Source organism: Mya arenaria, chromosome 5 (genome assembly GCF_026914265.1).
Source record: "Mya arenaria isolate MELC-2E11 chromosome 5, ASM2691426v1".
Classification (NCBI taxonomy): Eukaryota; Metazoa; Mollusca; class Bivalvia; order Myida; family Myidae; genus Mya; species Mya arenaria.
Genome location: NC_069126.1, coordinates 33,895,499 through 33,960,687, shown reverse-complemented (window position 1 = coordinate 33,960,687; position 65,189 = coordinate 33,895,499). Strand labels below are relative to the sequence as shown.

Genomic DNA, 65,189 nt, shown 5'->3' with positions numbered 1-65,189 from the left:
TAATAAAATCTGTAGCGTGCTCGCCGAATGGGTATTACCTGAAGGCGAGGGTAAATATACCCCCCCCCCCCACAGTGAACAATGAACAATGTCATTTATGTTAAACACTTAAGATTGATACTTTTTAATATTTATGGTATGTCTTATATCTACTTTAATTAGACAATATTATAAGGAAATAAAGCAAATAATAAAATTGCAAGTTGATTTTTCATTTTGCGAGTTGCCTCAAAAAGCACTCGCAAAATTTTGCAAGTGCTCCTCAAAGTTAAATTCGAACCCTGACATGTACTTTGCTATCACTCAATGTAAGTTACTTTCAAACTGTTAGGGACAATGTATGGTCAGTCTAAATAATCACACACCAAGATTTTATTCACAGTTTTTTCTTTTCAAACTTATAATGTATAAGAATATGTTTATAAACATTTTTAGATATATTGCAAAATAAAAGATGACACATTAGAATGATAAGGAATGACAAACTGGATTTTGCCGTAAAATTATTGATGAAATTCACAATAAAACTTTTTTACACTATCAAAGTTTGATAAAGCTTTTTTGCTAGCCTTTTAGATTTTTTACAAAACACATTTTTTTTTATAATCATTGAGATCATTTGCTTTTAAAGTCCAAAATCTCTTCAGAATGTAAATATAAACCAAGTTTAACCCAATCAAAAATAATGAGCTTAGCTTAACCCTATAATGGACTTTTATATATTGACAAAAGAAAGGTTCCAACAAAGAAAATAGGATGAAGGAAAAATCATGTAGATTGATTGTAAATAGGGGCATTTATTTAAAATGCCATAAAAATGTTATAAAACCATTATATAAATGTTATGTAGTTTTTTAAACCAAGAGGCAAGAGGTCTAATCTGGGTGAATCAAAATCGCCTTGTTTACCACACATAATGCATTATTGCATATAACATATCAAAGTTGGTAAATCATAAAAATGAAAAAACAGTCAGGTAAGGACATGGATAAGATACATGTACAAATCAAAGTTGGTTACCATAATTTTTAACAAAAGTGAGAAAATGTAAATTATATGAAATAATAATACTGCATAATAAATATACTGAGTTGGATAAGAGAAGTATGATAAAAAATCTTTATGAATTTTGGCAAGGCATTTGACCAAGCCAAATTATTTTTCGAAGAATAAGGTCAGAGCTATCCTAGTCACCCGAGCGTCTGCGTCGGCGTAACCACTCATGTTAAAGTTTGCCTACCACCTCAAATATTTTCAAAGTCCATTGACATATGGCTTTGAAACTTTGCACACTAGTTCACTATCATGCCCCCAACCTGTACACAGGAGGAGGTAACTCTATCAAGCATTTTGACCAAATTATGCCCCTTTTTTGACTTAGAATTTACATTAAAGTTTGCGTACCACCTCAAATAGTTTCAAAGTCCATTGACATCTGGCTTTGAAACTTCACATGCTTGTTCACCATCATGCTCCCAACCTGTACATAGGAGGAGGTCACTGTATCAAGCATTTCGACAGAATAATGTCCCTTTTTCGGCCAAGAATTTATGGTAAAGTTTGCGTGCCAGCTCAAATATTTTCCAATTCTATTTATGTAAATATCTCAGCAAACATAATGTACTGCATTGAAATCTAATCTAACAGTGATCCATGCATGTTTCGCCAAAACTTTTCAATCCATACACCGAAAAGCGGCGGAGTAGTTGAGCGCGCTGTCTCTGTGACATCTCTTGTTGAGATTGGCTACAACAAATATCATTGGTTTAAACTTATCATGTGATGAGAAGCAGTGAAACGATTGGTTTAAATAATAAACATTGCTATCAAATGGTGAGTCACCCTTACACATGGTATTATTATTATAACCCAAGTCAAAAAAATATTTTATGTTTATAAATGATCTAATGTGCTTCTGATACCTTAAAGAAGCCATCAGAAATTCTAGCAACTACTTCAGCCTAACAATGGCTTATAGAATTTAAATTGTTCCAGGCTGTCATATTCTGTGGCCATTATAACCAATCAATGTACTAATGGCATGTTCACTTGTTCTCCAAAGATTTTTTTGCCATCATAATGATTATCTCTGAATAAATGTTAGGGTGAAAAGGCTACATATTGTTTAACCATCAAGAAATGGAAGCACTCTTTTACATTTTCAGACTGATTTAAGAGCTTTTTAAAAAGATCAATTCCAGGAACTGTATTGACACAATACGGCATTGAAGGAAACTTTGTTAAGGACTACCAATGATGCATTGGGCCATATTAACATACCTTGGCCTAAATGTTCACCAAAAGAAAAATGTAGCATTCAATACCCAAGTAAATATATAGGTGGGTCAAAGAACCACACACATGGATCATAAGTCAGATATTTTTTTTATGCCCCCCCATCGAATAAGAGGGGTATATTGCTTTACACATGTCAGTTGGTCGGTAGGTAGGTCGGTCAGTCCGTCGGTAGACCAAAGCTTGTCCGAGTGATAATTCAACAATTCCTTGACGTATGGTCATCAAACTTGACATGAAGGTTGGGCCTGACCATTAGATAACCCCTATTGATTTTAGGGTTCATCAGGTAAAAGGTCAAGGTCACAGTGACCTTTAATGGTAAAATAATTTTAAAGCTTGTCTGAGCGATATCTCAACAATGCCTGATCAGTAGATGACCCCAATTGTTTTTAGGGGTCATTGGGCTAAAGGTCAAGGTCACAGTGACCACGAATGGTAAAAGGTTGTCCGAGTGATAACTCGACAATGCCTGCACCCATGGCCCTAATACTTGACATGGAGGTTGGGCCTGACCAGTAGATGACCCCTATTGTTTTTGGGGGTCATCGGGCTAAAGGTCAAGGTCACAGTGACATTAAATGGTAAAAGGTTGTCTGAGTGATAACTCGACAATGCCTGCACTCATGGCCCTCATACTTGACTTGGAGTATGGGCCTGACCAGTAGATGACCCCTATTGTTTTTGAGGGTCATCGGGCCAAAGGTAAAGGTCACAGTAACCTTGAATGGTAAAAGGTTGTCCGAGTGATACTCGACAATGCCTGCACCCATGGCCCTCAAACTTGACTTAGAGGTTGGGCCTGACCAGTAGATGACCCCTATTGTTTTTGGGGGGTCATCAGGCCATGTCAATCATAGTATCATGTAAATGTAGTAATATATTATAATTACGATGTATACTTATTAAATCTGTATATATTGCATCTATATACATTAACGCTTCATTCACAACCAAACATTACTATTTCTTGTTTATAATTGTATCTAAGTATTTCATAAGTGATGTGTCTGCAATATAAAACACTTAACTATTAAAAAACTACTTCACTTTAAGTGATAAAGAAAAGCTAAAGGGGCATATTGTTATAATTGTGTTTAAGTATTTCCAATAGCAGATCCAGGGGGGGGGGGGACACCCAGTGCCCCCCCCCCTCCTCCACTAGAATCATCCTTTTTAATTTTTTATTTCAATATAGGAGACAAAAGTAATAAAATACGCTTAAAATGCACCATTTTCAACTAATATATAGATTGTTAAAATTTTCTTGGGGGAGTAGCCCCATATCCCCTTTACATCGATTTAAACCAAATATATTTTGGTTCTGGGGGCGGGTGCGAGTTGGTAAATAGAAAGCCATTTCGTATATATTTCATGTACCTTTCCATGTACTTTGTGTACTGATGCACTATTTAAACCATCTTTGTAATAAATCTTCTTTAAAAGGAGGAAATAAATATAGCTGTTTATCTATCTCCAATAAAAAACACTTCACTTTAAAAAAAAACTAGCTACCGGTACTTGACTTTAAGCAATTATGAATAATTTCTTGTTAGACTATGATGCTCCAGTGGTTAAGGGTTTAGAATGATTTATTAAGCCAAATACGCAGAAATGTTTTGCTTGCTTTTTCATGTTACAAAATTTTGTTTCTATCTACAGTTTTAAACTGACTCATTCAGGGGTGTATTGATATTAACCCTAAGATTTAATTCACTTAATTTCAATATAAGAATCCAAGTGTTTTGACAGGACTGTAAAAATAATTGGTGAATGGACCGAATTGGGTCACTGAGGCATGACTAAGGACAAGGATAAGAATGTTATTGAATACAGCCCTGAGGTGTGCAAATTGTTTTACCACTGACTTCTTAAAGTTGCACTCTCACAGATTTACCATTTTTACAACTTTTTTATTTTTTGTCTTAGAAAGAGCAAATTTTTGCGTCAATATCTGCAACCCAATGATGTATGATTGTTGACAAAAAATCAGATCGTAGATTTTCATATTTCCGTTCCAAAATTAATGTTTTATAGCTTAAACCATTACTAACGGTTTAAGAAAAATGCATAAAACATCAATTTTTGAACTTAAATATAAAAATCTGCAATCTAAATTTTTGTCAGCAGTCTTATATAACTGGTTTCCATGGATTGTCCAAAAATTGGCTCATTCCAAGACAAAAAATAAAAAAGTTGTCAAAACTTTTATTCTGTGAGAGTGCAGCTTTAAATGTTTGTGTCCATCAGACCATTTTATTCGTATAACAAAGATCCTTTACCGTAACAAGTTGACATCCTAATTTATTAAGATGTGCAAATATACACGCTTGTTACATCTCCCCTCTATGTTGAACTTTTGATTATTAAACTAGGAAGTTGAAAGTTGTCAAGATCAACAAAGATGTATTTTTGGTCAAATGCAGACTTTCACACTTAAAGATGGTCATATATTATTTGATAGTGAACATTTGCTCAAGGATTGTGTCTTAGTGATTAAGTCAGAAAATCAGAAAACTGGGATACATTTTTTTCCATGATTTTCTAGTGTATATTGTTCACATTTATGATAGGATGGAAGTGTGCGATATATTGTTGTCAAATAAGGAAGTTGAGAATGGAAATCACGAGGAAAAAGCACCATTTCTTAAAAGTGAAGGAGATACCTCTGATAGTGAGCCTGGAAATGAACTCATGTCTCGGGTCCTAATTGAGCGTGAAAAAATTCATTTAGATACACCTTTATTCGAATGTCGGGAACTTTCTGAAATTCAGCATGAAGCTGTGGATGATAAGAATGATATTGATGAATCCGACATTGAGACAGAGTATGATACCTTCAGTGCAAGAGAATCACCTTTTGTACATTATGAAGAAACTAGACTGGCATTATACCCTGATACTAAGATTTACCACTGTGAACCAGTCTCTACTGTTAGGCGAAGAACATCCTCTAACTCCGAAAGTGAATGTGAATTTGTTCGGCCAGTTAATGAAGATGGTGGTTGTGATAATGAAAGTATGCATACTAGTCTTGAGAATGATAATTGTCCAGAAAGTGTAGATGTTGAAGCATCGGATCAAGTTGATAACACCGCTGTGCGCTATAAACGTTTGAAAAGTGAAACTAATCCAGCTGATGAAATAATTGTTCCTCTTTATACCAAACAGAAACAAGCACTGTTTGATGAGTTCAATAAAAAGGCAGCAGAGCGGTCTATTTCTTCTGGCATATTTCGACCATCACATTTTTTGAAGCGTCAAAAATTGAAAAAACATTCGCTGTATGAGAGAAGTTTTTCCGTGGAAGAAAAATTCAAAGATGTCTTAAAAGAAATTAAAACCCACAAAAAGGTAATAAGTAAACAGTCTTTTTAACCTATAAATTGCTCAACATATCGCTCAGTGACCGAGTATAGTGTACATTTATTCCCTTAGCCTGCTCTATAATTTGTTAAAATTGATATAAAAGTAACAAACATAAAGCAATAATCCTATCTGAATGGAGATGTATTTTGCTTCCTGCAAGAACCAAATGTGATGTCACAAACCATGTGAAATGTCCACACTAGTACTGTTACATACACAACCTAGTAAGTGTTGGTTTCCAGGGGTTATATTAAGGACAGAATTATGCACCAGTCAATTGTAACCACAGCCCCCCAAGGTGTGGGGGTATACCCGGGGAAATGGGCCGTGTTTTTACCATCCCAGTGGCCCTGCAGTGCCAGGTGTATGCGGTGGTTTTGTTTTCGCGCCAAATATAGTGGGAATGTGCCTTACTTAGGGTCCCTGAGGTGCGGGGGAATTTGGTGGGGATTTGACCGTCAGTTCATCCCCGCAGGGCGTGGATTTTACCTGGGCTTGGCTAGACCGAAAGTCAAAGTCCCCGCTATTCCCCGGACCTGGAGGGGCTGTGGTTACAATTGACTGGTGCATTACATGTGTGCCCTGTCCTTACATCCATTGTCCTCCGTCAGCTTACACAAGAAATAAACAAGTTAAATGTTGTTGGGTCCATTCTATATGTGCTCGCTTTCACATGTACATACAATTTGCATCTTTGAAAACTGCCCAGTGAGTGATTGTTTAGGTTATTAGGATGCAGATCAAAAGCGGACTGAGTTTGGCTTGGAATAGTATAAAAGAGATGCTTTAAGAAACCCCCTATTAAATTTACTTGGTTATATATCTCAATGCTCTTAAATTTACTATATAGTTTTCATTGGTTATTTGTCTGTTTCATTTTTTTTATGCTCATGATGTATTTATTATTATTTGAAAGAAATACTGGTTAATTTTAAGGTTTTATTTTGGTGCTTTTTTAACTCAGATTTTAATGGACATTTAAACTGTTGATAAAGGCTAATATTTTGTTAAATGTAAGCAAAAAACTTTTTTTGTTTTGATCATTAAAGGGACTGTATGATGAACGAAATAGCAAAAAAAAAGAAATTGTCGAAAACTGACATAAACTTGGTATCGATGTGTACATTGCATTGGAACTTACTTACTGAAGTACCACATAGTTTACAGTTTAATTATTTTTCGCTGGTTTTTCGTATTTTTCCATTAAAAAAAGTTACTAGGTATGTCTACCTAGTAGAATTTATTCCTTATGCGTGATTGGCTAGTCGATGTTATCACGGGATATTACCAAGTTAGTTTTATAGCTTAAATATTCCAACTGCATAGAGTAAGCCTTTGTAGCCCAGTGGATACAACACTGGACTTTAATTTTTAGCGACACCGGTTCGAACCTGGTCTCTAATTTATTTTACATTTTGGCATTTTTTTTACAATTATGATAATATCAAAGAGTAAAACATTTTATTAAATAATTGTCCTGAGATTCGTTACAGAAAAAACTATTTTGGTGCCAATCTGGTGTACAGTCCCTTTAAAGTCAAATGAGTTAAACATAATAATGAGTCTTTTTGTTTTTATCATTTGGTGTAAACCTGTATTATGCCCCTTTAAACTAAAAAGGCTACAGAAATTGTGGCAAAACTGGTTAATGATTGAATTAACTGATAAAGAAATTTATATTCTTAATTTCCTGTTGGTTTTCATAGAAATTCAAATTTGATACTATATTTGCAGTAGTGAAGTGAAGTTTTACCATGCGTTTAGCGAGGAGCAATTATTTGATTACAATGAAGTCATATTTAACAGGCAGATTTGCAGGGGGGTGGGGGGGTACTCGACAATGGAAATTTTAACAATTTCTAGTACAAAATGGAGCATTTCTGGTGTATTCTATTACTTTTTTCTCCTTTATAGAAATAAAAAGTACATTTATACGATTTTAGGGGGGTCGTATGCAGGGTGCATCTCCCCTACCCCCCTGGATCCACTTGTGTATTTTTAGGTTTACCATGAAATGCTGAGTGTTTTCGATTCATTGAAAATGATTGACAGTCCTTCTGATGTTTATCTCATAAATTATTTGTCAAGATTTAAATGACTTCATGGGTAGTATACATCTGTTCATCACAAGGATAACTGAAATATTTCATCATAAATCTGTGCGAATAATGAAGAAATGGCAACTCATTCAGACAATCAATGCAAACCACCTGCTGATATTTCCAAAGAGTTTGATTACAACTCTATAAAAAGCTCTCTGGAAGATGTTGAAGAAAATTTTCATGCTCCTCTAAATGAAGAAACTGACATTGCTGATGGTGTTAAAACACCCCTTCTTAAGGACATACAATACTCCAAAGGAATCAATAGGAAGAATGAAGATGAAAAACATGCTGATACTGCAAAAGAAGCTGATGCTGATTCTGATAGAAGCTTTACTGAAGATGTTGGGAGAAATACTGAAATAATTTCTTTAGAAAAAGGTGAAGACTATGAAGATGAAGCAGACAATCAGCCTCATTGGGCTCCTGCACCTCCTCCTCCTCCTCCTACTCCTCCTCCTCAAATTGTTCAGGCTCCTGCACTTCCTCCTCCTCCTCCTCCTCCTCCTCCTCGACCTTTTCATCATACAGCCCTTCTTGAAGAATACAATTGTACACGTGAAGTTATGTACCCTTCCCATTATCAAGCAGATCTTGATGATTTAAAAAAAGAAGATGAATCTTCTGTAGAGGATGCTGATGACATTGCTGATGGTTCCGGAGCAACTGATGGTCGTTGTGTGGTGTTAGAAGATTATGTTGAGCTAAAATTGTTTGTAAAGTCAGACATGAACAAAGATGTTGTTGAAGAAGATGATGAGGAAATAGAATATGCTAAAGATGATAGTCAAAATGAGCAAGAAGCTGAATCTGAAACTGAACTGGAATATTGTGGGGTATTATTATGTTTTAGAAGTATTTGGGGGTTGTGTTGTGTTTGCAGGAATATTGTTAAATAACATTGAGTTTAACAAATATTGTGGGATTTATATAATCTATAGTGATTGCTGGAATGTTTTTAGTTAACATCGCATGGTAACATTCTGTTTTTAACCATATTGTATTATGGCATTGTGTTTTCAGCAAATCGAAGGCACACAAATCATTCATGCTTTTATATATATAATAGACACCACCTAGTTGTTATATACAATGGAAGGTTATTTATTTCTAACCTATTTTACTTGAAAGATAGAAAATTGTCAAAATAAAAAAAAGTTTTTAATGATGATTAGGTAGTTATTAGGGGCAGTTGTAATACAAATTACCGGATAGGCTCATAACAGTTCACATGACCTTGTTTACATTTTACCATTCAGTTGAACAATGAAGGAATTATATTTCATCAATAAATTATAGCAATTGGTTAAATAATCCAATGGATTACTTTATCCAATGGATTACTTTAACCACCTTTTAAAAACAACCTCTCTCTAGTGACCACTGGGCACATGATATCAAACAGACTCTAGTCTGAGTTAAGACTCAATGTTCAGACTCAGGTTGCAAAACTGAAAATCATTATTTAAATCATTGTCACTTTCCTTCTTATAAAATTTGATGAATTTTATAACCATGATATTTTTCAATTCTTTACATTAATTGTTGTTAAATGAATAGAATAAAGATGATTCTTTGTCATTTAATAAAAGTGTCTTTCTGAGTCTGAGTCTTACCTTGGACTAGAGACTGGTCCAAATTGTGGGCCTAGGCAGAATTAGGCTCACATTGACGTCATGTTAATTCAGCTCAAAGAGTTTAAACTTGAACTAGAGACTGTTCCAAATTGTGGGACTAGGCAGAATTAGGCTCACATTGATGTCATGTTAATTCAGCTCAGAGTTTAAACTTGGACTAGAGACTGTTCCAAATTGTGGGACTAGGCAGAATTAGGCTCACATTGATGTCATGTTAATTGAGCTCAAAGAGTTTAAACTTGAACAAGAGACTGTTCCAAATTGTGGGACTAGGCAGAATTAGGCTCACATTGATGTCATGTTAATTGAGCTCAAAGAGTTTAAACTTGAACTAGAGACTGTTCCAAATTGTGGGCCTAGGCAGAGTTAGGCTCACATTGATGTCATGTTAATTCAGCTCAAAGAGTTTAAACTTGAACTAGAGACTGTTCCAAATTGTGGGCCTAGGCAGAATTAGGCTCACATTGACGTCATGTTAATTCAGCTCAAAGAGTTTAAACTTGAACTAGAGACTGTTCCAAATTGTGGGACTAGGCAGAATTAGGCTCACATTGATGTCATGTTAATTCAGCTCAAAGAGTTTAAACTTGGACTAGAGACTGTCCCAAATTGTGGGACTAGGCAGAATTAGGCTCACATTGATGTCATGTTAATTCAGCTCAAAGAGTTTAAACTTGAACTAGAGACTGTTCCAAATTGTGGGACTAGGCAGAATTAGGCTCACATTGATGTCATGTTAATTCAGCTCAAAGAGTTTAAACTTGAACTAGAGACTGTTCCAAATTGTGGGCCTAGGCAGAATTAGGCTCACATTGATCGTCATGTTAATTCAGCTCAAAGAGTTTAAACTTGAACTAGAGAATTTTTCAAATCATGGGCCTAGGCAGAATTAGGCCCACTTTGATGTCATGTTAATTGAGCTCAAAGAGTTTAAACTTGGACAAGAGACTGTGCCAAAAAGTGGGCCTTGGCAGAATTAGGCTCATATCATGTAATTGAGCTCAAAGAGTTTAAACTCAGACTAGAGACTTCCCAAATAGTGGGCCTTGGCAGAATTAGGCTCATTTCATGTTAATTGAGCTCAAAGAGTTTAAACTTGGACTTGAGACTGTCCCAAATTGTGGTCCTAAGCAGAATTAGGCTCACAGTGGCTCATATCATGTTAATTGAGCTCAAAGAGTTTAAACTCTGACTAGAGACTGTCCCAAATAGTGGGCCTTGGCAGAATTAGGCTCATATCATGTTAATTGAGCTCAAAGAGTTTAAACTTGGACTTGAGACTGTCCCAAATTGTGGGCCTAGGCAGAATTAGGCTCACATTGGCTTAATTGAGCTCAAAGAGTTTAAACTTGGACAAGAGTGTTTTCCAAATGTTGGGCCTATGCAGAATTACAATTAGGCTCACATTCATGTCATGCTAATTGAAATAAATTAGTGTAAACAAACCTTGTATATTTCAGGAGTATGATGAGGAGACAAAATGGATTCGAGGGCACATCAAGCGGAGAGAATGTTCACAGTTTATTGAAGATCCAAAAAAAGAGCAAGCACCTGAGTGTGTATAATTTTGATAGTCTTGTCTGTTTTTTGTTTTTTGTATGGCCATAACTTGTTCAAGATATTCAAATGGAATATATTAAAGTACATGTTACCACAGACAAAATGCACATTTATAGCAAGGCCCATAACTCTGTTTTTAATAAAAGATGTTAGATACTCGTATGACTGAAAAAAAGCAACTATGGATGAGCTTTGAGGTTTGCTCCTAAACGCTCTAGTGTAAAAAACAAAAAAGCATGCAACTGCATATGTTTCCCAAAAAGGGCTAAAACTGTATCTTAAGGCTCATGAATTTAATAAATGTTAAAACATGAAATGCTTGAATTAACTTATCTTGGTATATGCAATAATATGCAATAATAGGATGTTCATAAAAATTTCAGCATTACTTTTGTAACAATTAATGTTGTTCATGGATTTACCTCTTTAGTCTTATCTGACTGGTGTTTGTAAATGCCAAACTAATTATCCTGAGCAATCTGCAGTTTGACAAAGAGAGTATGACATTTTTGGATGCGTCTGTTTCAGGCTTGCAAAAAAGCGATGCTACTGCGACTACCCCTACAGCAAACACAGTAAAGCGGCTCAGAGGGGGCATGCAAAGGAAGAGACATGGGACTACAGTAAACATTCTATGCGGAAAATAACCAATGCCTTTGGGGAAATAGAGTTTGTGGGCTATGGTGGAAATGTTGGAAAGGTTAGTTTATTTGATTATAATATTTAGCCCATCTGTATTGTTAACAAAAAATATAGGTATTGTGATAGCCTTGGTGATGGCATCAATGTTATAGGCAACTTTGGGCAAATTTTTTAAAGATGCACGCTAACTCCCAAATAAGATGTACCACAATTAATGCAATTGTTTTAATTTACCAGAAAAGGATGAATAAATAATGAAATCAATAGGTAATATGAAGGATACTGCGTAAAAAATTAGAAGAAAGGTGCAGAAAACCCAGTATTTCGACCTTATAAGACGATAGTTGATCACCGTAAATCTTTTAGGACTAACCGGTCATTTAACGTTTGGATGTTTTCAGCTTTTAAAAACAATGTTTCAATCATCAATAAATGCATAATTCAGTTTGTAGTTAAAAGTTTATCACTCAAAAATTATGTTTGTTATACATGTATGTATTGATTTTAAATATGAACATTACTTTTACCTTGGTCATCACTCTAAGACTGTTTATTAAGGTATTGACATGAAACTTGGTACACATGTTGCAAGAGACAATATGTACATGACTATAATAGCCAGGCCCATACCTCTGGCTTTAATAATTCTTGAGTACTAAAAACCTTGACTTAGTTCATGCTCATTTTAGGCTTACAAAATGGAAAGAAAGGGGACTTTTTGTGCAGTAATGGAACTAAGAAGAATAATTTCAGAAAAACAAGTCAAAAACTCATTATCATCAGAAACCTCAAATATCCTTGTAGTTGTGATGGCGTGAGACCACAGTTATTTTTACTATATGTTTCATATAGACACTAACCTGGCTTTTGACTTTATACACATCCCAATTGAAAAACAAGGACATGGCATCTCTAGAACAATTCAAGACACAAAATACAATCACAAGAAAACACCACGTTGACCATTGACCCGACTGTCAAAATTGAGTTCAAATAAATAACCCTTCCGCCAAGGAGTCAATCGGCTACAAACAACTAATTTTCAGACTTCCACAAGCTATGATTTTTCCAATATTTACACTGAAAACTATCAATTTCTGCAATTGAGTGTCAAATTCAGTCAAGTTCTCTGCAAAAAGAACATTTTTTGCTTCTTTTTCATTTAATTTTAATAAAATATTGATATTTGAACACAAGCACTCTTTTTTCTGTATTCACATCCGGATCTTGGTCAACGGGGGTTAGATAACTGTGGTCTTGAGCCTGATTATCATGATAATAGCTTTTCATATGCTTACTGGTTGCCATTTATAGTTCTTACTTCTTTCATTATCCCTCATAAAACGACTAACACAAGAGGTATCAAAAAATGGCTGACAGAATGAGATGGACACTGTTGAAAGTCTCTGTTTAATTTCCATTTATGAACAAAAGCATAGCACAACATACCAAGAACACATAAAAAAATACTAGTATCATTCCAGTGAAGGTGTATTGGATAACAGATTTAATATTATATTATATTGGATATTCAGATGAAGTCTGAAAACCTTGTAATGTTTCCTTCCTGATAAGCCCCGTAATTGATATTTCCTTGCAGTATGTGAGAGTAGACGTGGACACAAAGATGTCAGACATGCTGGAATTGATGATGAAAGTTTGGGGGCTGGATAAGCCCAACCTTCTCATATCTGTGACAGGGGGCGCTAAAAACTTCAATATGAGCAAACGACTCCGGGACACATTCCGACGTGGGCTCATGAAAACAGCTTTAACTACAGGTTTAAGACTCACAAGATTTTTTTATTTTCTTCAATATTTAGTATAATTAGTATGATCCTTTACTTAGATTATGTCAGCTTTTGTGAATTCTTACTTTAATTCACAAGAGAATACTGGTATATTGAATCAAAGTCCATGTACATTGGCTTGTCCAGGGTCATGATGTGACCTGTTAACTTAAGCACTGGCTTAAAGTAATGAATATTTATTATGAAGTTTTTTGCATCTGCGGCGATATCCATTCTAGACTTTCTGATATTTCTTAGACTTAGATATTTCTGGTTTTAATCTTATAATGTACCAGTTGATATTATCTATAGATAAGATCTTCTTTCAAAAAGGCAATCTTAAACTTCCTTCCTTAAATGTCAAAGAGTATGCTCACAGTTTAGAGATTTTAATTATAAATCTAATTATTTAACTGTAATTGAAATGCCCACTTGATGAGGTCTACATAGCTGCTGTTTGATGCCTTGCCTGGTTGCCTTTAGTTATCACTTTGTTTTAGAAGTTGAAGGATCAGATTTTCCAGCACGATGGATAGGCATTTCAAGTTCATTCAACCATGCTTCAAAACTCTATCTGGCACCGCACATGCTAGATGAGTCACACGCTGTGACGCAATACTTTTTATTTATTATAAGTTTATGTATTAGGCATAATTCTGATATTTCAATAGACGATTTCAATTAACATCAAGTTTACAAAAAATAAAGCTTCAGAACAGAAAAAAACAACTCTTAAATGATGTTATATGAAGGAACTTCTTGACGTATGCAGTGAAAAAAAATTACTGCGCCTCATCATACTTCAGTAAACATAATTGCACACACTTTTGAAATGTGAAATGTACAAAAATGCGCTTTTCTATATAACTTTTTTCACAAAAAAAGTAATTTATTTAGGTATGCTAAAAAAAAATATCAATCATAAATGTCTGGTCCAGATAGAAAAATCTGACCCTCGGGCAGGCTACATAACCCATAACTCAGCAAGCATCATTGCTTGAAAACGCAGGTGGCGGAGGCTCAGATTTTTTTATTCGAACCAGACATATATACGACATATATGATTAGAAGTGCCCTTGCCAGATTTTATGTGTACTAGCTTTAATTACAAAAACAACTCCCCAAATACTGCAAACCTATCAATCGTGACATGTTATACTAGCATGAAAAGCAGTTATTACATTTATTATTTTTATGTTTCAATGGTTTGCTGTAACTTTTAGGTGCTTGGATCGTAACGGGTGGAACACATGCTGGAGTAATGAAGCATGTCGGGGAGGCAGTGAAGGATTTTGGGATTGCATCGATGAACAAAAACCCAGTCATCTCCATTGGAATCGCGCCCTGGGGCTGTGTACAGAATAAAGAGGCTCTTATTGATGAAGAGGTAAAAGTGCCCTTTTACATGATCCTTTTTCGTCTACAACATAATTGCTCGATAGAATTTTATTTGTGTAAATGATACCAAATAAGCATTTTTAGAAGATGCTGTTGTTAGCTGATGTTGATCAAGCTAAATTATTATTATATAATACGGTATTCTTTTTTATTTCACTTTCACGCATATGCTTGTGATATAATTTTCAATCTCTCGTCTGAGTAATGGTCACCAACATCCTACTATATATACTCCATTTGCTATCAAGGTTATGATAATAAAAAGTTGTGATTTAACTTTCAAATTAAATGTTTTACAAATTATTCCATCTTGGGCCATATCCAATACAGTTCGTATGGATATTTTTGGATGTGCATCAGTGATTTTATTCAGTCTATAGGTCAATTTATTTTACAGTCCAATCAAAACAATCAGAATTTCCTCTTAAAATTAAGTTAAATCTAAGATATTTAACTCAACTACATTTAGATGCCACTGTTGATCTGATTTTTGATATACATATTGGGGCCTTCTTCTTACTGTAGATCATATCGTCCAACCACTTATGCTTATGAGCATCCCTGAGTGCAGTATTGATACAACTTTGAAAGTAAACGATAAGATTGCAGACGCAAGACAATTGATTATTGTTTTTTTTTTATGAAACATTAAATTTGTGATAACACACAATAATATCAAATCGAAACTCCGATTTTACAACAATGTACCATATGCTCTTTGATGAGAATACCCCATTTTCTTTTGCCTTTCATCTAATCTTCTCAAATATAAAATGTTTTTAACGAATAGCTTGTACTGAATTACAAAGTTATATTATTAAAGACATGTTGACATGTACCGTGTTGCGTTAAGACCAAAACCTCACGAGATCACACAAGAGGCTTTAATCAAATGCAAAGGGGTTCCAATTCACAGCATAACAACCAGATGTTGTAAATGTAAACATCCCTTGCGCAAATACATTTAATTATTGCTTATTAATATTGATATATTTTTAATTTAATTATTTAGTGTTCGACACTCTTTCATTTCTTTTTCACTACATTTTCAGAGCAAGGGACTATGGCCGGCAAATTACCGAATAGAGAAAGAGCAGCGCAATAAAGAAAGTTTTCTGGATCCGAATCACTCCCATTTTATCCTCGTAGACAATGCCACACAACACAAGTTCGCTGTTGAGATTCCCTTCAGGGCAAAACTGGAGAAGGAAATAGCCCAAATCAAAACTGAGACGGGAGAAAGTAAGGCAATCAACAGCTATTATAAAATACATTATTTGGCATATCCCGACGCTCGTTTTGTGAGCTGGGTCAGAAGCTTTGTTTACTTTTGTAACCACTTGATTCTGTTTAGAAAAAGTTGAAAAATAAAAATGACGGCTGATGAGGCTAAAGAGGCTTTTGGGTCGCATGCTTTTTTATGAAGTAAAACAACCTTTTTATCAAATCTGCCCTTATTTGTTTATAGTTATTATGATCTTGCAGAAACTTAATTCTTGGCATTAATTCAAAGTCCATCCAAGATAGTGACATGAAACATAGTTCACATGTTCCAAGCAACAATATGAATAATTAAAGCAAGGCTTATAACAATGACTTTGAATAAATTTCAAGTGTCAAATGATGCCCATTGACAAACAAGATAAAAAAGGAAGATATTTGCATTTGTTTGAAGTGGTCTTATTTCTTTGTAACATGCCTGATTTCTGGAAGGCCTCTACTTCTTTGGAAACAATTGTTAATTAGCATTTAATTTCCTTTAACTGAGAAGCACTATATTGAGTTTTTTTTAGAAAATGTTTTGTACAATGCAATGAAGTCTACATTTTTAACTTTTTTCGGAGGAGATGAAAAAATTCAGTAGATTTTTCCTCCTCCTGCCTGGGGATATGGCATGTAGGTGTTTCCTTAAACACAGTTGATGTATTTTATTGTTTAAGGTGTAACACCCTTAAGATGTTTCTGTTGTACTTAAGTTGAAAGATGAAGCCATATAAATGCAGCCAGTGTAGAAAGTCCTATGTGCAAGTTAGATGTGTACCATTGTCAGATCTTTACAATCCTTGATATTAGACTTTTGGATTAACAAGCCTGGGGTAGAGATTACGAACAGTCTCAAGTCTGAGTTCAGACTCAAGACTCATTATGGCAAAACTTCATTTTATTGTAACTTTCCTTCTATCAAAGATTGATGGTAAAATTGGCTGATATTCATATTTGAATGTTTTACCTTTCTTAGCATACATTTTTGTAAAAGTAATGAAATAAATATGATTTTTTGTTCCTTTATAAAAAAGCTTTTCTGAGTCTGAGTCTAGACTTGGACTTGAGACTGTTCGTAATCATGGCCCCTGAACTCTTAAACTCAGCTGTATCAAATTTGAGCAAGGCCAGAAAGCATTTACCAGTTCAAATTTGCGGGCCACAACTTTCCACCACTTAGGGTATAGTAAACTGAAGCTAAATATATTTGTTTTGTAGTCGATCCTTTCATGGGATATTTAGTATATGAACATATCTTCTTCTAGATGCAGTATCAGTCCCTATCATTCTGCTAGTTCTCGAGGGTGGTCCTGGCACATTAGAAACTGTTCACCAGGCGATATTGAACAACACGCCCACTGTTGTTGTGAAGAGCTCGGGTCGGGCAGCTGATATCCTCGCGTACGCCTATCTAAATGCGAAGGAAGAGGAAATTGAAGCAAAGGACCATGAAGGGAAAAGGCGAAAAACGTAATATTTAAAGCACAGAACATATTGTTTTAAGCACAAAAGGTCAAACATAACATTATGTAAAAAGCGCATAGCATACAACATAACTGTTAAGCACAAAGTGTTATTTTTAAGCACTGTCAGCTTAAAGTTCCAAGTACAAAGCATCAATGTTCATATCTGGTACAAATCAACATTTTGAGCACAAAATGTAATGTTAGCATGGAGCATAATGTTTAAAGCACAGAGCTTACTTTTTAAAGCAGAGCATAATGCTGAAAGCACATAGAAACAAGATTAAAGCACAAGGCTTAATGCTACAAACACAAAGCATCATATTTAAAGCACACAGCATGATTTAAAATACATAACATGATGTTAATAACACAGAAAAAAAACACAGAAAATAATTTTTGTTTACTTTATTGATATGATTTATTTATCAATGTACATTTTATGACTATAAAAGATTCATCATGTAACTATGCTTTTTATGTAGTCCAACTTTTTGTGAAGATACTGATACGATATATCAATAGTGTATATAATTACTACCGGTAATTGTAGAACTATTCACCAGCTTTTCTGCATTTAAGTCAATTTGAAAGTCAGTTATTGTTTTTTTTTTATAACTAGGATGCGTCGATACCTCGAGGACTCTGTTGAAATCACGGTTAAGGAGATGATAGAACATGAATTCGGCAATAAGGATACGATGACACACCTGGGACGTATACGTGACTGCCTCATGAATAGCGACCTCATGTCCGTGTATGAAATGGAAGGGAAAGGCGGGGTGAAGGATATTGATGTTGCTATTCTTCAGGCTCTATTTAAAGGTACGTTTTGTTCACTGAAGACAGAGTAAGACTTTATTGTATCTGGAATTTTTCAAGTGAGAGCAAGTCAATTTACCATTTAATCATACTGACAAGAAAATTGCCTGAAGTTTATACGATATACTTATTCAAAAAAAATTTACAATTATTTACTTGGTATTTATTTTATATGTTTATATTTCTGACTTCATTTCCGACTATTTGTAGCCTTTATTTTTTCCCAAAAATCCTGCTATATTTCTCACTATTTCTAGCTTAATATTTCTCCTGGGAGAAGCATTGGTCCACTATTTCTAGATTTATTTCTCACTATTTCTAGCAATATTCCTGACTATTAGCTATTTTCCCCACTTTAACTAGTTATATTTCTAGCTTTATTCTCTAATATTTCTATTGTCCCACTATTTCTAGCTATATTCTCTAATATTTCTAGCTGTATTTCCCACTATTTCTAGATATATTCTCTAATATTTCACGCTGTATTTCTTACTATTTCTAGCTATATTCTCTAATATTTCTAGCTGTATTTCCCACTCTTTCTAGCTATTATTAAATTTCCACTATTTAAGGCTATATTTCCCACTACTTTTGTCAATATTTTCAATTATTTCCAGCTATATTTCCCACTGTTTCTAGCTATCATTCCGACTATTTTTAGCCAACAAGAACCAAGTCATGGACCAGTTGAGGCTAGCCCTGGCCTGGAACAGAATAGATGTGGCAAAGAGTGACATCTTCACAGATGACAAGAGATGGCCGGTATGGTTGATAAGCTTGCCTTAATTAAAGAGGATTTAAAGGCTGGACTATTTACAGAAACATGATCTTAAAGATTGTGTTAAGACAACAAAATTGTCCTCATGTCAAAACAGCTGTGTTTTTTTGTGAGATTCTTGTGTACCAAGAAAGTAGTCTTATTGAAGATTTTAAGAAATTAGTGTTGTTTTTTAAAGATTTGTAGAAATCTTAACAGTTACCTTGATAGTTTCATGAACATAACTTTAATTTGTTATAACAAAGGCCTGCGTATCTGACATATATTGCAAAGCCTTTGTATCAGACATACATTGATTTATAAAGGTTTTTGAATCTGCCTCATTTCGAAAAGGACTGTATCTGACAAACATTGACAAGACTTATGTTTCTAAAATACATTGAAAAGACCTGTATATCTCATACATTACAGACGGGCAAACTGGATGATGTCATGTTCTCAGCCATACAATTGAACCGGGTCGACTTTATTGAACTTTTCCTCGACCATGGTGTGAGCGTCAAAGAGTTCCTAACAAAGAAAAGGCTTCTAATGCTTTACAACAAGGTAAAAATAAAGATTTTTCTGACACATTTTATATATATTTAAGCTTTTGATGTTTTTTATCATAGAAACAAGCATTTGTTTAAAGTTTCACTCAAAATTATTTTTGTGATGCCTGAGCCTTTTGAACGTGAAAATGTCCCATGATGCATTGTCTCATTATTAACATTATTGAACATACATCAGTGTATTTGGTTTGTTTCAGATTCCATCCAACTGTTTACTGCGAACCTTACTGGACAGAGTTAGATTAAAGGAAGATGATGTATGTATTTTCTTTATTCTCCCATGTTTGCCGAAAAGTGTTAGTGATTATATTGAGAACTGAATTACCCTGGGCTTGGGTTCAAATGAGAATTTACCATTTTGTTCATTAAAAGTATTGGAACTAAAATCACTTAACAATGTTAGGAAATGTTGCTTAAATAAAATTGTCAAGAAGTCTGTTTTAAAGCTTTAACTTTTTTTTGTATTTCAGCAAAGGCATAACTTTTCACTGAACGACGTAGGAATACTGATCCAAGAGCTGATGGGAGACACCTTCCTGCCCGTGTACATGGCATTACAAAAGTATGCCCTACTTGACGTTGATCATATCTTGGACCAAAAACCACCAAAGCCAAGTAAACATGAATGGCTATTAACTGTTACAAAGGCTATCACAGACCCTGCTGCCGGTCCTGTTGCCAAAAATGATAGTAAGTTATGTGGAATGGTGATTGTATTATTATAATATAATTATCAGTTTTGCTGTTAAATAAGTTACAACCTATAATTTTAAAGGTAGAATGAATTATCTTTAAAAAATAATGATTTAAAAATTTCTGTAATCAAATAAAAAGCCACATTATTGTTTAGAACTATGCTTTGGTATCATCTTAACTATCACGGCCTTTAATTTGAAACTGTCAGAGATATTTACTTTTAATGTGGTACGCAGTTTCATAATGACTTAACTCCCTTTAATATGAAGGGTAAATAAGCCTTAGATGCCAAAACATACTCATTTTAATAAAGATACTGTAAACAACATTCAATAGGCATTTTTCATAATTTACCAGGAAACAGGAAAAGTGGAGAGAAGCCATCCCCAGACTTTGACCAGCCATTTCAGGACCTGTTTATCTGGTCGATACTGATGATACGTCAGGATATGGCAAAACTGTTCTGGGCTGAAGGCAAGGTGAGACAGTTCAGGCTTATATATATACATACAATTGTACTTGTGGGGTCCATATTTTATCTTTTATGAGAAAGAGAAGGTATGGACTACAACTGTTTTGTTACATAGTGCGAAGTTTACCTGTATTCCTTACCACCCTTTACAACCATTTTAAGTGCTTAAGAGCCACGGGGCTGTTTCAATAAAGGATTTTAGTCTTAACCCCCATTATCTTAAATCTATATCTAAACGTCATGAATGGCAATACATCAGAGTGTTTATTTCCTCAATTGTTCAAAGTTCAATAATCACACAAATATGTAGCAAAATAATGAAACTATGTCACTACGATAATTTCAATTTACGACAAAAAACGACTGAGATCTTTATTGAAATGGCCCCCAGGCGAGGGAGTTACTTCATCCATTTTAACATCCTTGATTTGTACAACAACTTGTAGGCTATTAAGGCATTTAATAAACCCATTCCGAATTTATATATGTGGACATAAAAATCCTTCCTGTGGTTATTGCTTTAAAATAGAGGAAAATGAAAGTTATTATCAGTCAGTACAAACTTTAATGGGCATAATTTAAGAAGCAGAATTGTCTTGCCCATCTTGTTTAAGTGTCATCATAATGTTTTGCAGAAAAGTTTTTTGATGCACACAATTAAATTGATGGTGTTTTAATGCACACAATTTATTTGGTAGTTATTTAATGCATACAATTGAATTGAATGTTGTTTAATGCACAACATATAATTCAAAGTTATTTAAGACACTGCATTGAAATGTTCTTCTTTCTTCTATGTATTACAGGATGCCATAGCTGCAGCCTTAGTTGGTAACAACCTGCTCAAGTCCATGTTAAAAAAGACAGATGACACAGAGCTTGTCAATGAAATACAGAAATGCATGAAGTAAGAGTTATAATTGTTGACCTTGGAATACATATCAAATAATGTTTAGCTAATGTATCATTAGGGTTAAAGATGTATTTTAAAAGGGAATGGGTGCTGCAGAATAGAACAGGGTGCTAAATGAGAAATTAAAGGGCACTTTGTATTGGGCTATCATTAAGGTTCCCTCTTGGTTCTAAAAAGTTGTCGCAACTTTTCCTCCGGGGGTTAAGGGGGCCAATAAGGCCTCCTAACGGGTTCATAGGCTATGAAGAACTTAAACATTTTGAAATTTACAGAAAATGTAAGGAATTATATTTTATTAAATAAGTATAAGAGTTCAACTGCCAAATACATTGTGGTAAAATGCGTTGTATTTGTAATGTATTTATAATCATAATATAAGTTTAAATGTTTTTTTTGTTAGCTTATGACTTAACTTCTATGAACATAAGGCAAAAGGGTGACAATACTGGTCTCAATGAGGGCAGAAGGGTCCTATCAAATAGGACACAGTGCAGCACCCTTCTATATCTCTTGAGCTAATACCCTACATAGCATCATGGTTTTTAAAAAAAATGTAGAGCTACATTATAATACTCAATGAAGATTGAAATTCTGGTATTGTTATGGCCTTGGTATTGTTATTCAGGCATCGCCATCGCCTGCCATGCCAAATTGATTATGATGTTCAGTGTCAGTGAGCGGGTAGATTTTATGACGTAGTCCACATTATTATATTTGGAGAGAAATCACCAAAATATATAAAAAGTTTTTTATAAAAAGTTACATTTCGTCTTTTTTAAGTTAGCCTTATCAGAAACCAATTTATCACATTGTAATGTGTGTTTTTTTATTTATGAATTGTATAAGTGACAATTAATTACACAGGCAACTGTTGGGACTATTTTTCTGTGCATAAGTGGCTGAAATAGGGGATCAAACGATTTGAAGGGAAAACTTTTAACATGATAAAAAGATGCAATCAAAAATTTTATTAAACAAAAATGGCAAATGTTTTATACAATTTCATTTGAATTAAATGTAAAGTTATTCCTTAGATATCTGAAATTTTAAACATAGAACTTTATTAAGGTTTTCTTGCATTGGTTTCAGTGAATGGTCGGATTTAGGGCTAGGAGTCTTGTCAGAATGTCACTCGACAGATGAACACAAGGCGCAAGACCTGTTGGTACGGGAGCTAAGCAACTGGGGAGAGACCACGTGTATGTTAATTGCTGTGAAGGCAGACAACAAGGACTTCATCTCGCAAACCGCATGTCAGTCTCTGCTAAACAGGATATGGAATGGCCGACTGGTTCAGGATAACTCACTATGGAGGGTAGGACACAAATATGAATGACTTGATTTTCTGATATAATGTAAGGATTAAAAAACAGACATGTCTGTATAAGTCCTCAACATATGCAATGTTAAAGCCAAAAACATGTTTTGAAAATTGAAACATACATATGTATTTAACCATGAGCAAAATGAAAAATGAATAAAAATAAATTTTCACCCTTATTGCGAGCAACTAATAATAAGAAATCATCTTTTTCCAATGGAACAGTTTCAAAAGCCCTGGGTTCTTAATGCAAACGACATTTTGAATATATTTACTCGCATTGTACTGTTATAAAAATAGATTTCCTATTATTCATGGTTATCAGTTAAAATATTGATGAACTGTTATGCACCAGTCAATTGTAACCACGGCCCCCCGGCCTGTGGGGATGGACTGCTGGTAAAATCCCCTCCAAATACCCGGCACCCCAGGGACCCTAGGTCAGGCCTGGCATGAAGACATAACCACTGCATTCATTTGGCACTTCAGAGCCACCTGGAAGGTTAAAACACTGCCCATTTCCCTGGCTATCCCCGGTATACCCCAAGACTTTGGGGGTGGGGGCGTGATCACAAGTGACTGGTGCATTAATGTTTCCAAGAAAGTCAATACAGGTTAACTGTAACTATTCGGTAGGGAATTATTAAGAGGGTCGGTCAGGTAACCTTAACCACAGTATTTTTTTATGTGGCCAAATATTTATAAGTTTTTATCCCAGTTATATATTTATTGTAACAAGATTATACTTAGGATGGGGGAATTTAAATTATTAATATGTTCGGTCATGTTACCTTAACAAAAACAGTAATTTTATTTGGCGTAATTTATAAGTTCTAGTCATAATGAGCTGAAACATATTGATACAAATATATCAGATGTACACAAGGCCCAGCACTAAGTTAATGTGTTGCTCTTTTGCTCGTTTTCAGCTCGTGTTGTGTTTGTTTTTCCCACCCTTGATTTTCGTTCTGCTGGACTTCGCAAACCTGTCTGATACATGTAGCGCATACGCTCAGCCGTCAGCGTTTAAAACTGGTGACAACAATATCAAAGATTCCAACCAAGATGCTCTCAACAATAAGATGACGAGACAGAAATCTCGCATGCAAATGGCTCCAATGGGAAGTCGGTTATCAGTGTATGTGTATTTTATGTTCTTATTTGTTTAATTATAGTTACTGTATCCAGTGTGTGTATACCATGTTATAAATTATGTCATAAATGCTATGTCGGAAGGCAATATTTTGCTTTATCCAGTGGTCAAAAATTAACACGAGCCTAAAAAAATTGATTCCAAGCAATCGTCTAAAAATTTGGGCGTGTTCATCCAAAAATATTATTTCAATGACTGTTTATCACATGGTAAACATGGACTGGTATCCACTACCCAAGTTATTGCAAATATAAAGGAGCGCGTAACAAGACAGTAGTGTTATGCCCTAGTGTTTTATTTCAATCATGAGGGGTGTTGGTGCAGTAACTGTTCTGTACCATGTTGTCACGGACAACATTCAATAACAAGCACACGTTTAAGTGAATTAGTTTGTAAATTATCTGTATGATAGTTATGCACAGTTAAGCTCTTCCTTAAGACTTATTACTGTCCCCTATGGGAGTAAATGTATATCGAAAACAAAGATAACTCTCCAATATTGTACCTACGTAACCAATAGCATTAAAAATTAAAAAAATAGCATTACAAAGTAACACATAGTACTGTTGTGAATTAGAAATACTAGTTGCAAACCAGCTTTTTGTGTTTTTATTGGATAATATTCTTCTATTTTAATTTAGCTTCGATACATTTTGATTTTAACTGAAAAAAAACGGTTGTCTAATTCCTCATTACAGTAATGTTGATGAAACTGAAGAGAAGCTTAAAGCTGCTGAAGAGTGGAAGATGACAGCAAGGGATAAGTTCTACTACTTTTTCAACGCTCCTGTCATCATCTTTATGTATAATGTGGTAAGTTCTGCAACTACTTTTTCAGCACCCCTTTGTGGACAAAGCAATAGTTCCAACTATTTCTTTTAAAGCCACTTTCTCCATCTTTGCCGACAAAGTAGTATTTCCAACTTTTCAGCTCCCCTAAATCACCATGTTAAATGTGAACAAAGTGGTATTTTCCACTTTTTCTTTTCAACGCCCCTTCCACCATCTTTGTGGACAAAGTGGTATTTCCAACTATTTCTTTTTAACGCCCCTTTCTCCATCCTTGTGTACTATGTGGTATTTCCTACTATTTAACTTTTCAATGCCCCTTCCACCATCTTTGTGAACAATAAGGTATTTCCTACTTTCTCTTTTAAACCCCCTTTTCACCACCTTAGTGAACAAAAGTATTTTCAATTATTCCTTTTCAACACCCCTTTTTTCTATCTTTCGTATACCATAAGGTATATCTTACTGCCATATAACTTTTTAATGCTAAACCAATAAGTATTGATGTCTGCTTGTGACTCCCTTGTTTAGTATTAATTTAATCAGAAACATTCGCACATTTCTTCAAACTTGTTACTCCTATTGAATACCACTATTTTTTTCAGTGTTCCTACATCGTATTCCTCAGTCTGTACACGTACATCCTCATCTTCAACTTTGAGCCCCAAGTATCCCTGGAAGAGATTGTTCTCATTATCTGGGTGTTTGCAATTACAACAGAGGAAGTCAGACAGGTATAGTAGTTATGGTGGATTATACCCACTTATAACAATACAGTTCTTGTTTAAAGCTTGATTATAATTTTAACAAAGATGAAGTCATGGTATTGACATGGTTTTGTTGGTGTTGGCAATGTTATGCCAAATCCTAAACTCAATATATTCAAATGAAACTTGGTAGGCATGTTGTCAGAGACAATATATACTTGATAGCAAGACCCATAACTCTGTCTTTGAAAGTTGTATATAGCTATACTCTTGTTTGATTGAAAAGAACAGACTTGTGTTGGTGTTAACTCGTAAGCGATATGAATGATTGTATATAATCGGAAAAAGAATCTAAATATTCTGCAAAAATGTAATTCTTTCTCTTTTTGGAAAATAGTCTTTACTTTGAAAAAAGAGCTTGAAACAGTGATGAATGTTAATTCAGAAATATAAATTCTATATTTTTGCTATTGCTGTATAATATGCATTATCTTTTATTCTTCCTACTACTTTTGAAAACTAAGCATGTGCTATAGTAGATGCATATGTTTGGTGACTTACCGGTAACATCAATTTGAATGAAAGCTTTCAAGATTTTTGCCATGTAGTATCTTGGTTGTAGGAAAAATGGAAAGCTACAGTCTGAAACAGAATTCAGTAGATGTTATTGTACTGTTATTATATATTAAGGTGCTGTTTTTATTTGCTCTTAGGAGTTCATATATTATGTTATATTTAAATAGAAAACAATATTAGACAAGCAAAGTTTATAGATACTTATTTTTTGTATTACTATTAAAGGTAATGCCTTTATTTTAACTTATTCTCTGATAGTGGAGGATAAAAATGTTAGTTCTAGAATGTGGTAGTGGTCCTTTATATTAATCAAGGACTGACATTCTATCAATTGCTTTTGGTTTTTGCTGTTTAGTTTATCACGACCTCGGCAGTAAGTTGCTAGCATTCTGGACCCTAAAAAAAGGGATTAATGTTTGAACCGTTATGCATTTGCTAGATGGTACACGTCCATTTTGGCCAAATAGAGATTGCTTCAAAACTGGGTATAAAATATTTTTTGTTTCCCCTCCAAGTCAACCCGAATATATTTAGTATGTGTTGGTCGATAATTATTTTGGTTTATATTTTTCCAACATTTATTTATAGAATGTTATTTATTTCTTCTAAGGTAGGTTGCACAAAATGATAGAATGAAAAACTCACTCAAGACTTTAATAAGGTGTTTACATACATTATACAGTGATAGTGATATTTGCCTGTATATTTTTATTTCTTGCAGGTATTATTTCAAGTGACAATTCCATTGGCTGACTTAATTGAAGTATTTTAGCCAAATACTTTTTGTTATTTTTAACACAGAAAACACTGTTTAAAGCGTAAGCATAGATTTGATTTGAGCTTGATGCTTTTGCATTGCATACTACCCGGTAAAAGGAATAAAAGTATGCTGCTTTGTATTGGTGCCAACCCTGCCAGAAAAAATGGTTGCTTGTTTCGATGATAATAATAGTTCAAGTATTGTCAGAGATTTGGACCCCTTACATGTGTTTGTTGCTAAAAAAATGTTCAAGACAATTCACATGAAACCTAGTACCCATGATCACACTGATATAAAACACATGGCTTTTTGAGTTATTTTTAGAAGACGTTTACTTTGTCCCCCATTCTGACCAAACTTTGTAGATGATTAAAGAGTCAAGAAATGACAATAAAATAAGTAATATCTGGACAAAAAAGTGATCAATTAATAATTGTATTTTATAAACTGCCTCATAGTTGGATAAAAATGCCTCTAACTTATGCATTTTTTACATTACATAAAAAAAAAAATTCTGGCATTTGGAATGTAGCTAAAAATTTGCTTTTAAAAGAAATTTGAAAAAAGTTATTCCCTGAATGCTTGGTCAAAATAAGAAAAGAGGTGGGCTTTGTCATCAGTGTAGCTCTTGCTAATAATTAGAATTGAGCACCATAATTATATTGATCATCCGTTGAGCAAATTTTAAATTCAAATTTTGTTTTTTTATTCCTGACCAGATTTTTCGAGAAATTTACATGAGTAAGAAAACAGAGGTATAGACTTGTCCCATAAAACCCCTTATTTACCCTTATTTCCATATTGTAATGAACACCTTTTCTGTGCTTGCTTTGAGTGTGTTAGTGTATTAGATAATATTTACACGAATCATTCATTTCATTAATATATCATTGTTTCACATCACTAATTGATGTTTAGAGAACATCTGTTCATTTTGTGTTTTACTAACTCAGTTTTAGTCACATGGTATAATTGCTTACCGGGTAACTTAAAAAAAAAATCACTATTGCTTTCAGAATGTTGAACTATAATAAATTGTCTTCAATGATTTTAACAAAACAGGACCTTCATACTTGATATGTAGGTTGGTCATGACCAGTGAATAACCCCTAGTTGAGGTGAGGTCAAAGGTCAAGGTTGTGGTGACTTTGAGGTGAAAAATAGTCATTAACTGAAGGTTCTTTAGGTCCTGTACCTTCAGTCTTATAGTATGCAAGTTGGTCATGACCAGTAGATGACCCCTATTCATTTTGCGATTAGTAGGTCAAGGTGGCGGTGACGTTTAGGTAAAAACAATATGTTGCATGGTGGTGACCTTGAGGTGAAGAAACAGTTTTGACACAATAACTTGAGAATGCTTGCACTCAGGAACTGTATACTTGGTATGTCATTAAAACTAGAACGGTCAAGGTCAAGGTCACAGTGACCTTGAGGAAAAAAACAGTTTCCAATAATTACTCAAGACAACTTGCACCGAGGAACTTTTACTTTGTGTGACAGATGATCATGACTAGTTGATGGCCCCTTTTAATTTTTGGATCAGTAGGTCAAAGGTCAAGGTCACAGTATAGGTCGCAATGACACTGAGGTAAATAATGTTGGTTTGATAAGTAGATGTCCTCTTTCAATTTTGAGGTCAGTTGGTCAAGGTCACAGTGACTTTCAGGTGTAAAAAATCTGTTGTTCACCAGCCCATAGGTCAAACTTCTTTCCGCTCAATAACTAAAGAATGCTTGGACACAGGAACTTCATACTTGGAAGCAGGAACTTCATACTTGGTATGCAGTTTGGTCATTACCAGTACATAACCCCTATGTGTGTTTGTCTTCAGTCCTAAAGTACAAATTTCATGTCCATCATTGATGATTTCTCACCTACTCCCCTCATTGTTGTTTTCTTTCTGATTTTCTTTTTAGCAATAACTTTAAAACAAAAAATGTAACATATCTCGTTAATGCTCAATCTACCTTTTTGTGATCCCATAACTTTGTAGTTTGGTGTTGTGATTTTGTTGTAGTTGTAGATGAAGCCATGACAGAAAATTTGATATCATCTTCTTAGCTCATTAAATGGTTTAGTTTTGTCTGTTGTTTCTTACTAAGCATATCTGTATTATATTTAAAGCAACACATTCGCCTCTTTTAAGAATATTTGTGCCTCATTGCACAGTATGTTCACTTAATAAGTAATGTAAAACATAAACACCGTAGATGTTGACATTATTTTTTGCAGACTGGTGGCAAATTTCAATACAAGCATGAATTGTGTTGAATTATGATTACATAACACCTGTAACATAGTGATACCTCAGTGGTCTCTGAGTAAAGAAGTTGTCTGGGAATCCCGAGGCTATATTAAAAGAAACCCAGCTTAGCTTTCACTTTATTTCAAAATTGGAATCCAAGTGTTTTGATTGGACTGTATAAATAACTGGCCAATGCACTGAATGGAATCACTGAGGTGTGTCTTAAAGGACAAGGATAAGAATAATATATTAAAAACGTCCCCATAATAAGATCCCTTGACAGAATCTTGTTGCCAATCTCTGTAACTTCTTTGTTATTTTTAGACTTAAATATTGTTTTCATTTCTTACTTCCATAATTTTAAAGTCATTTCAAATGTTTGAAATTAATTTACAGTTTTATATTTGATGCCATCAATACCATAGCTTAAGAGCCTATTGTTATTTCTGTTTAGTATTCCAACCCTTCTTACTCATACTAGTACAATTGATTATCACTAATTTTATAGCTGCACTCTCAAAGATTGAATGCTTTAACAACTTCTTTTTTTGTCTTGGAACGAGCCAATTTTTGCCCAAAAAATAAGATCGCAGGTTTTCATAATTATGATAAAAAAATTGTTATATGCATTTTTAGCTCGACTATTTGAGGAATAGGTGGGCTATACTACTCGCCTCGGCGTCGGCGTCCGGTTAAAGTTTTAGGGCAAGTTGGGATTTTCACTTATAAGTCCAATACCCTACATTCAATTGACTTAATACTTCACACAGTTGTTCACGGCCATCACATGGTGAGGTTAGATAACTCCATATTATTCTTTACACAGATTATGGCCCCTGATTGACTATGAAACTTAGGTTAAAGTTTTAGGGCAAGTTGGAATATTTATTAATAACTTCTATATCCTTTGTTCAAGTGACTTAATACTTCACACAGTTATTCAGGACCATCACACAATGAGATTACATAACTCCATATTATCCTAAATACAAGTTATGGCCCCTGATTGACTTAGGTTAAAGTCTTAGGGCAGGTTAAAGTTTTAGGGCAAGTTGGGATTTTCACTTAAAACTCCAATACCATTCATTCGATTGACTAAATACTTCACACAGATGTTCAGAGCCATCACATAATGAGGTTAGATAACTCCATATTATATTTTATACAAATTATGGCCCCTGATTGACTATGGAACTTAGGTTTAAGTTTTAGGGCAGGTTGGGATATTGTTTAATAACTTCTATACCCTTCATTTAATTGACTTAATACTTCACACAATTGTTCAGGACCATCACCCAATGAAGTTACATAACTCCATATCCTTAATACAAGTTATGGCCCCTGATTGACTTAGGTTAAAGTTTTAGGCAAGTAAAGTTAAGGGCAAGTTGGGATTTTAATAAAAAAAACTTCAATATCGTTCATTAAATGCACTTAATAAAATTCAAAATTATTTACAACCATCTTACAACGAGAAACATAACTCCATTTTAAGCCTATTTTTTTTATTTTTTTATTTCCTTTGAAAGGCATATTTGTTTAATCTTAACCACATTTTCATAATGGGAAATCAAGTTATTTGAATGACTTGTGTCATTGTTTGGGCAGGCTGGTGGGAGGGCAGCATCAAAGTCACCTTATATATCAAATAATTTTAGTTAGGTTTGACATAAAGAGACCAAACTTTGTATTATTACATTGTTATTGAATTCTAAGTCAAAGCAGCATAGTCGAGCGCGCTGTCTTACGACGGCTCTTGTTCTTTAAGCATTAGTAATGCTTTAAGCCATTAATCATTAATTTTCGAAAGTAATTATGATCTTTTGTCCGCAGTCCTATATCACTAGTTTTCAGATATATATATGCAAAAAATGGCTCATGTTGTCAAAACAGTAAATCTGTGAGCGTGGAGCCTTAATGGGCATTCTTTTAGATAACTGACCATTTACCGGTAGGTTCCGTACATACGTACCGTAGGCTTCATTTCCCATAGTACTATATTCGTATTGTATTTGCCATGTTCCTTAAATTGTTTTATTTTCCACAGTACTTTCTCCATGATATTTTTATTTTGCATACATATGGCAAAGTATTATTATTTTGAAGTCTGTTTTAGGGTTTTATCTAACATCAGTACTTGCTTGCTAGTTGATTCACAAAAAATGTTAATAATGAACCATTGCAAAATTAAACTATACAATATAACAATAGTTATCTCCCTGCTTCCTCTTCAGATGGTGACAAACTCTTCAACCACATTAGCCACAAAATTGCAAAGCTACATCACTGACACTTGGAACGTTGTCGACACCTTGACCATAGTGTTGTTTATTATTGGAGTTATCTTGCGATTCTTGCCTTATGAGAGCACGTTTGAAGCTGCCAGGGTGTTTCTTGCTCTCAACTTTGTAACGTTTTTCCTGCGGTTGCTGCATATCTTCTCTGTTCACAAAGAACTGGGACCAAAACTTGTCATGATTGGCAAAATGGTATGTTAAACTGTCTTTTTTGCATTTTTAAGTTATAGTTATAGCCATTTTCAATTTCTGAGTTCATCAAATTAAGGCATAAACTATTTTTGGCTGTTTCCTAAGTCAACCATTATGTTTTAGTTATCCTGATGCAGGACTTGATTTACTTCCTGCAGGTCATATGAACGTTGTTCATGCTTTTGTTCAATAATTGTTATACCAAAATAAGGTCAGACAAACTAAATGTTTTACTTATCCTGGTCCAGGACATAATGTACTTCCTGGTCATATAGATGTTCTTAAGTTTGTGTTTTTGCACATTAAATGTAACCATAAAATAAGTTGGTCATCCTTAGTGTTTTACTTATCCAGATAAAGGACTTGTGAACCTTTTAATGGTCATATAGATGGTGTTTGTGTTTTTGCACAATAATTGTTACACCATAAACAGGATGGTCTGAACCCCAATGTTTTACTTATCCATATCCAGGACCTTATGTACTTTCTGATCATCTTGATTGTGTTTTTGTATTGCGCAATATGTTATACCATAAATATGTTTGTCAACCCTAGTGTTTTACTTATCCAGATCCAGGATGTGATGTACTTTCTGCGTTAAATAGATGGTGTTCTTTTTTTTCACAATATGTTATATATATATACCATAATTTATACTATTGTCAATCCTATTGTTAAATTTATCCAGATCCAGGACCTAATGTACTTCCTAGTAATCCTGATGGTTTTCGTGTTCTCGTACGCGGTTGCCTCCCACTCCATTCTGTATCCCAACTCCCCGCTAACCTTAAAGACGGCCGTTCAGATCATCCGTAAATCTTACTGGAACATCTATGGGGAGCTGTTCCTTGAAGAAATTGAAGGTTTGTTCCATCCTCCTTTGCTTGTACTTTTTAGCTTTCCTATTTTTCATGAAAATTTGTCTGGGTATTGTGATAGCCTTGACATCAGTTTTCATGTTGTTGTCATCGAAAAGAACCTTAAATCTTGGGCCATAACTTAAAAACCATATTCAAATATGAAACTTGGTAAACATGTTACCAGAGGAATTACACTCATGAATAGCAACTCTGGCTTTAATTATTGTCAAGCTATTCTTTTTGTAAGCTCCTCTATCATGGACCTATAAACCATGGATTGGCAACTCTCATCTGTGTAAATGCGATAATCTCAAACTCACGCATGCAGCGGGATTTCATTCCGAGATCTTACCTTGTGGTCATTTTCGAGACGTCCAACATTGGCCGAATATATACATGTTGGAAAACATTATTAAAATTGACTCAAATGCGCGGTACTTTCATTTGAGTTGATAATAGTCCAATTGAATCTGATTAAAAGCACAGTTATTAATTATGATTAAATCTATAACGAACAAGGCATTATTAGCATAGTTGGCGGAAATAACCGAAGATCGCCATTAATCACCTATTGGAGATTCGGCGGAATTTTCCGATATTTGCCGAGCGAGCGCTAAGGATTGTGGGTAAATTATTATTTCTTATCGTTTCACCGATATGGGGCAGTTGCCAATCCATGGTTTATAGGTCCGTGCCTCTATTTATCAAAAAATGACGTAACTGAGCTATCAAGTAGCCATCGTGTTCTTGTCAGGCTTTCCTGTCGGCCATGACTCGCAAACAGGTTATTGATAGTTAAAACATGAAACTTGGTACATTTGTTTAATATTTCTATTCGCCTAGTCCTTTGTGATCCCCAGACTGCTTGTACATGTAAGATGTCTAGTTGAAACAAGACAAATGTTGATGCAAAGCATCAAAGACACGGTTGAATGGATACAATAGTAATATATATTTATTGATGTTTATGTGAGTCACAGTACTCTCATATGTGAGTCACAGTACTCACGAGTTGAATAAAGTTGGTCATGCTGCTTTTAATCTTTATTCCCCAGGTGAAGCTGACTGTACGTATGATGTTTCATTGTGGATGAACAGTACAATGGCCAGGTGCCCGACGGACACAGGAAAGTGGGTAGTGCCGATCATGATGGGCATCTACATGTTACTTGCCAATGTGTTACTCCTGAACCTTCTCATTGCAATGTTCAGGTACGGTGTATGGTTTAGAATATTTCTTCAATTAAGACCTTTTTTACATTTGTTTGATTATACGTACAAAGTCAATGGTTTGGTTTGAAAAGAAACTAGTTGAGAATTTTTAAAGGTTGATGGCAGCTCTTTGTGACCAAAGTAAGGTATCATTTTGATGAAAGGATTATAAGCGATGAATTGAAATACAACAAGTGTTAAAATTGTTAAATTGTTAATGTGTCAATTTTGGCATCAGATTAATAGATTATGTTATTCATAAATAATATTTTTAAGCTTAATATACCATGTACCTTGCAAATATGTCCGAGCACTGGTGCCTCATTCTATTTTTAGTCACAGGAAATTATAAGGTCATATTTCCTGATTATGTCAGATTTATTTTAAGACTTATTTCTGCTTTTTACGTTACAAATGACCATATGGCTGCAAAGCCTTCAAATGAATATTTATACAGCCAAAAACTTTCACTGCCCTTAAACTCTAACCCTAATTCTAACCCAACTCCTTAAAGAGGTAGGTAGTTGGGGAATTCATTTTTGCGGTAATTTAAGTTTTGTCTGAATAACACTCCAAAAGTTCAAATGTCTTTGAAAACAATACATTTAGGCATCTTTTCGAGGCAATAAACTGCTTAAAAACATGTATCCAAAAGGAGCAAACAATAAAGGTCAGATGTAAGAAAGCAATAAAACAATTAAGGTCGGAAAAGGTTGGGAAAACGGAAACATTTTTTATCATGCTTTACTTATATAATTAAACAAATATGTCTGACAAACTACTAACTTTTAAACAAATATGTCTGACAAACTACTAACTTTTAAACAAATATGTCTGACAAACTACTAACTTTTAAACAAATATGTACTACTCCTTACTTTTAAACACAATTTAATATGTCTGACAAACTAATTCAACTTTTAAACAAATATGTCAGACAAACAACTTCAAACTATTATACTCAGATATATCTGACAAACTACTCCTGACAAACTAAGGCCATATACTATTAAACAACATTTCTGACAAAACAATCCACACACAATGTGGAAATATTATTTTGTTCACATGTTTGTTGGGCTAATGTCCTATCTGGTGTCAGATTTGAGTTACTCATACTTTTTAATTTTTGCAGCTACACATTTGAAATGATGCAACAGAACACAGATGCAATTTGGCACTTTATCAGATTCAAATTCATTAAGCATTACTGCAATTCTTCCGTCCTTGTTCCACCTCTAAACATTTTCGAACTTGTTTATAACTTGTGCCCGTTCATCTGTGGTAAAAACAAAATGAACCAATGGAATATGAAAATTTGTAAGTTATTTACTGAAGAGCATTTCTGAATGCATTTATAGTTGTTAAACAAATTGGTTGTATTTCCATAAGTTGTTCCTGTTAAGTTTTTTATGCCCCCGAAGGTGGGCATATTAAAATCGCACCGTCCGTCTGTCCGTTCGTCCGTGCTGTAACTTTCCCTTGTATGGACAGATTTTAAAATAACTTGCCACATGTGTTCCACATATCAAGACGACGTGTCGTGTGCAAGACCCGTGTCCCTACCTCAAAGGTCAAGGTCACACTTCGTGTTTATTCACAATGGAGTGCTGCATATAAGGACATAGAGTATAGGTTGTCGTGTCCGGGCTGTAACTTTCTCTTGTATGGACAGATTTTAAAATAACTTGCCATATGTGTTCCACATACCAAGACGACGTGTCGCGTGCAAGACCCGTGTCCCTACCTCAAAGGTCAAGGTCACACATAGTGTTTATTCACAATGGAGTGCTGCATATAAGGACATAGAGTATAGGTTGTCGTGTCCGTGCTGTAACTTTCCCTTGTATGGACAGAGTTTAAAATAACTTGCCACATGTGTTCCACATACCAAGACGACGTGTCGCGTGCAAGACCCGTGTCCCTACCTCAAAGGTCAAGGTCACACTTAGTGTTTATTCACAATGGAGTGCTGCATACAAGGACATAAGGTATAGGTTGTCGTGTCCGGGCTGTAACTTTCCCTTGTAAGGACAGATTTTAAAATAACTTGCTACATGTGTTCCACATACAAAGACGACGTGTCCTGTGCAAGACCTATTGTCCCTACCTCTAAGGTGAAAGATACACTAAGTGTTTATTCACAAGGGAATTCTGAATATAAGGACATAACAGTGTAGGTTGTCAAGTATGGGTGGTATTTTTTTATGTTCAGAGGAAATTTAAAATAACTTGCCATATGTATTTGACACATAAAGGCAAGATCAACTTTTCATGTACTGACCTTGTTCGTAGGTCAATGTCACATTCGGGGGCATTCGTCACATACTGTGACAGCTCTTGTTTTCATGTAGATTTGCATGTGCAGTTAAGTTTTGTTCGTTTTTTTCCCCTATTAAACTAGATAACCAAAATATATATACATATATATATATTATATTTGTGCACACGCAGCCTTTAATATTTTCCTTTGCACTGAGTTCCTAAATTACATATAAATGCAAATAGCAGGAACATACTTTCAAGGTCAAGCCAAAAATATTTTTTACACAGTGTATTATGAATTTTTCTCATGCAAAAAGTCCACCTTTGGGGATAATTTCAGCTTGTTATCAGTTTTAATTACTAGTATTAGGGTCAAGGTCACATTACTGAATCTATTTACCACTCTGTCCATTGTGTAACTTTGTAAGATTTTAGCCAATAAAATTATATTAATGAGATTTCAGCTGAAGGAATGTCTTGGGTCATGTTAAACTGTTTTTCTAGTTTCATTTCATTATTTATGTTTAATTGCCCCGGATTTAAAAATAGACAATAAAAATGGCCACAAAATGGACGCATTTCTTCATTGTTTGTGTTTTATCTTTGGTTTATAAGTAAAAAACTATGTTCTTTATCTGCGCTTTAATTTCTTCTTTATCGTTTGTACATAATAGTTTCATAAAATCACTAACAAGAATTTTCCAGTACATTCAATGAATACTTTATTCTTTTTGAAACAGCTTTATTTTCCATAGATTTGAACAGTGCAGAATTTTTAATGTTGTGAATTATCATGTCTGGCCCAAACTCGAGGATCTTAAGCGTATTACAAGCATAAGTAGCTTATTTTATTAAGTCAAATTTTCTACTGATTCTTAAAATGTAGATTAGAGTTTGTTTATCATAATTAATTTATTATAAAAAAAATCATTTTAAAGAACAAAAGCTCCTAAGGAAAAGTTTACCAAATCAAAAAAAGTGAGGTCTAAGCTTAATCCTGTTATAAAGGATTTAAGATGTTTTGAGAAATTGAGGCCTGTAATATGTACTAAGTAGAACTTAAAGTTGCATAAAAAACAAATTGCTTGCATTATATAAGCTTTTTGATTATCCTCCTTAGTTGCAATCTTTTTGTTTTTCTTTTCTTCAGCAACACGTTCCAAAAAGTCCAGGACAACACAGACAAACATTGGCACTTCCAGCGTTACTCTCTGATCCACGAGTACTACACGCGGCCCGTACTCTTCCCTCCCCTTATTCTTCTCTCGCATATATTTTTGCTCCTCAGATTTATCTTTGAGTCATGCTGTTGTAAGGCTATGAAAAAACAACGGAGAGAAACCGAAAATGATTTCCGTGAGTATTCCAAAAAATATGCTATATCTGTTTTATTTGGCTTATATCCCTTTTTTACAAGGAATTTGAACTGTATTTTTACCCATCACTGATTCAAATATTTGATGCCCTTATAGTTGATTTATTCAGATTATCATTTTATTTAAAAACGGACACAGCTTTCAGCCAATGCCTTTCAAATCGTTAATCTACGAATAGATATAATTAAGTGCAACACAAAGTGTGCCAAAATTGATTGTGGAAGTTGTGCATCTTATAATGAAAACCATGTAAAGACTGGTTTCATTAAACCAATTTTGGGGTTATTTGCCTTTAAAGCTGCACTCTCACAGATATATCATTTTTACAACTTTTTTATTTTTGGTCTTGGAAAGAGCAAATTTTTGCGTGAATATCTGCAAGCCAATGATAAAAGATTGCTGACAAAAGATCAGATCGCAGATTTTCATATTTCCTTTCGAAAATTAATGTTATATGGCTTAAACCGTTACTAACGGTTTAAGAAAAATGCATAAAACAGCAATTTTTGAACTTACATGTAAAAATCTGTGATCTATTTTTTTGTCAGCAGTCTTTTATAACTGGTTTCTATGGATGTTAACATAAAATGGCTCGTTCAAAGGCCAAAAACAAAAAAGTTGTCAAAATGTTCAATCTGTGAGAGTGCAGCTTGGAGGAATGGTTGAAGAAGTTAGTGAATTACTTGTGTGTGAAGAGACATTAAGTTCTCGACTGTTAAAAATACAAATAATGTTATTTTGCTTTGTCTTTTTCTTTTCCAGTAAATTTGTATTAGATGTCACTTGTTGCTTTAAGTTTTGCTTTAAATTGTGTATGCTTTCAATATTTTACCTTAATTTACTTCATATTATTAGCCACAAAAGCTTGTCTATCATTATAATCTAAATGTAAAAATTTAATGGGTTATGATCAGGCTGTAAATACACATTTGGTATTTTTTAAATGCTACTCAGTATGATTTTTTGGTCATCAATTTTGATTGTGAACTATTCAAAACAAGATAATGCTATTCACAAAATTAAAACAAATATTGACGATTCGTCATCCTTAGGTCGGAAGTTTAAGAATGAGCGCGAGTTGATACAATGGGAGAATGTAATTGCTGATGCCTTTCACCAGAAACGGGAACTGGAAGATGTACAGAGTCTTGAACACAAGGTGGATAGCACACACAACATGTAAGTTAAACGCTGAGATAATCTGCACGTTCCATGCAATTTTCACAAGGCTAACAATAGCTAACATTTTTTATTTGATAAACAAAGCCCATCCATTTTCTGTGCATTGAAAATTCATTGATGAAGTAAGTTCTTGTGAATTGTGAGTTTCACGGCAAACTTAACTTTGCTATGGCTATGTACCAACAACTTACTTGGCTGTTAAACTTTTTTTCATTCATCACAGTATGTGTTGTCTTTTAAAGGTCCCTTAGGGTGTTTCAATGAAGTCTGTGCTTTTGCTCTATATAGCAATATTATATAATGTTCTTCATATGTTCCAACTGAAAAGGTAAAGATAGATATTCGTCTATATTGTTAATGTTAATAACAACTCTCATTGAATGATATGGGTCTCTTTGTAAGTACTTGCCTTTTACATTTATAAGTTTAAATTCTTGGATTAAGAGGTGACTATTATTGAAGGCAATAACTTTTCCTGTCTCGTTTTTAAGTATTCATGACCTTGTGACCCGAATTGAGGAGATCCAGGAACAGCAGCATGCGTTACCATTGACAACTTCCCAGTCATCGGATGCAACTGAGAATAGGGTTATGCCTCTGTCACCTCAAAGCATTGAAGTGAAGATACCACCTAGACTGGAGAGCAGGCTGACCAGCATGGAGAAACAGGTAAGTTGTTATAGAGATAGGATATGGTGAGCTTCTGTCACTGACAAGCTTTGAAGTGAAGATACCACCTAGACTGGAGAGCAGGCTGACCAGCATGTAGAAACAGATGGGTTGTTATAGAGATAGGATATGGTGAGCTTCTCTCTTCTAAAAGCATTGAATTGAAGATTTCACCTAGACTGGAGAGAAGGCTGACCAGCATGGAGAAACAGGTAAGTTGTTATAGAGATCAGATATGGTGATGCTCCTGTCAAGAACTACGGTAGCTTTGAAGTGAAGATTCCACCTAGACTGGAGAGCAGGCTGACCAGCATGGAGAAACAGGTTGGTTGTTATAGAGATAGGATATGGTGATGCCTCTGTCGCTTACTAAGTTTTTAAGTGAGGATTCAATCTAGACAGGGGAGTAGGCTGACCAGCAAGGAGAAACAGGTCAGATCACATAAGATCATTTTCAATAAGGTTGGAGAAGAAAGGTTAAAGATTTGTATCAAGAACACCTTAAGCTATTTCATTTAATGAGTATTGCAGTACATATAATATATAATACATATAATACTGTTTATATCATACAATATGCTTTATGATGCTACTTCATGCTCACTACAAGTAAGTATAAAACAATGATATAATTTCTGAATGTTTAAGAATTAATGAATGTTTCTTTGCAGCTGGAAAGTACCCAGAAATCCTTGGAGTGGATAATATCGGCCCTGCAAAAGTCAATGAAGGAGAATAGACCCTCAGAACCAGCCCCAGAGGTCCTGTCTAGACAGAAAATCAGAGAAGAAGGTAGGGGCTTATCTCAGATAAGAGTTGCATTGTTTCAAACTGGATTGGGGGCTAAATTCTAAGATAAGGGTTTTATGGTGTTTAACTTGAGTAGGGACTTATCTCAGATAAGGGTTTTATAGTGTCAAACTTGAGTAGGGGCTTATCTCAGATAAGGGTTTTATAGTGTCAAGTTTGAGTAGGGGCTTATCTCAGATTAGCGTTTTATAGTGTCAAACTTGAGTAGGGTTATAGTGTTTAGGGTTTTAAGGTGTCAAACTTGAGTAGGGGCTTATCTCAGATTAGGGTTTTATGGTGTCAAACTTGAGTAGGAGCTTATCTCAGATTAGGGTTTTATAGTGTCAAACTTGAGTAGGGGCTAATCTCAGATAAGTGTTTTGTAGTGTCAAACTTGAGTAGGGTTATAGTGTTTAGGGTTTTATAGTGTCAAACTTGAGTAGGGGCTAATCTCAGATAAGTGTTTTGTAGTGTCAAACTTGAGTAGGGTTATAGTGTTTGGGGTATTATAGTGTCAAACTTGAGTAGGGGCTTATCTCAGATAAGGGTTTTATAGTGTCAAACTTGAGTAGGGGCTTATCTCAGATAAGGGTTTTATGGTGTCAAACTTGAGTAGGGGCTTATCTCGTATAAGGGTTTTATGGTGTCAAACTTGAGTAGGGGTTTATCTCAGATAAGGGTTTTATAGTGTCAAACTTGAGTAGGGGCTTATCTCATATAAGGGTTTTATGGTGTCAAACTTTAGTAGGGGCTTATCAAACTTGGTTATGGACCTATCTCTGAAGGGTTGCATCAGGGGCTTTTCTTACATAAGGGGTCGCATTGTTTCAACTATGGCTTTTAGATATTTTGCATGTATAAAATTGATATATATTTTTATATATTATACCTCACATAAATGTGTCCCTTCTTTGTATATATAAAGTCGATTGGTCCATATTTCACTGTATTTTGATACAAATCCAGTTTTATGACGTTAGCGGTCCATATGATATTTTTGGCCAGTCCGGACCTCGCCAAAAATGAAATATGGACCGCTGACGTCATAAAACTGGTAAGTGCGGCTTCCTATTTTCACAGTGGCAAAAAATTGTCACAAGTAAACATTTTAACTTAGTTAAATTAAACACATCTAAAGCGCATTAAAACATTTGGTTATATAAAATGTATGGTATAATATAAGAAATATTTACACACCACTTCGGGCCATATGGCAGTATAAGGACCGGCCAGTCAGCCCCCAAAAGTATAATGGACCTTAGCTTACGCCATGGTCCATATACACTTTTGTGGGCTGACTGGCCGGTCCTTATAATGTCATATGACCCTCAGTGGTGTGTAATATTTCTTAAATAAGATAATGCATAAATGAATAACCAGTTTTGATGTCTTAGCTCTGTTTCAATCAAGATTTTAGTTGTAAACGGAAATTATATCCTTGTTTTCTTATTTTATGAGAGTTTTAAAACAAAAATGAGCAAATGACAGTATCTCTCTTTTTGCTGATCTTATTGATGAATATTAAAGATAAGAAAAAAATAAATGAAATACAGCCATGTTTGTTAATGATTCAGATAATGCTATACTTATTTACTATAATAACACACACAATTTCCAGGAAATTATTCAAAAGGTACAGTTAATTTTTTATTTAAAAGCTATTTTATCTCTATGTAAATGCACAGCTTTTACATTTAACTGCTTCATATTGTGCCAGCATTGCTTTGTATGCCCTGTGTTTGTATGATATTGTTGACTGTTTGGAAGTTAAGAATATAACAGAACAGTTTAACATTCAATACAAAATTATGTAATCAGAAAACATATTAATTTTACTTTAATATGTGAAGTGTATGTACAGTATAAGAGCAAAATGTTACTTATAAATCAAACCATATAGAATTATAGTAAAATATTACTTATATATAATACAACGGTTGTTGTTGTTGGGCTTTCGATATTCTACGTATTTCTGTCTCAAAATTATAAAGCATTGGCATGTTAACACAAGTTATACTCTTCTTCAATTTCAAATTGGTTACAAGGAAATATTATTTTGGATATAGTGATATTTCATTAGTAATGTATTCAAAGATTCTTTAAACTGGAATTTCAGTTTTAAATACTTACACACGGCAAGATCAGTACTTATATAATGATCCCTACCATTTCAACTTGGCTTTTTAAAAAGGTTTGGTTATAGGTACTTTGTAAATAGATTATTTTTTATGTGTGGTTGTCTACGTCATAGTGCAAAAACTGTAACCTTGGCCATAACTCAAATAATGTGCAATATATTGAAATTAACTTTAGTACAGAAGTTGCAAGAGACAATATGCACATGTCTAGCTTTATTTTTTATTATTATTTTTATCAACTGAGCGAACATTGACGGCAGAGCTCATATAATCTGTTTACAATATTCACTGTAGACCTTGCTTAGCTCAATGAACATTCACTGCAGAGCTGATATAGTATCTTTACAATGTTAACTAAAGACCGTATAATTATATAGTAAATTATACCAATTCACAAGTGCCTACTCATTGTTACATGCCTTATTTCTTTTTCTTGATGACTAGGCTAAGACAACTTGACAGTGAATCAAAGCATGCTTTTACCATCTCAGTCAATGGTTTGTGATTTCAAGAACAGTGTGAACATGCTGTATCTACTTTTTTTGTTTACATTTTTATTACATTTTTTGTATACCCAAAATGTATTTGGTCACTTTATGGAATACATTTTGGTGACGTTCAACTGATTTTTTTTTAATATTAGAAACGTTGCTTTTTCCCTACGCTTCTTTTGCCCTAAAACAGTGTTGGGGTAGGTGATGCACTAAAAATTATTTTGTGTGCAAATAGTTCAATTGTCTGTAGAATAATAGAGAATTTATTTAGTAGTCTCTGACCTTGACAAATTGTTAAACAATATTCACTGCTGCGTGAACATTCATTGCAGAGCTTAGATAATCCCATTACAATAAATTTACTGTAGACCTTAAACTGCTTATGTTTTTTGTTTAACAAAATTTACAACAGAATAATGAACACTAATTACACATTTCCATAGCCTCTTGAGTGTTATAAATAGAATGTTGACAGACTATTTTTAGACTGACAGAATGGTACTAGTGATAAACAAACCCTTACATAGCCACAACATTCGGCCTTGTACTCTGATGTTAAAAAAGGACACCCTAGAAATTCTGGTTCGCATGCACTTTTAAACCAACTGGTGTCCTCCAAGCTAAATATGAATGTCAATGTATGAAACATTCCAAAGACTTTTCAACACGTCAATATTTTATCAATTTAGAAAACAGATGACATTAGTATGATATCTGTCTTTACCAATTCTATTAACTATTTTTAGATATGTAGTGTCAAATCAAGAATATTTATCAAGAATACAGCGTGTGACTTTAAGTAATATCATCTTAATTGGGGTAATCTGCTGTGTGTAACTTTTTTAATTTGTTTAACATTGTTCATTGTAGAGCTTGCTGAGCAGACCAAAAAAATGATGGATGATCGTGCTGTGTTGGAGGAATTGTTTGCACAGCGACTGAAGGTCCACTTTCGATCTCGACAGTCACCCTATCTGGGCTCAGACATTGTTCGCTTTCATGTACCAGATGATAAAGTGTCTTGGGATGTAAGTTTTGGTTATTATAATATATAATAGGGAAATCAAATAGTTAAAAAAAGATATAGATTTATTCGTTTTACTAAAATGACTTCATTAGAAAAGCAAGTACCTGAAAAGCAAGTACCTGAAATATCAATTTACCTTAATTTTAATGTGCATAATTGTTTAAAAAGCATATCAAGCATTAACAATTTGGTACAAACACATCTATCTTTCAAAATTATAGAAAATGATTCTTATCAAGATCTTAAAGTAGTTTTAGAGATTGCCCTTGCCTTGGCAGACCTTTAAACATGATTTCCCAATAAATTGGGTTTTTAACCCACTCATTTTATTGCAATTGATTATTCAGACTTGTGCATTAATTTTTTATTCTGATATTTGGAAACCAATTGGGTAATGTGATGAAAACTATATATGATACCAAAAAGTATATCCAATATTGTTGAATTTTAAACATACATGTTTTGCACTCACACCAGAAGTCATAGGTAGAAAAGTTTCAATATTGATGTGTTTAAAGTATTATGCTTTACAGTTTGTATCACAGTTGCATTAGCACTGGAAGAATTTTTTCTGCCTCTCTTTGAAGACTGTGAATTTGATCAATTAATTTTCAGATATTTAATTTCATGTGTGTTTTCATGTGTGTATAGTCTGAATTTATATTACTCATTAAGTCCTTGAATGATTTGAACTTAGATTTTGTTGACTAATTAGTCTTCACTTTGATTTAAAAATGAAATGACATGTGATGTAATGCTTTCCTGCGATTTTTCAACAATTCTGCCTGTTTGCAAATTACTTTGGAGATCAGAGATTATCTGATATGTTTGCAGACTGCATATCCAGAATACAGCCCAAACATCTATACCGCTCCAGTTGTGCTCAGTCGACCACAGTGGGCAGATCCAGATATAATGCACATGTAAGCATATTTCTTTCAAAAATATTTTTGGTAAACATTCCCCGTTACGGCATGAGACATGTTAGTTGAGTAGACTTTAGCCATTGGACATGTCTGTGTAGTAGATATTTGCCATTGGACATGTCTGTGTAGTAGATATTTGCCATTCAACATGTCTGTGTAGTAGATATTTGCCATTGGACTTGTCTGTGTAGTAGATATTTGCCATTCAACATGTCTGTGTAGTAGATATTTGATATTGGACTTGTCTGTGTAGTAGATATTTGTCATTTAACATGTCTGTGTAGTAGATATTTGCCATTGGACTTGTCTGTGTAGTAGATATTTGCCATTCAACATGTCTGTGTAGTAGATATTTACCATTCAACATGTCTGTGTAGTAGACTATTGCCATTGGACTTGTCTGTGTAATATACTTTTGCCATTGAACTTGTCTGTGTAGTAGATATTTGCCATTCAACATGTCTGTATAGTAGATATTTGCCATTCAACATGTCTGTGTAGTAGATATTTGCCATTGGACTTGTCTGTGTAGTAGATATTTGCCATTCAACATGTCTGTGTAGTAGATATTTGCCATTGGACTTGTCTGTGTAGTAGATATTTGTCATTCAACATGTCTGTGTAGTAGATATTTGCCATTGGACTTGTCTGTGTAGTAGATATTTGCCATTCAACATGTCTGTGTAGTAGATATTTGCCATTCAACATGTCTGTGTAGTAGACTATTGCCATTGGACTTGTCTGTGTAATATACTTTTGCCATTGAACTTGTCTGTGTAGTAGATATTTGCCATTCAACATGTCTGTATAGTAGATATTTGCCATTCAACATGTCTGTGTAGTAGATATTTGCCATTGGACTTGTCTGTGTAGTAGATATTTGCCATTGGACTTGTCTGTGTAGTAGATATTTGCCATTCAACATGTCTGTATAGTAGATATTTGCCATTCAACATGCCTGTGTAGTAGATATTTGCCATTGGACTAGTCTGTGTAGTAGATATTTGCCACTCAACATGTCTGTGTAGTAGATATTTGCCATTGGACTTGTCTGTGTAGTAGATATTTGCCATTGGACTTGTTTGTCATTGGACTTGTCTGTGTAGTAGATATTTGCCATTGGACTTGTCTGTGTAGTAGATATTTGCCATTCAACATGTCTGTGTAGTAGACTATTGCCATTCAACATGTCTGTGTAGTAGACTTTTGCCATTGAACATGTCTGTGTAGTAGACTTTTACGATTGGACTTGTCTGTGTAATATACTTTTGCCATTGGACATGTCTGTGTAATAGACTTTTGCCATTCAACATGTCTGTGTGGTAGACATTTGCCATTGGACATGTCTGTGTAATATACTTTTGCCATTGAACTTGTCTGTGTAGTAGATATTTGCCATTCAACATGTCTGTGTAGTAGACTATTGCTATTCAACATGTCTGTGTAGTAGACTTTTGCCATTGGACATGTCTGTGTAGTAGAATTTTACCATTTGACTTGTCTGTGAAGTAGACTATTGCCATTGAACATGTCTGTGTAGTAGACTATTGCCATTGGACTTATCTGTGTAGTAGACTTTTGCCATTTGACTTGTCTGTGGAGCAGACTTTTGCTATTGGACATGTCTGTGAAGGAGACTTTTGCCATTTGACTTGTCTGTGTAGTAGACTTTTGCCATTGGACATGTCTGTGTAGTAGACTTTTGCCATTGGACATGTCCGTGTAGCAGACATTTGCTATTGCACATGTCTGTTTAGTATACTTTTGCCATTGGACATGTCTGTGTAATAGACTTTTGCCATTGGACATGTCTGTGTAGTAGACTTTTGCCATTGGACTTGTCTGTGTAGTAGAGTTTTGGGATTGGACATGTCTGTGGTGTAGACCTTTGCCATTGGACATGTCTGTGTAGTAGACTTTTGCCATTGGATATGTCTATTTAGCAGACATTTGCAATTGGACTTGTCTTTGTAGTAGGTTTTTGCTATTGGACTTGTCTGTGTAGTAGACTTTGCCATTGGACTTGTCTGTGTAGTAGACTTTTGCCATTGGATATGTCTGTACAGTAAACTTTTGCCATTGAACATGTCTATGTAGCAGACATTTGCCATTGGACTTGTCTTTGTAGTAGATATTTGCCATTGGACATGTCTGTGTAGTAGACTTTTGCCATTGGACTTGTCTGTGTAGTAGACTTTTGCCATTGGACTTGTCTGTACAGTAAACTTTTGCCATTGAACATGTCTATGTAGCAGACATTTGCCATTGGACTTGTCTTTGTAGTAGGTTTTTGCCATTGGACTTGTCTGTGTAGTAGACTTTTGCCATTGGGCTTGTCTGTGTACTAGACTTTTTCCATTGGAAATTGTCTGTACAGTAGACTTTTGCCATTGGACATGTCTGTGTAATAGACTTTTGCCATTTGACTTGTCTGTGGAGCAGACTTTTGCCATTGAACATGTCTGTGTAGTAGACTTTTGCCATTGGACATGTCTGTGTAGTAGATATTTGCCATTGGACTTGTCTGTGTAGTAGACTTTTGCCATTGGACTTGTCTGTGTAGCAGACTTTTGCCATTGGACTTGTCTGTGTTGTAGACTTTTGCCATTGGACATGTCTGTGTAGTAGACTTTTGTCATTGGACTTGTCTGTGTAGTAGACTATTGCCATTGGACTTGTCTGTGTAGAAGACTTTTATCATTTGACTTGTCTGTGTAGTAGACTTTTGCCATTGGACATGTCTGTGTAGGAGACTTGTCATAAAAACTTGTCTTTATGTAGTTTTATTAGAAATAAAATGATTTTTAATTTGGTTTTAATTGTTTTACATATGCCACTGCTTAGGTTATATTTTGGTTATTATGATATGAACTGTAGACAACTAATAAGACCCAAGCAATTGGTTTCTTTCATGGCCTGAACTTGTAACTAGAAACTATGGTTTCAGGAAACCTCAGAGCAGAATGGACACTATTAGTTGCTTTAATGACTATGACCAAGTGTTTGGAGTAAATCGGAAGAGTTTCCTTGGTACATACAAAGTCGTAGATGGGCTTCCTATCAATCCAAAAGGCAGAACTGGACTACAGAGTCGGGGCTTGCTTGGGCGATGGGGTCCAAACATTGCTGGGGACCCTGTGGTGTCAAGGTAAGCTATGTTTTGTGATGATATGATAACTTTATTATTTTAGTTTACACTAATTTGTTTGAGCTAAATTGTGATAAAAGCTGACAATTACTTAAATAAACCTTTATATAAGTTTGTTTTCTGGTTAGAAGATAGTACTGGATCCATATTCCTAAATGTTTGCAGATGTTTGGTCATACTTGTGATCTTATAATTCTTGCAGAATTTTAGAAATATCTTCATCAGCATTTTCAGTATTGCTTTCACAAATATAATTGAATTAAAATACCCAATAAACCAAAAATCAAGTGTATGTCTTAAGGCCCATATTTGCTTGATGGGGTTAAAAACAAATGAATAAATATGATGAAAAGTACAACTTTTCACTAAGAAAATGGTATTTTTTACACTAAGATGCTGTTTGAATATTGACCCCTTGTGTCTTTTTTGAGAGGCCATGTCTCAGCAGTGCCACTTTTGAGATGTAGACCCAGTTGGCAATTCCCACAGTTATTGTTTATGGATAATATTTATAGTTTTTATGCTATTTGTACCTAAATACATAAATTTTATGGATTAGAATTAATCATGGAATGTAAGTTTGAATTTATTTCATCAAAGCTAAATACATTTTTACTAGAAATGTCTATTTTTAGATGGAAAGTGGATGCTGATGGTAACAAGGTCATGTTAGAGGGAAAACCAGCCTTGGAGTTTGTTGCTGTTTTACGTACCGACAACCAGCAGTGGGCTCTTCCTGGGGTACGTCCTTCAGTAGTCTTTGAGTATTTCTGTCAGACAAAAGAATATACAGTAAAACTGTGGTCGTTCGAACAAGTGGTCATTCGAGAACTGGCGTTCCCTCGAGGTCGGAGCTTGGTCCCGATTTTTTTTCCCTTCAAGTTCATATAAAATGTACCTACGCTGCACCAAAACCTAATTATGTCAAGGAGTTGAGCAATATACTCGGTCTCAAGTACACAAATCATGCACAAAACCTTATGGCTCCCTCGAGGTCATAATTTTACACTTTTTCCCGAATGCGTGCCAAAATAAACAACCATTGCTTGGTATTAAAATTTTCACAATTTATAAAAATTGCAATGACAGTTGAAAGGCATTAATTGATAAGGTTTGACAAACCGTTTAACACTGTCAATGCATGACCGATATTAGTTGATATGGGCATTTTAGAAGATAATTATGAGAAGTTAATTGTGAGAAATGTGAATGAGTAATAAAAATATGCATAAACACTACCATATTGATCCACGACAGTCTTTGATCATATGAGCAATTTCCACAACGCAACACATAGTCAGTGTCTTCGTAAATACGACTTCAAATTTACACTGAAATATATTTATAACATACTGGAGAGTTGAAAATCGGGTCGTTCGAAACATCGGTTCCCTCGAGGCTTAGGCTCGGTCCCCGGCGACCTCGAGCGATTGCACTTTTACTGTATGAGATTCTAGTAAGAGTAATAGTACAGTGTAAATTGTTTAAATTTATACCAGGGTGTTTTTTGTTCTGTCCTGCTAACCATGGCGACTTCATTAGCTAAGGCTAACTTTGCCTGGTGGCGGCAGCTTTATTTTTGTCACACTTTTGTTTCCAATCAATAAATTATGTATAAATTGAAATTTTAATAGACTTCAAGCATGGTACATGTATGCACATTGGTCAAGGCCATGGTGACCTTTACTGGAAAAATTATGGGCACTCCTGATAGGCAATACATCCGATTTACAGTATTCTTGGTTTCCAATTGATTATGTCTTCAACTCATAAATAAATTTTAGAATTAATAAAATGATACTTAACCATGCCTATTTATAATGCTGACTGATAAATAAGCACTTTTATTGATAGCTCTACAAACCTTTACTGCAAGACACAAAAAAATCCTCCAACTCTAGATCTGACCCCCCAGACAAAATCTATCCCCAACTCCGTCCTTTTAACATTTTTTTACTATTCTTTACGGTAATTTACAATGAAAGTTGTATCAATCGTATTTTATTGTATTACATTTACCAAAACCTTTCACCATTCATTACAGGCTATTATGCCGACAGAGGAGAGCAGGCCAGCTGACCATCTACAAGGGGAGTTCACTCAGGAAGCTCTTGGTTCGCTGAAGTCTAATAAGTCATACCAGAAAAAACTGACCAAGCTGTGGAAGAAAGGGGTTAAGGTATAGCTTGAACCTTGCATATCTTACATCAGTTTCTAAAAGATTTATATTATTCTATTAAGTATTTTTAGATGATAATAAATACCCTTACAAAGGAGTGATATTGCCTTCAATCTCATCTATCAGTCATTTCGGAAAGGGTTTATTTGCATTGTTTTCTTAGCTGAAAATGAATACTCATGCAAAAAACGTGTCTTACCTCAGTTATTCTTTTTATCGATTTGTGTTTGCAGATATATGAAGGGTACGCTGATGATCCCAGAAACACAGACAATGCCTGGTTGGAAACAAAGGCTTTCAATTACCATGACGATGAGGGTGATATCCTCAGATTCTTCTCACTTAGAGTAAGTGCCATAATGTGTTATTAGGGTAAGAACAAAACTGCAGTATTATGGTAAGTGTCAGTGTGGTGATAGGTAAAGTGCCATAATGTGGTATTAGTATTTGGATAGGTGCTTTAATGTGTTATCAGGGTAAGTTAAGGAAAGTACCATTACATTTTATTAGTATTTGATTAAGTGCCCTAATGCGGAATAAGTATAAGTATCACAATAGGATATCATTATTTGGATAAGTGTAAATAATGCATGATCATGGTAAGTGCCATAATTTAGTATTTATTATTAATTACTGGAGTCAGGGCCATCATTGGTAAGTGATATAATAGAGTATTATTATTGGATAAAGTGCCGTAATACAGTATTATGGTAAGTGCTAAAATGTATTATTATTATTGGAGTTAGTGCCATAATTCAGTATAAGGGCAGGTGTCATAATGTATTATTATTATTGGAGTTAGTGCCATAATTCAGTATAAGGGCAGGTGTCATAATGTATTATTATTATTGGAGTTAGTGCCATAATTCAGTATAAGGGCAGGTGTCATAATGTATTATTATTATTGGAGTAAGTGCCATAGTCTGGTATTATAGTAAGCGCCACTTAGCACCATAATGTATTTTTATTATTGGAGTTAGTGCCATAATACAGTATAAGGGCATATGCCATAATGTAGAATTATTATTGGAGTTAGTGCTAAAATACATGTACGGTATTAGGGTAAGTTCAATAGAATGGTAGTATTATTTGAGTAATGCCCCTTGAACAACTGAGAGGAATAATTTAGCATTGGCATCATATTTAGTACTTCTATAAATTTCATTCATGTCCTCAGAATGTGTTTTTCTTTTTTCAGGCTGGGGAGAATGTGTCACTGGCATCCTGGTTGACTGTCTCTCACAAGCTGGCCATGCATGGCTCACACCTATACTTAGTGAAACTGGCTGCGGAGAGACTAGGAGCATACTTTTAAACCAGATAGCATTTTTATAAAATCTTACGTACTCATTCTTCCAAATTTGGACTAGTCATTATGTTAGTGTTAAATTTCATTGAAACAAAGAGAACCAAATCTGTCTCTTATGAATGTTTGATTGTTCTTCTGCACTTAGTCTATTGAACACTTGATAACATAATTATGTGCTTTAGGGCAAACATTTCTGTAGTTTATTGATGTGGTGTCAACAGATAAAATGTTTTTTTTTCATTTTTGCAACCTTAAATTATGTCACATCATAATTAATATCATGGTTATGTGGCCATTTACCAAAAGAAGCATTTATAAGTTATTATATATATGTGTTTAAGCACCAAAGTTGAAAACAGAGTTCAACAGACTATAGATTGGTACCTTGTGATAGGTATCTGTTACCTTGTTTATGTTAAATCATGATTACCCTTTCTGTTAAAGGAACTAGACACCAGATGGTTCCAAAATTGGCAAATACAGTATTTCCTCAAAACAAGGCTAGAATTTTTCAATATGAGGCCAATAAACATAATTTTACATGATTAATGTTATATTTTGTTGCTGTCTCACCTGAGTTTACCTGTTTAAAAATAGCGCATAATGGTTTCCCAGTTTATAGAGCGTATAATTTTTATTTAGCGTGTGAAAGTAATGTGATTAGTATAGTACAGATGCTATTTTTATATTAACTGAGATTTCCATAGTACCAAACCAGGTAAATTTTCGATTTGCAAAAATATGCAAAAACTTTGTAAGGTGCTTGTTTTGTAAGCGATGTGATACATCAATAATTGAGATTCAATGTGTGGACACAACGGTATTAATTTTATGTAAGTCTTAACCATTTCGTTTTTTTCTTGCAGTTGTATCATCTGGTGTCTAGTCCCTTTAATGATATGGAGCCTTGTCTTCCTATTATTATTAATAATATGATTTTGCTGTTGAAAAAAAAGATTATCATTAGTCCTGACATAAACTTCTAGTCTTTGGCAATGTTCGTCATGTAAACTACATGTAGTATCTATAGATTCCATAACATTGTACATGTAGTTATGTCTCTGACAATATATTTCACCTATATTAGGCCTACAAAATATCCCTCTCCCTAACACCAGTTTTTAACTAAAAAAACCCACAAAATCACACCAGTGGATTAAAACTGTATGTTACATCGTCTTAAGAAAAGTTATGGCTTGTAAAAAAGAGAGAATATTGTACAAAAAAACAAATAAATGGTAAAAAAACATACAACAAGAAAAAATGGAAGTTATGATTATATGGGGGGGGGGGCTGTCTTTGCAAAAGTTGATTGTGTTGATTATTATTATTATTGCTTTTTTAGCCAAAATGGAATGATTTGGGGGGAAAAATCAAGATAACTTTTTTGGAGATCAATAACATAAATTTCTATTGAATTCTGCAATTATTATGATAGATATATTTTATTGTGTCTCAGACAGCTTTATATTTGTCAGTTTCTCGTATTGTCAGTGCATAAATGGCTTTAAGATTTTATAAATAAAAAAAATCTTTTAAATAAAAAAAACTGTGCTCCCTGCTCCTTATTTTAAAAATGTCCTTGAGAAACTAAAGGATAAGTTTTATGGCCTAATTTCTGAAAAAGTATATCCACCATGACACCCTGGAAGTGAAGTTAAGGCATAAAAATATTACTTTGCTAGATATAATTATGCTTATTTGCATTTACTAACCTGATTGTATCTTATGTATTCTTAGAAAAAAATAAACAAGTTTTTGTCTCATTGTGACGTCTGTTAGGTATTATGTACTCATATTTATTTTTTATTTTGTTCTGGCAAAGCTCTGCTCGTGTTCTTTTAGTGTTTGCTTTTTATTAAATATCATACCAACATTTAATAGATAACTTGTCAAGTTGTTAAAAGCATTTAAAATTATTTTACATAATTGTACTCTATTGTTTTATGCTGCTTAGGACTTTTTGAAATGTGTAAAAAAAATTGTTGAAATGAAATTGATTTTAGGCAAATACACATAATTGATTTTCTATATATTTATTTATTCTTATTTATATAAGAATAAATGTGTCTGAGTATTTGTTATTTCAGGACATCCTCCTTATAAACTCATATGGGAAGATGTTAATTTTATATTGCCCCTAGTTTAACTTAAACAAAAAGACAGCTGGATCCAAGTGCCAATTAATGATCTATACTCATTCTGTACATACATTGACCATTGTCTAGTCTTACTGTATTTATTGAAGTAGCATTCGTATTTAAAATCAATATATACACATGCATCACAAACATACATTTTGAATGATAAATCTTTAACAATTTTTACTTACTAAATTATACATTTATGGAAAATATTTATTACTAATAACAAGATTGTTACCATGTAATTAAATAGCTGAAATTGCACAGATATTAAATGACTGGTGAGTGCTAAAATATTTACAGTGATAACTGTCGTCTCATAGGTTAAATACCGTGTTTTCTGCACCTTTCTTTCAAATTAAACACGGTATCCTTCATAAGAGCAATTTTTTATATTAATTAATCTTTTTGGTAAATCAAATTATTTTTTTTAAATGTAGTATATCTTATTTAGAGTAAGAGTGCATCTTAAAAAAATGTGGTAGGATATTTGGGTAAATGTTTTAGTCATCTACTTGGCAGAAAAACAACACCAACCCATAGCCATGTAAACCCCAAATATTCCCTTTACAAATCTGCCCCTGGTATCCGATTTCCAGGTCAATCCATCTGAAGAGTTCAACCTCCCTTTATATGTTACAAATCTTTGCTCAAATTTTTGTTATTGTAATCATTAAGCTCTAGAAAATTACATTTCTTTTGCTTAATTTATTATTTGTTAAATGTTTCTTATATTCATTAAGGGGCTGACAACGTGACCGCCAGATGAAGCTAAACATAGATTCATTTTGGCATGGCATAAGAAACAATTTCTGTACCAAGGTATTATGATATCTGTTTTAACCATTTTTATACAGATTACAACTGGCCAGTGTTGATTTTACCAAATATATATATGAATACATATTCTGGACAGTGTTTATGGTTTTTAAAATAAATATTATGTTATGTTATAACAGAAAGAGTTTCATATTTTAACTTATCCTGTTAAAACAAATATTTATTTCACTGTGATATACTTCTTTATAAGAAACATGTTTACAATGTTCATTCCTGTTATAATCTCTGTATTATTTTATGAACACGCATTTCATAACAATAAAAAAATTAAATGCATTATTTTATCTCGTATATTCATATTAGAGAGAATGTCCATACACAGAAAGCAGTGAAAAATTCAAATAGAGTGTATGTCAATACACTGAAAGCAGTAAATAATTCATATAGAGTATGTCCATACACTGAAAGCAGTGAATAATTCATATAGAGAGAATGTCCATACACAGAAAGCAGTAAATAATTCATATAGAGAGTATGTCCATACACTGAAAGCAGTAAATAATTCAAATAGAGAGAATGTCCATACACTGAAAGCAGTAAATAATTCATATAGAGAGTATGTCCATACACTGAAAGCAGTAAATAATTCATATAGAGTATGTCCATACACTGAAAGCAGTAAATAATTCAAATAGAGAGAATGTCCATACACTGAAAGCAGTAAATAATTCATATAGAGAGAATGTCCATACACTGAAAGCAGTAAATAATTCATATAGAGAGAATGTCCATACACTGAAAGCAGTAAAAATACTACTCAAAATTTGATAGGGATCATGTTTTTTAATATGAAGTACATACGTATTTCAAGAAAACGATATATCAACACTAAATGTTATCAAATGGCATTGTTTCAGGTTTCAAATGTCATAAGAAATCAGTACCAAACCAATTCCGTTCAAGCGTAACGGACTCCTAAACATGATAGGGGTCAAAAGCAGGCATATATCAGGTTGTCAACAAATTGTGAAAGTCAACAGAATATCTTTGAACTTTTATTAAACCAATGTTAGTAGCGTGTGTGATGTCCACGAGCGTCAATAACAGCTTGACATCGCCTCCGCATGTTGCTGATAAGCCTCCGGAGCTGTTGCTGAGGGAGTCTGGCCCATTCCTCCTGAAGCGCTGCTCTGAGCTGAGGGACTGTTGTTGGCTGGACCGGACGAGCAGAAACAGCTTTCTGAAGCATGTCCAAGGCATGCTCGATCGGGTTCCAGATATTCGTTTGTGATGTTTGCTCTGTGTCGGCGCGCATTATCATCCATGAGAATGAAATCAGGACCGGTCGAACATAAACCTCTAGGATCTCGTTACAATAACGAACAGCCGTCAACGTACCGTTTTCAATTACGTGTAAGACTGTTTTCCCGTGCATGCTGATTCCGGCCCATACCATGACTGAGCCCTTGCCATAACGGTCATGTTCGGCGACACGAACTGGAGCAAAACGTTCATTACGTCCCCTCCACACTCTGGAACGTCGATCTGTAAAGTCAATACAAAACTTTGACTCGTCTGTAAAAAGCACTGTTGTCCATTCGTTTAACGTCCATCCAACGTGTTGACGTGCCCAGTCCAATCGCTCCTGGATGTGGTATCGGGTCAATGGGATGCGAATTGCCGGTCGTCGTGCCATCAAGCCAGCACTATGCAAACGATTTCTAACGGTTTGCGTTGAAACTCTTACGTTTGTGGCGTTCTGGAAGTCATTACGTAATGAAGTGGCGTTACGAAAGCGGTTACGTCTGGCTAAAACCGCAATGTAACGATCCTGGACGTCAGATGTAGCCTTTGCACGATCACCACCATGTCGGTGTTGAGCATTTCCATTCGTTTGATAACGATTCCACATCCTGCAAACTACACTTTGTGACACATTCAGGTGTTCTGCCACAGTCCTCTGAGACAACCCTGCCTCCAGCATTCCAATGCCAACATGCATTTCATCAGGAGTTAAACGTCTTCTTTTTGGCATTTTGAACACAATGTGGTAGATGGTCCGAGTAAAAATCGAATACACGAAGCGAAAAACAAGAAATGACCACATGTTTAAGTTGTTACATGTATGCCAAAACGCTTTATTTCGTGGGTATGCAGTTTTCCGTGCCGCTCGTGCACGCGCATTAGAAATACAATCAAAATCATCGAACATTCTAGAGGCCTACGAAGGGATAAAACTAATGCTTTGAAATTAAATAAGCATGCGTATTTGGTTAAGATTTTACAAAATAACTAATCAAGTGATCCTTATCAAATTTTGAGTAGTATTCATATAGAGATAATGTCCATACACTGAAAGCAGTGAACAATTCAAATAGAGAGTATGTCCATACACTGAAAGCAGTAAATAATTCATATAGAGAGAATGTCCATACACTGAAAGCAGTGACCAAGAAATTAAGCAGTGGACTAGAACTGAAGCTGCTGAATGTAAATCAGGTAGTAGACTAGACATTGAGTAGTGGATTAGAATGCAAGGTTTAAATTCAAAATGGCCGACCTTTTTTGCTTAAACAAAATCTCCTCTGAAGCTACCAGTCCAAATGAAACTCTACAGGGAGCTCCCTTGGGTAACTCTCTACAAAAATACAACAAGGGGTCACGATTGATCAACAAAACAACAACAGCAACAACAACAAAATGGCTGACTTCCTGTTTTGCTTTAAAAACATCTCTTCTGAAACTATCGCTCCAAATTCAATGAAACTTTACAGGAAGCTTCCTTGGGTAACCCTCTACAAAAATACAATATGGGGTCACGATTGATCAACAACAACAACAAAAACAACAGCAACAACAACAAAATGGCCCAAAATTCCTATTTTGCTTTAAAAAAATCTCCTCTAAAACTTCCTGTCTAAATACAATTAAACTTTACAGAAAGCTTTCTTGGGTGTCTACAAAAATACACCAAAGGTCCTGATTGATCAACAACAACAACAACAACAACAAAATGGCCAAAATGTTAACATCTGAAAGTTATGAAAAGTTTACTCTTGAAGCAAGGGCAGCAAGTCTTGCTATATGGTCTCCCTTTTTGTTGGCGATTCCACTACTTTGAATTTTTAGTAACAAGGGGATAGATTTTAAATTTTATTATGTCTTCAACATAGTCTCTTAAAGTTAATTTTTGTTTTATTTTTATGTTCATAGACTCAAATAATTATTATACACTTTAGCAATAATCAGACTTTTCCATTAAACTTCATGTAGATTATTTTAAGCTACAATTATTATAGTATCTTCTGTGTGGATAGTGAATAAGCCTTAATGAATTTAAAGAAAAAAATGATTTCGAACATGCGAAGTAAGGTGATGTTGACCTAGATGGAAGAAGCAATGATAATTGTGGAAGGTGCTTAATGTTTTCTGATATTTGATTTTTAGAGCTTAAGACAGTTTATTGATTTTATTGGATGGTGCAGTGTTTGTTGTTTGTGTATCTATACTAAAAGTTCTTTCAGTGTGTAAGCAGTTTTACATAGTTTTGTCATTGTGCAGGCAATTGAACAAAGTCCTGTTTGTGTGCAGGCAATTGAACAAAGTCCTGTCAGTGTGCAGGCAACTGAAAAAAGTCCTGGCAGTGTGCAGGTATCTGTACCAATAGCTGTCAGTGATTGAACAAAGTCCTGTTTGTGTGCAGGCAATTGAACAAAGTCCTGTCAGCAGTGGCGTAGCGGCCGTTATGCACAATACGCCCGTGCGTACAATTCGTCGCACAAATCAGAAAATATTTGGGGCCAAAAATGAAATAAAAACTGAAGGGTTAGGGGGGGGGGGGTGAAGCTTTCGCGGGCCGCCTATTTTGAATATGTGAGACAATAAAATCTAAAAAAAATCCCATTATTCAGTAAAAGCCTCGCTTACCGTTTAGTTGAAAGAACACCTTTTTATCCATGCAGTATACAGGGACAGTTATACAAGTTATACAAGCCTGGTGAGTAGTTAACCCTTATTGTTGAGTCATACATGAATCGGCAATAAATACTGAATATATCTGAACGATGTTTAAAATGCAGCCAGTTTCAAAATGTCAAACGCCAACCTTGAACCTCCTCATTTTGACATGTTCAAAGATAATCTTTAAGCAGTTGACAATGCTGATAAATTAAACTCTTAGCAACAAAATGGGAACATTTCTATGAGTTTTCCTCCTATCCTCACCCCCTATCCTCAAAGTGGTACCTTTTTTAGGTTATTTGTGAAGCATAATGAAATGTGTAGTCAGACCCGTAGCATTTGATATAAGAGGACGATACATCACAAATTTAAGACAGAGGTGTCTGTTTTAACTGTTAATATTCATGATATATTTTTATTTTAAATATCAGATACACAAATATTCTCTACATATATTGACAAGATCCATTTTCTCAAAATTGTTGAATATACTGCGGGTAAAACATATGCTTCAAGAGCTTGTGTTTATACTTATGAATACGACAGAAATTGTCCTTGACTTTTTCTGGAGTATATCTTCTGTAGCATTACATTACAATGGGATCTTTTTATATACCCTCCTCCCAATTTGTTGTCACCTGACCGGTCTTGGACTGCTTCACGTTTACCGTGGACGGGAAATCAAAACGCAACGGGTAATAGACATCTTCGCCCAGAAGAAGGATCGACGTATTGCGTTACTCTTTCGGGTGATTTTTTATGGAGTAAACGTTGACAATTTCCTTCAGTGCATACTTTAAACGACTTTTTGCTATGAAATAGAAGTATGTTTCGTGTTGAAAACGTTTAAATGAGCTAAATAAAACCTTTTAACAAACGTATGCATTTTCATTATTTAAGACAATTACCATTTTTGAATTTCCTACGAAGCCGTTTTAGACTTAGCATTTTTTAATTGAATGTGTAATAGTTAGATTACATGAAGAGAATTCTTAATGATTAAGAATGGGCAGAATGAGCGTAGCAAACGAGTCCTTCTTAATTATTAAGAATTCACTCCATGTCATCTTACTGACTAAGAATACAAACTCATAGGCTGATATGTACATCGTCAACGCAGAATCTGACGCAGGGAATGTGTATCGGATGATTGGCAGTAGGCGGATCTTTAGACACACGCGGAAGTTGAAATTCTTAATGATTAAGTCTATTACTTAATGACTGCCTATCTGCAATTTCATTGGCTGAAAATGTAGGATGTATTCTAATCGTTTATTAAATGCTGATGATCCTGTACTAATAAATTTATCATTCTGACTTATGACAAAACCGAGAGCTCCAGAGAGGTGGAGCCCCCCCTGACCCCCCATACAGGCAGTCCGCCCATTTCAACCACAAGTGTGCGTATACTTAGAAACGGCCTACCTACGCCACTGGTGGTGAATATATTCACTACTTGTTTAACCAGCTCCTCCCGCAGTGACCCCAAAATACACCAACCAGCTCCTCACGCAGTGACCCCCAAATACACCAACCGTTTCAGGGCGGTATCCCCTACATTTATTGATAGCGAACTATTTTTTTTAATGTCATGTTTCTCGATGAATAACTGATATGCCTTGCTCAACGACTCTAAGTATGGAGATCTTGCCCTTTCTGAGAGATTCAATGATACCTTTAGATACATTGATGACATTTAAAGAATGAATAGACCCTCATTTATTGAAGATATAAAAATGTTATACTCGTTAGAATTACAACGTAACAATTCAAATACGCTCAAGATTCTTCGTTATTAGATCTCCATCTTGCAGTTTCAGATTGGAAATTGATCATCAAACTCGGTTAAAGGTGTTACTTTAACTTTCTTAAATAGTCTTCCTTTGACGGCGCTGTTGCAATGTTCTTAACGGAGTATTTCTTTCGCAATTAGTTAGATTTGCTGGAGTATGTAGGAACATGCATGAGTTTTGCTCCTGTAGTAACGAATGCTAAACTGCGTAAACAAGGACAAAGATATCCCAAATTAAGGAAACCTTTTGATTTGTTCTTCATTCAGCATAAACTCTCAAAACAATATTTGAAAGAGCGCTTTGGCAAAGGGATCTCAATCTTGGTAGGTATCTTGGTCCTGTCTGTAGGTAAACCTATCAATTTTGAGGTCAAAGGAAAAAAGGTGACATTCAGCTAAAAATTCATTTTCGATAAATAACTTAAAAAACCTTTAGAGAAAAATATATTTCCGATCAATTACAAAACAACGCTTAGACGGGCCAACAGATCTAAAGCTTGGTAAGAGGGTTGAGACCCTATTTATTTTGAGGTCGTTTGGTCAAAGAGTAGAGTTATTTGATAATATAAACTTGGGCATAGGTGAAAACTACCAGTAAATGATTCCTTTTTATAATGGATAACAGGATTTTCAATATGGTAAATTTAAGAAAGCCATTCATCTAAATCATTCACTTCAAAGTTATCCAATAAAGTTATTTTTTTTATTTACTGTCTTAAACATAAATAAACATAAAATATTATTGTTTTCACACCATATTTTTTATTCTAGGGTTTCTTTAAAACAATGATATTAGACAAAATATTCCCTTACAGTAGGCAATGTGTTCATTTAAGGAATGAATTGCGGGGTTGATGTCATTATCGGGGATATGAACGCAATTGGGTTGGTCAAAGTACGCGTGGAGTATCCCCGATAATGACATCAACCCCGCAATTCATTCCTTATATTTTCACCACTAGTTCATTAATTCATTCAAGAATTGTTAAAAAAAATCTTCATTTCATTTAAGAAAACCTTTAAGTAATCCGTTCTTACCCATTCTGTAAATAGAACGACCCGACTATAACCGGAAACATTTTTTCAAATGACGTCACAATAACGCGGGAAAAGATCAACCCTCAAAAGCATACATTAAACAAAAGGCCCAAGAGGCCAACGGGGGCCTATGCTCTACTGACATGGCTTATTTGGTCATTTTCTATCCAGAGTATGTACTCTGCAGTTAGCTAAAATAGAGTTATGGTACATGTACACTGCACTTCATTGAATGAAGTTTAAATACACTCTATCCAGCGGTTTTTAAATTATGATCTGAACAAGGAAGATTGCAATGGACTGACCGACCACAGTTGACACTGACCAAATGACTGACCAACCACAGTTGACACTGACCAATTGACTGACCAACCACAGTTGACGCTGACCTCATTTCATCGTAGTTCATATCAAGTCCTACTACTAATTTAATATATTGGTGCATTAAACTATAAAAGGAAATGAATCAAGTCTTGTTGCCATTTATTACAAACATTTTATTATATATTTTTATATTTGTCAATGTTGATTTTCATCCCAGTTATGTTACAAAACTCTTCAATGTAATTTATTTGTCTTTGTAAATTTTGTTTTGTGTCTGCAACACCTGCTACGTCATCAGCAAACATGAAAGCATACATATCATCAATGTTGTCATTTATGTAAATTCCAGACTCGCATTTCAGCTTTAGGAACTCGACTAGATCATTAATAAACAATGAAAAAATCATCGGAGAACTTACACAGCCCTGTTTTGTGCCTATTGAACATTTTAAGTACCGCGTCAGTCCGTTTTTAACCTTTACGCATGATTTCAAGTTCCTGTACATGCACTGAAATATTATCAGGAATTTACTGTTCTCTTGTATGCCTTTTCTTGATAAGCTTCTCCAGAAGTTCTCGTGTATACAGGAGTCCAAGGCCCTGAAAAAGTCGATATAAAAAAACGTACATTCTCCCCTTCTTTCGACACAAGTATTTTTGAATAACAGCATGTAAATTAAAAATATTGTCTATTGTCGAGTATTTCTTTCGCTCACAACCCCGTTATCTTCACACCACCGTGACAGTCTCTTATTCAAAATATTGGTAAATATTTTACTTATGCTTAATAGCCAAATCGCCCTGTAATTATTTGGCTCCTCCTTAGACCCCTTTTTGTGCAACGGTACAATGATACTCTCGCTCCATTCAACAGGGAATACACCGCTATTGTATATATTGTTAAATAATTCCCGTAAATACGGTAAAATAAATTCACTAGTATTCTATGCATAATCCGTCATTTCCAGAGCTACAATCTTTTTTTAACGTAGTTATACCTAATAGTATTTCATCGTTAGACATCTCCCTTTCTAGTTCATTTGCATTTATATCACGTGCAAGCTCCTGAAACGCGTTTTGTTCATCTTGTGTGTAAACAATATTTGTTTCACTATATAAGTCTGAAAAATATTCTACCCATGTTTCAGGTGATATATTGTTATCTTTTACAACATTTATTTTATTCGATTTCTTAACTTGCCGCCAGAACTCTTTCGGGTTGTTTCGAGAGTCAATCAGTTTTTCTATGCTAGATCTCTCCGCTGCCTCCTTTTTTGCTCTGCATATATTTCTAAATGCATTTCTAGCGTCAATATACTTTTGTAAATCTTCACTATTGTTCGATATTAGATAACGACGTAAAAGTTTGTATTTTGTCTTTTAGCCGTATCACAAGCTTTGCACCACCAGTCCGGCTGCTCGTTTTTAACAGTCATACGCGAAGACCCATTTTGCCTAACACACATGTCTTCAACAGCGTTTTTGAATACATCTATAAATGCAATAAGCTTATCAACTGGATTTGTTGTTATTACAATAGTTACGAACGATTCGTATAATGTTGAAAATTTTCTCATAAAGTTATCTTTACACTCGTCGCGCCATTTGTACTTAACGTACTTACGAATCTGGTCGCCTTCGTCATAACACTGTAGTCTAAACGTGTTGGTTTTCAATGTACAATAGAGCGGGAAATGATCGGAAAAATCTGCTACATCGACACCAAAGTCACAAAAATGCTCAAATAATTCAGTTGAAGCAACAATATAATCGACCACACTTTTTCCGTTATTAGCCATACAAGTGAAATTTCCCTCCTTGTCATCAAAGAGACGACCATTTAATAAATGCACGTCATGGGTACAGCATAAATAAGTGATAACGGTTCTAGACGGTATCCGGAACACGTCATCAAATAAGATTGATTCCGCATTTAAGTTTAATTGCTCAGTTAAAATTGACCTTAATTTATCTAATATAATAGATCTAGTTTCGTTTTGATCTTCTGGTATATTGAAAACCTTCAGATTATTCCGTTTTGCTTGAGTTTCAAGTTGTTCCTGTTTGTTTTGATATGTTGAAGAACTGAGTTCAACTTGGTTTAAATGCTCAGAGAGATTATTAACAGAAAGCACTAGACTATCATTTTGTTTCTTTAATTCCCTGTTTTCCGCTTTTAACTCGCTAACTTTTTGTTCCAATGTATCAAATTTGGTGTTGATTTGTTTTACATCCTGACGTATCTCTAGTAGTAGCAGGCCTACGTTCAAGTCCCCGAGGTCACCACGGTTGCCGCTGATATCCGTCTCCGGGTTGTCAGTATCCGAGATCCCCGCTGGATCCCGGAAGTCGACAGGTAGGAGCATGTCTTTTAAGGTCATTTGGCTACTAGACCTCAAGGATGCGCATGACGACCGGGTCTGCGACGAAGATATTTCCACTTCCGGGCTGATAGCCTCATTACGATGTCGTGCTGTGTTGCCGCTGCGACCTGCTTTTGGAGGTCCGGGATGTGGTTCTACACATTGTGCTAACAGCAGATAAAAGAGCACCAACCTTATGCCTAATGACAGACCAAGGGGCTTTAATGTCTGGAAAGACATTTTAGACTTTGATGGCTGGCTAAAAGTTCCTATTTTGGCACGCCACTGTACTGAGATTCCCATTTTGAAATATATGGACGTAAACGTTTCTTAGTTTTGAATGTAAATACAGATCAAAGGTCAGTGTTTGTGTGATCGTGTATTGGTATTATCAACAACATACCGGCTTAGTATCCATATTGAACATTTGCACAAAACAGCTGTCCACTACTCCGTGACCATCGCTCACTAAAATACAGGCTATTGTCCAGTCAATTGTCCATTCCATTCCATTGTTTTGCAAATAAATGACCACAAAAGCCAATTTATCCATTTTCTTACATAAGTATCTACAAAACACGATTCTACAATCACTAACACAATCACAAATCTATTTTATATTACTCTGCCAACAATATTTTCTAAGTTATTTCCAATTTTCCGAGAGCTCACAAAAACATGACCGTCTTGACCGAACACCACTAAAAACACAATAAGAACTGTAAACTACATTAAAGCATACATCATGCCGAAAAATCCCCCGGAATTTCGATCCATCCCCAGGTCTCCCGGTGGGAGATAAAAATCCCCCGGAATTAAAAAACAAGAGGGCCATGATGGCCCTAAATCGCTCACCTGAGTAAAAGAGTTTAACCTTTGTTATTAATATAGCTTGTTTCTCAAAGAATATTGAACAAGAGCTGTCAAAGTATGTGACAAATGCCCCCCAATGTGACATTGATCTATGAACAAGTACATAAAAAGTTGATCTTGCCTTTATGTGTCCAAGCGGTTTAGGAGAAGAAGATGATTGTAACCAATTGTTGACACTTTTCCTTTAGGTTGCCATGTCAACCAGAGTTCTACATGGAATTAATTTCTTTGAACAATTTTGAAAAAACACCAACCAAGGATCATTCCTATAATGTTTCATCAAAATTGTCAAAGCGGTTTAGGAGAAGAAGATGATTATAACCAATTGTTGACATTTTCCTTTAGGTTGCCATGGCAACCGGGCCAAACAAAATTATGTGAACAAATTTAAGAGTGGTCCATGCAAGGACACTTCAAACCAAATTTGCTGAAGATCTATCAAGGGGTTCATGCGAAGAAAATGTTAAGTTTTTTTTACCAATTTTAGCTCTGGTGGCCCTTAAAAGGGGCCAAACAAAATTATTTGAAAAGACCTGATTGAGGCCCATGC

The 65,189-nt window shown here is 34.6% G+C and overlaps 1 protein-coding gene across 3 annotated transcripts; it reads left to right on the top strand.

Moving 5' to 3' along the window:
• The first annotated feature begins 4,603 nt into the window (after positions 1-4,603).
• On the top strand, positions 4,604-54,625 carry LOC128234145 (transient receptor potential cation channel subfamily M member-like 2). 3 transcript variants are annotated; one of them, XM_052948185.1, is made up of 34 exons: positions 7,775-8,602; positions 10,864-10,958; positions 11,492-11,663; positions 13,206-13,386; positions 14,619-14,782; positions 15,846-16,035; positions 17,322-17,526; positions 18,142-18,344; positions 19,003-19,103; positions 19,531-19,665; positions 19,868-19,927; positions 20,141-20,360; positions 20,724-20,845; positions 21,645-21,745; positions 22,841-23,066; positions 24,002-24,210; positions 24,924-25,038; positions 25,620-25,748; positions 27,777-27,812; positions 31,537-31,791; positions 32,480-32,654; positions 33,707-33,863; positions 37,279-37,484; positions 38,557-38,683; positions 39,178-39,355; positions 40,027-40,147; positions 41,763-41,777; positions 43,647-43,804; positions 44,638-44,726; positions 47,677-47,877; positions 48,513-48,618; positions 49,922-50,056; positions 50,290-50,403; positions 51,255-54,625. In XM_052948185.1, the coding sequence occupies exons 1-34, from the start codon at positions 7,841-7,843 to the stop codon at positions 51,369-51,371; spliced, it is 5,580 nt and encodes a 1,859-aa protein (XP_052804145.1). In that variant the 5' UTR covers positions 7,775-7,840; the 3' UTR covers positions 51,372-54,625. The 3 variants fall into 3 exon arrangements, with proteins under 3 accessions (XP_052804146.1, XP_052804144.1, XP_052804145.1); XM_052948186.1 differs by lacking the exons at positions 7,775-8,602; positions 27,777-27,812 and adding an exon at positions 4,604-5,649; XM_052948184.1 differs by lacking the exons at positions 7,775-8,602; positions 41,763-41,777 and adding an exon at positions 4,604-5,649.
• Positions 54,626-65,189: the final 10,564 nt, after the last annotated feature.

Bases quoted from the DNA above. Each gene is read 5' to 3' on its own strand.
- LOC128234145 (XM_052948184.1), top strand. From the start codon at position 4,870: ATGGAAGTGTGCGATATATTGTTGTCAAATAAGGAAGTTGAGAATGGA. The intron at 10,959-11,491 runs GTGTGTATAATT...CGTCTGTTTCAG, and splicing joins AAAAAAGAGCAAGCACCTGA to GCTTGCAAAAAAGCGATGCT. The intron at 14,783-15,845 runs GTAAAAGTGCCC...CTACATTTTCAG, and splicing joins AGGCTCTTATTGATGAAGAG to AGCAAGGGACTATGGCCGGC.